General features: G+C 43.0%; 2 protein-coding genes and 1 pseudogene across 4 annotated transcripts in view; all 3 read left to right on the top strand.

Annotated features, from left to right (window-relative positions):
• Zscan18 (zinc finger and SCAN domain containing 18) overlaps positions 1-7,960 on the top strand; it is a 15,725-nt gene extending 7,765 nt beyond the window's left edge. Inside the window, exons 4-9 of one of the 2 annotated variants that reach the window (XM_057761815.1) lie at positions 397-1,991; positions 2,545-2,691; positions 3,887-3,993; positions 4,225-4,303; positions 5,118-5,213; positions 6,291-7,960. In XM_057761815.1, the coding sequence (XP_057617798.1) occupies positions 497-1,991; positions 2,545-2,691; positions 3,887-3,993; positions 4,225-4,303; positions 5,118-5,213; positions 6,291-6,832 (2,466 nt within the window). In that variant the 5' untranslated portion in view covers positions 397-496 and the 3' untranslated portion in view covers positions 6,833-7,960. The remainder of the gene's footprint in view (positions 1-396; positions 1,992-2,544; positions 2,692-3,886; positions 3,994-4,224; positions 4,304-5,117; positions 5,214-6,290) is intronic. The other variant, XM_057761816.1, reaches the window with a different exon arrangement.
• A 13,034-nt stretch (positions 7,961-20,994) lies between these two features.
• Positions 20,995-21,941, top strand: LOC130869592 (vomeronasal type-1 receptor 4-like; annotated as a pseudogene).
• A 22,890-nt stretch (positions 21,942-44,831) lies between these two features.
• On the top strand, positions 44,832-71,305 carry Nlrp9 (NLR family pyrin domain containing 9). 2 transcript variants are annotated; one of them, XM_057761799.1, is made up of 9 exons: positions 44,832-45,099; positions 49,480-51,061; positions 55,477-55,641; positions 57,346-57,510; positions 59,920-60,087; positions 62,194-62,364; positions 64,182-64,352; positions 66,281-66,451; positions 71,158-71,305. In XM_057761799.1, exons 1-9 carry the CDS (start codon positions 44,832-44,834, stop codon positions 71,303-71,305), a joined length of 3,009 nt encoding a protein of 1,002 aa, XP_057617782.1. The 2 variants fall into 2 exon arrangements, with proteins under 2 accessions (XP_057617782.1, XP_057617783.1); XM_057761800.1 differs by lacking the exon at positions 55,477-55,641.
• The last annotated feature ends 482 nt before the right edge of the window (positions 71,306-71,787 follow it).

Below are 71,787 nucleotides of genomic sequence, written 5' to 3'. Positions count from 1 at the left end.
AGCACTGGCTGCTCTACCAGAGGTCCTGAGTTCAATTCCCAGCAACGACATGGTGGCTCACAACCATCTGTAATGAGATCTGGTGCCCTCTTCTGGCCTGTAGGCATACATGCAGATAGAATACTGTATACATAATAAATAAATAAATCTTTAAAAAAAATCCTATTATTACCATCTTATACAAAGTTGGCCTTCCTGATTATTTTTATCTATATAAGCTGGAATTCTACTTATAGTAGTGAGCAGACTGCTTAGAATAACTGCATGAGACTTAGGTATTGTGGGTACATAGTTGTACTCAGACACCGTCCCTCATTCTCCTTTGCCTGAGTGTGCCATGGCTGAGGTCTCACTATGTGGACATCTGTTTTGTTGATGTCCTCTGCTTTTCCTCAGGTCCCGGTATTGCTGACCTTTCTTGGGTACCTTGTTATCCTAACCATCTCTGCTGAGTTCTTGGCTAGACACAGTTGCATTTTTGTGGAGGCCTGGGAAGATGTTGCCTTTGGAGAGGGCACTGGCCTCCCCAAGAAGCTCCCCACCCCACCCAGAACCACCTACTGTGCGGCCAGAAGTTAGATCCCACCGGGAAGTGCCCAGTCAGCAGGAGGAACCCTTTCAGGGGGAAGTAGTCATTAAGCAACAAGAACCTAGCCAGCAGGAGGAACCCAGGAGGCAGGATGAACCCATCCAGGAAGAAGAAACCATCCAGGAAGAAGAATCCATCCAGGAAGAAGAACCCGTCCAGGTGCTGGAACCTAGTCAGAGAGATGAGCCCAACCAGGGAGAAGAATCCAGTCAGCAGGATAATCCTCTCAACCAGAGGGAAGAACTCAGTGAGCAACAAGAACCCAGCCAGCAGGATGATCCTAGTCAGGAAGAAGAACCCAGCCAGTGGGAAGGACCTGGCCAGAAGGATGAACCTATGCAACAAGAAGAACCTATGCAGCAGGTTGAGCCTCACCAGTGGGAAGAACCCATGCAGCAGGAGGAGCCCATGCAGCAGGACAAAACCATCCAACAAGAGCCAGTTGAGCAGGATAAGTCCACCCCACAGGAAGAACTCATCCAGCAGGAGGAACTCATTCAGCAGGAGGAATTTATTCAGCAGGAGGAGCCTATCCAACAGGAAGCCTTCATTCAGTACAAAGAACCCATTCAAGATGCTTCCATCCAACAGGAACTCATCCACCACGAGGAGTCCACTCAGCAGGATAAGTCCATCCAAAAGGAAGAATTCATTCAGCTAGAGAAGTCCATCCAGCAGGTAGGGTTCAGCAAACAGGAGGAACCCAGCCAACAGAAACAGCTTAGCCAGAAGGATCAACCCAACCAACAGGAAGAACCCAGCCAACAGGAGGAACCCAGCCGACAGGAGGAACACAGCCGACAGGAGGAACCCAGCCGGCAGGAGGAACCCAGGCAACAGGAAGAACCTAATCAGCCAGAAGAACCCAGGCAACAGGAAGAACCCAGGCAACAGGAAGAACCTAACCAGCCAGAAGAACCCAGGCAACAGGAAGAACCCAGCCAACAGGAAGAACCTAACCAGCTGGAAGAACCCAGGCAACAGGAAGAACCTAACCAGCTGGAAGAACCCAGCCAACAGGAAGAGCCTAGCCAAAAGGACCAACCTAACCAACAGGAGGAATCTACCCAACAGGAAAAGCCTGCCCAGCAGAAGGAAACAGAAACCAGCACTGAAAGATCTGCTGCTGACCTTGAGTTTTCCCGCCTGCGCTTTCGGGAGTTTGTCTACCAGGAGGCAGCTGGACCTCACCAGACTTTGGCCCAGCTTCATGAGCTATGCCGCCAGTGGCTGCGGCCCGAGGCCTGCTCCAAAGAGCAGATCCTGGAGCTGCTGGTTCTGGAGCAGTTTCTGGGCATCTTGCCAGACAGGGTTCGTCCCTGGGTGGTAGCCCAGTATCCTGAGAACTGCGAGAAGGCTGCCTCCCTGGTGGAGGGTCTCTCTGATATCCTGGAGGAGCCAGGTGAGGCTGCCACCCCAGAAGAAAGCATGCCTTAGAGGAGAAGGGCAGGAGGTCCTGGAAGGACTGGAATCTGCAACATAGAGTTCAGACCCCAGCCGTGGCATTCCTGAGAGTGTAGTCACCCCATGTGTTAAGGGGCACAGAAACAACCATCCCTGAGCTGGTAAGGGAGCTCCTCAGTCTTCAGGGATCCAAGCCCCCACATCTCTGCCCAGTGGCATCTCCATCAGGCTTACCTCATGGACTAGGACAGCTGCCTTGGGTTCCTGCCCTCACATTTGCTTTCCAGATGTTAGGAAGGAGGCGAAATGGAGGGCAATCAAAGGCAGGTACCAGGCTCTTAAAAACTAGGTAAATATTCTGGGTGCATTGGTAGCTGGGGGTTTCCTCCATGTCTAAGGGTGGGGCCTGAGAGATGGGTGGTGATGGTGTCTGGGAGACCAGGGGCTTGGGTCATACCTTGGGTCCACACCTGGCCCATTGAGGATTTGCTGTGTGGTTGTTAGCATGTATCTCAACCTATTGGAGTCACTATTGCCTTGATTGTACACAGGAATGCTGTGTTCCCCGGGTGGGTCATCATCTTCATTCAGCGAGGGAGACTATAAGAGGTGTCCTGAGCCCCTGCTGCTACCACGTGGGTTGTTGGGTCCCAGCAGAGACCTAAGACCTAGGGACATCCTTGTACGCCGTGATATGTGTAAGTAGCAGCATTTTTCTAGCCTCACCTGGCCTTCATTAAGGAGATAGATGGGGGTCTGTGGTTGGGAAAGGGAGGATGTGGTAAGATGCCATGAAAACCAGGGAGAGGTCAGGTAGGAAGGCATGGATGTGTACTATAGTTGGGACTTGTTTCTGTAGGTCATTGTGTATGTTAGATGTGTTATTTTTTATTTTTTGCTCAACTTGTCATGCAAATTTTTTCAGCCTCACATGGTTATTAACCAAGAAATAATTTCATTGTAGATATATTTCAATGCCAGCATAGGAGCATAAGGTTCTGGGTTAAAACCTCAGTACTGCCAAGAAAGTTTTCTTTGTCCAAGAAAGTTTTCTTTGTCCTTACCCCATCCTGGAGGATGTCCTTTCATGTCTTTTTCCATATACACACGTATACAGAAGGTCTATAGGACCATGCTGTACTTGCGCCCTCACATTTTTGTTTTTATTGAGCTATATATTTTTCTCCACTTCTCTTTCTTCCTGCCCCCTCTACTTCTACCCTCTCCCATGATCCCTGCGCTCTCAGTTTACTCAGGAGATCTTATCTTTTTCTACTTCCTATGTTGATTAGTTGTGCCCTCACATTTGTTACTCAAATAGGGCAGCTGTGGTCAGAGTTTTGGCTCCTCACCTCTCGGCATTCCACATACTCAGCCTCTCCATTTTGCTTTTCAGAAATGGGCTGCAGCATCATGGCCTTACTGTGGGCACTCTAGTGTGTGTGTGGTATGGTTTTCTAACAACCTCTGGATGGAGGGCATGTACACTTTAACCATGCAATTATCCATAACCTTTGTGATACATTTAAAGCCAGCATAGTTAGGTGCCCATTTGCCCTGGGTGTCTAACATTTTCTACCAATCTAGTTGGCACAAAAAAGTTCTTCCTTCATGACCTGAATTGCTTCAGTGGTGGCCTCAAACTTAGAGATCTTCCTGCCTCTGCCTCTCGAGTGCTAGAATTAAAGGCGTGCACCGCCACCCGACTGTCATCATGTTTATTTTTGTGTCCATGTTGCTCTGTCAGTCGCAGACAAATGTAGTGTTCACTGAGCTTTGGGACCTGTGATATGTACAGGAGGAAGCCTTTCTACATTTGCCCCGGGGCCTGTGTGGGAGGCAGTGGGATATGCTTATTTTGGAGACACAGCCACTGAGAACTTGTCTCCTTAGCTCCCCTTCTTCCAGCCTGGCCTACTCTGGAATCTGTACATCTGGATGAAAAACATTTAGAGGGAGAAAAGAATGAAGAGGCCAACTCTGTCACAGCTGAGCCAAAGGTGAGGAAAGGAGCCACTGCTGGCCCTGGGAGGCTGATCTTGTCCAGCCACACACATGGTCTTTCCCTTCTCTCAATATTAATGCTCTGTCATAGCAAAGGATTATGGACCCAAATATCTATAATGCTACTGCTAAGAAAGCTTAGGATAGAACCTAAGGAAGGGCATTGCTTCAGTATAACTTGGGGTGGGTCAGAGCTGCTGTTTTAGAAACCGTTACCATTTCCACAGGAGTCTCTACAGTCAGAATGGGACAACCTGGACCCCGCAGAAGATAACCTGACCAGTTACAGCAAGCTGCTCCTGTTGGGTGAGACCTACCTCCCACTGGCTCACGTTCTGTCCTGCATCCTCTTCTAGAAGTGTTGGCATGGAAGATTCTGACCGTCCCAGGAACTGTAGATGAATCACCAAGGGTTGTTGTAATAGGGTGATTTAAATGTTTGGAGCTGAACATGTTTTAAGTGTCTTTGAACTAGGATTTGTTTGCCAAGTTCTCCACTTGTCCTGGTCTACACTTTTAAGTTCTCTCTGGGCTCTAGGGCTTTGTTTGCAGCCTTGGCCTGTGAGAACTGAAGTGTCTGGATTCGGAAAGGCCTCCTGACTCCAATCCTCTAAGCACTCCCACTTTGTTGATGCAGAGCAGGGCCTGGGGAATGATCTTTCACTGAAGTTCTTTGCAGGGAAGCTCATAACTAGACTCCAGAGGTCTTTATTATAGTTCTAATTCTGTATTTTAGTTTTTTTGTACTGGGGATTGACCCAAGATCTCACAAATGCTTGGCATGTACTCTGCTACCAAGTCCATTTTATGCTATGTCTTCAGCTGTGCTCCCCTCTGGACATTCTCCATTTCCTGCCTGCTCACAGGCATCCTCCAGCCTCCTATAAGATCCTCCTCTTTGTCTCTGCTGCCTTTGTTAGAAACCTCAGCTTTCCAGGGCCTCTGACTAGAGGGCAGCTTTGATGGTGGTGGAGGGGGACAGGATGGGACAGGGGAATGGACAGGAATTGTCCTAATGCAGAGAAAAAGGTAGTTGCAATCTGGGTCCCAGAGACCCAATAGGACATGAAGCCTCTTAGCTTTCTCATGATTCCTTTACTTTCTTCTCTCTAAACCTCAGGGTGTCAGTTTTTCCAGTCTGGTCCATCCTCCACGCTGGAGACAGAACCAGAGGGACGTTGTGTGGCAGAAGAACTACCAGGAGGCAGCCTCCCCGGTGAGGCTGAGTTAGGTGGTGATAGATGTGGGCCTGGTGGGGGTATAAAGGGTACAAGTCTCTTTTACGGCTGATTGGGCTCCTCACATTTCCATTAGCCTCAGCAGATACACTAGCTTTGACTTTCTTCATTTTCCTGTCCATTGTGTGGGGACAGAATGCCATTGCATTATTTCTTGCTGCATAGTGAGCTCCTCTAAAACATGTTACCCAAAAGGCTACACATTTGTGATCTGTCAGCTGACTGAGCTTAACTTTGTGGCCCCTCTACTTCTTTTTGGTGGTTCTGAAGGCACACACAAAGCCACCATCATTTAGAGGCTCAAATCTAGGAATGGTTTCCCATACACTGCCTGGATAACAAAGGCTCTTAGTGGAGCTGAGTTGACACTGTGGACCTGTCCCTGTCCCCCCCCTCCCCCCCCCCCCCCCCCCCGGTTACCTCTCCAAAGGCTGGGTTTCATTGGGAGAATCCCAGAGGGTAAGCACGTACCACACCTCTGCATGTTTTGTGTGCATACTACTGTTCCATTTGCCACGGATGACTCCAGGGCCAAGCCAGAGACTGTGGTTCATTGAAGGCCATGGATATAACTGGATGGCTTACCAAGACTCATTTGGTCCTTACTAGTGACAGACATGTCCCCTGGATCCTCTCATAGTTCTTTGTACCCTCCATTGCCAGGTCACCTCAGCCAGAAAGGCTGCTTCAGATCTGAATCCACCACAGCAGGAAGCAGGCTCCTCCTCACCTTTCACACTTCTGACCAGAATAGACTAGAGTTACATGACCACCTTAACCTCCAAACACACTGGGTGTGATGGTCAGCAGTGAGCTCTGCAGACACTCAGACTGTTAAAGAAGTGCATGCAGATTGGGAGGGGTCCTGTGAGGCGTGTGATACTGCACTCAGCTGTTGTATGATGTCTAAGTTGTAAAGGGGTCAGGCTGTGCCTGCTATTGTTCTTATCTGATGCCCTTTGGGCCTCACACTTTGTTTTCCTGATTTCTGCTCAAGTCAGTTTCTGTCTCAGAGCCTGGGAAGTAGGACTGCTCACATTTTGACTTTTTTTCAGACAGTACGGGGCAGCAGGAAAGCAAAGGAAATATGTGTGCGGAGATCTCCATGGAGGAGACACTGATGGAGAGGCTTTCGGGGGATGCTCCTGTTAGTCCTTCCATAGGCACTGCCCAGGGGGAACAGCGACCTCAGAAGGCTATGGATGCTGAGGATGAGGATTCAAGTCCTGCCAGTCCCCAGGGGCAATCAGTCATCCGGCAGTCAGCCCAGGACAAGGCTACACCACATAAAGGCATTGGGACAAAGAGGCCTCATCCAGATGACGAGGACAAAGAGGATCCTGAGTGTCCTTCCAGCACCAGCAGCTACAAGCTGCCATCTGATGTAGGGAAGGGGCTCCATGTGGGTGGCCGTGATTCTGGGCAGGACCCAGGAACTTCTGCTATGCGATGCCCTGCAGTTGATGAGTTTCATGCATCTCAAGGGAAGCCCTATACATGTAGTGAATGTGGCGAGGCCTTTGCATGGATCTCGAACCTTTTGGAGCATCACAAGAGCCACAGCACTGAGACATGCTATGTGAGCCAGGACTGCTAGGACCCCTTCCAGTTCAGCTTGGCTGCGGTCAAGCACCAGAAGAGTCACATACAAAAAAAGAAAAGCCACGCCCAGTGCCCACCTCTGCCACAAGCAAAGCCACTGGTGAGAGGATTGACAGCTCCTAGTGTGTGGGTAGTTTTCCCTGTACAACCTGAGGTGTCAGGTGAGGAACTCTGCTATGAGTGTCCCATGACATGACAGTTGTGGCATGAGTATTCTTAAGGCGCACGTGTGGTGGTGGCTTCTTGTGGTATCTATGGGCACATCTGTGTTACTTTCTGGATGCTCATGTGCTGAAAGCAACTGGAAATGGGTGTGGCCCACAGGAAGCCCTCATCTTAGAAACATACTTTGGGCTAATGTCCTATCCTGTAAGCCATCAGATGTGAGGGAAAACTCCATTTCTGCAGTGTTTTAATACCACACATACTCTGGTCATTTGACATTGTACAAAGTGTTATGTTGCCTTAAAGTATGTGGTGTTTTCTTGAGCATTCCTTGCCTCAGTTGCTTCTCCTTGAGCTCCCTGTCTGTTCACACATCTATTTGGCCTTTTTGTAAATATGTAATGTCAGGTTTACTTCTGAATCCTCAAGAGTAGAAATTGTTTCTGAGTTCAAGTTACATGTATTTTAATATATAGAGTTGCTTGCAAAGATCACAAAAAGTTGCTGATTTTGGACTGTGCATTTCAGCCCATTAGTGAAATTGTGAACCAGTTAGTGGATGGCCACTGGCATTACAAAGCAATGAAGAGGAATGAAGTAGGTCAGAATGCATCATGCAGTAAAGGCAAGTATTGTTTTGTGAAACTTCTCAGCTGTGTATCTGAGAGCTGGCTACCATGTTAAATGTATTTATTAGGGTATGATCAAAAGAGGTTTAAAAATACTAACAAAGGTTGAAGAAATGATCTGTATCTGAACTAAGAACCAAATGTGGCCTACATAGGTGATCTTGAGGTTTTGCTTTAACTTCAGTTTACAGCATTGTTTCTGTTGCCTTACCAATAAATTTAATTGCCATGCAGATACAGAAAGGTGTCTCTGTCAGTGTTCGAGGAGGCAATTTGTGTAACCCCCAAACCAGAGGCTTACCATAATAAAGTATTTATTTCTTCATTCATATTATTGTTCCTTAGTTTTTATTGGGCAGCTGCTTCCTTGATCCAGACACCTTCCCTGCTGTAGCTTTCTTTCTATTGGAACTCTAGGAACATACGGAAAAGTCTGTGCCCTTTACCTGGGAGAAGACTCAAATCACTTTCACTCACAAATCTTAGAGCAGTGGTTCTCAATCTATGAGTTATGCTCCTTTAGGGGGTCATGTACCAGATATCCTGCATATCATATATTTACATTACGATTCATAACAGTAGCGAAATTAGTTATAAAGCAGCAACAAAATAATTTTATGGTTGGGATCACCATAACATGAACTGTATTAAAGGGCTGCAGTGTTAGGAAGTTTGAGAATTGCTGCCTTAGAGAAAACTGATCAGATGGCCTCATCACCCATAGGGATCCTGGCACTGCCTATTTAGGTGGTTCCCTCTGCTAAGCTGAGCTAAATTTTCTTCTGGTAAAAAAGTCTCAATGTGTTTTCCTAATTCCATTCCAAGTACATACCGGTCAGCCTGCTTTCTCCTACTGTCACTGAGAGATTTTCCTGGGCTACATTCTAGTACTCCATCTCTTCAGTTTCTTCTGTGTAAGTGAACCAGTGGGAGGTCTGTGTCTTCCTATTCTAAAGTTGAACTTCCAGGAAAGGCACAAAAAAGGATCTCCGTGCACTCCTTACCCAGACCTGCTGTGACTACTCTACCCAATGCACCCATGCTTTGCAAGTGTACATACTTCCTCCGTCTTGAGGATGTGCTATGCCCTTGTGCTCCTGTTGTGATACCTGATTTGCTCACCTGTTTGGAGTGTTTAAGCAATATGTGAGGAGATGATGCTCTGTGATAAGGTAAGTATTCTACTCTTAATCAAAATTCTAGCCCTGTATTTATCATTGGCAATTGCCTAAATCAAGTCCTTATCATGAAATCTACAAAGTGATTCTCCCTCCATGTTTATCAGTTGTTCTCGGCATTCTACAAGCTCACTTTCTTTTCTTCTTTTTTTTTTTCTTTTTTCTTTTTTTCTTTTTTTAGTTTCTTTGTTACTGGAATGGAGCATGGATTTCTGAAGCAGTATATATTTTTCAACTAGATTTAGATCCAAGAGCCCATTAAGACACTTAAACTGATCTTTCCTATGTGTTCTATCTGTAGTCACTCAAGGAAGAAGCAGAGAAAGGATGAGTCATGTAACAGAGGAGATCAGAAGAGCTGAAGAAAGGACAGCTATTGAATTGCTGTGTCTGGTAAGGTGGGTACCCGTGTCCAGTTAGCACCTGAGTGTAGTCCAATGAACTGACTGCTGGAAGTGATTAGCACATTGGATTCAAAGAGAACCTATACCAAAGTTTTGTATGTCAGAATGGTAACATGGCACATACAGTGGTAAATATTAACTGCACCTGCTTTTTGTAGTTGTGTAGGTTTGGATTTTTTGCTTTTTTTGTGTGGTGGTTTTATGAGATGGGGTCTCACAGCTCAGACTTTGCAAAGTAATTGAGAATGACCTTGAATTTCTGATCCTCCTGTTTTGATCTCCCAAGTACTGGGATTATAGGCCACCAACTAGGTTAGTTTTGAAAATTAAATTAAATTTTATATTTTTGAGGCAGTGTCTCTTGCTATAGCCCATGCTGGCCCTGAGTCTGTGATTCTATCTCTGCTTTCACAGTGCTGGGATTATAGATTATTAAATGCCAGCCAATGAGAAAATGTAGTTACATTAGAGCAACTTTTAGGTTAGCATACAGAATAAAGGGCGTTATCACAACATTTTCACTCACATGTATGGCTCAGTTTTGTTTTTTCCTGTTTCGGGGGTGAAATCCTGGGCCTTGTGGTACTTGCTAGGCAAGTACTCATGTACCCATGTACACCATTGAGCTCCATTTCCAACTCTTACAGTTTTTGAGACAGGGTCTCAGAATATAACCCAAGATGGCCTTGAACTTGGCAGTACTCTAGTCTCAGTTTCCCTAATGCTGGGATTATGGGTATGTGCCACCACATCCCACATTTAAAACTTCAGTTCCAAAAAAGCATCTCACAGGCACACCAAAGAACAGAGTTGGAAGACTAAAACATGTGGTACCCCAAGAGAAACTGCAGAATAGTTAGGAATATATCTATATCTATATCTATATCTATATCTATATCTATATCTATATCTTAGCACGGTGAATACAAAATAAAATCATCTGATATAAACATTATTGATGGTTGAGGACCAAAACCAGCCAATATCCTTTCTAACAAATACGACAAGTCACCATTTACAGGTTGTGGTTTTAGAAGACTATTTGTGGATTTAGGGTTCAATGAAATATTGTGGACTTTCAAGTTAAATATAAAAACAAAGTGTTGAAGCTAAATATTAAAATGAGTTTTCAACTGGGCAGTGGTGATACATTTTTAAATCTAGCACACAAGAGGCAGAGGCAGGCGGATCCCTTGTGTGTTCGAGGCCAACCTGGTCTGAAGAGCAAGTTCCAGGACAAACTCTAAAGTTGCACAGGAAGAAAAATAAAAACAACCGCCAACATCCAAGAGCTTCCAAGTTGAATATAAAAACAAAAATTTACCACACATAGTGACGTACTCCCAGCAATTAGGAGATAGCAGCAGGGGCACCAAGAAGAGTTCAAGGCCAGCCTAGGCCACACATACAAGTTCAAGGCTTGTCTGGGCTATCCGAGACTCTAAAAAACCAAAATGCCAGAATAGTAGCAACAACAAAACATTATTGGACATTGAGATAAACAATCAATGAAAAGCTCAGGAAAGAATTAGTTTGTACATTGTAAAATTCCAAAAAAGAAATTTTAGAGAACATAGGGTTCCAAGGTGAGGAACTATTGTTCATGAGATGGTAGCTTAACTGAATAAATCTTCCTCTTTTTCATAAAACAGCATTATTTGCATTTCTAATACCCATGTGTTGTACAGTAAAGTTTGAGAACAGAGTGAAGTCATCTAAAAATCTGTGAGGCTTTTAAATATGATTGCACATTAGTTAATTGTAAAACTAAGAGCATGCTGCTAGGGGTATACACTTATCAGTTTATTTAAAAAACCAGCTGTGTGCTTAGATAGTCAAGTATTCACAGAAATTTCATGAAGATGTCATTTATTTTAAAAACATTTTGCCATTGTATTTTTTAGGGTTATCAGAGTCAACTTGAACTATTATTCTTAAGTACCACTTCAAGAGTATGATGTGCAATATGTCTCTGTCTCTGTCTCTCTCTCTCTCTCTCTCTCTCTCTCTCTCTCTCTATATATATATATATATATATATATACTCTCTCTATATATATATGTATATCTACCTATCTATCTATGTATGTATATATATATTTTATATATATATGTATAAAAATGTGGATTAGGTATGAGTTCTCTGGTGCTTGGTAAGAGAAGAGCTGTGTGTGAAGGCTTTGCCACAATCCCTGCACTTGAATAGTTTCTCTCCTGTGGATCCTCTGGTGCTGAGTAATACTAGGTGCTCTGATTGAAGGACTTGGAACAATCAGGACACTCATAGGGCTTTTCCCCAGTGTGTGTCCTTTCATACTGGCTGAGTGATGAGCTGTGACTGAAGGATTTCCCACATTCATTGTGCTCAAAGGCTTTTCCTCGGTGTGAATCCTTTGGTGTTCTATAAGAAGGGAACTCTGGCTGAAGGCACTACATTCACTACATTCATAAAGCTTCTTTTCTGTGTGGCTCCTCCCATGCTGAATGAGGGGAGAAAGCTGGCTTTTCATAGGGCTTTTCCCCATTATGAATTTGTTGATGTTCTGTTAGAGTTGAGCTGTGGCTGAAGGCCTTGCCACAGTCACTGCGTCCATAGGGCTTTTCTCCTATGTGGGTTCTCTGATGCTGAATCAATGGTGTGATGTGGGTGAAGGCTTTCCCCCACTCATAGCAGCCATAAGGCTTCTCTCCAGTGAGGATTTGATGGTGTTTGTTCAGGGATGAGCTATGGCTCAAGGCCTTGCCATATTACCAAAGATAGGGTTTCTCGTCAGTGTAGTTTATAGGTGCTGGGTGAGGTGATAATTTGCTGAAAGGCCTTCCCATACTCACTGCACTCAGAGGGTTTCTCAACTATGTGAGTCTGCTCATGCTGGTTGAAGGAGGTTCTGAAGCTGAAGGATTTCCCACATTTACTACACTCATATGGATTCTCACCTTTGTGAGTTCTCTGGGGCTGGATCAGTAGGGTAATCTGGTTGAATGTCCTTCCACACAGAACATGTACACGGTTTCCCACCGGTGTGGCTTGTTTAGTGTTTGATTAGTGCCGAACCGTTTTGCAGCATCTTCACATTCATGACATGAGTAAGGTCTTCTATCTCCTATGTGTATTTGCTGATGTTCAATGAGTGCTGAGCTGTCACTAAGGCCTTTAGACATTTCTGGCATTTCTAGAGTTTCTTTTTTGTATCAATTTTTGATTGATCATTTGAGTCCAGCTTCTCTCTTTCTGTGTTCCCACATGTGGCAGGTCTTGCTTTTTATAATTATTGGTTGAGCTGAGAGATCAGTACCTAGACTCAAGTTTTCCTCAGACCCATTCTCCTTCTAAGTGGGTATTTTCACAGGAATGAAAATCACCTGCCCCATTTACCTCATACCTATATTTTAGGGACCTACACTGTTCTAATTCTTGAAGTGCCCCCCCACCCCCGAGTTTTCCTATCAGAAAAAATACTGTTGGATAATTTTCCAGGGATACTTTGTTTTGGATCTGAAAATTTGTTTTCTTGTCTGATTTCTAAATCTGAAAGAAACATGAAACAGAAATGTGCCTTAAAACCCTTCCCAAAAACCTCCTGAAACTGAGTAGCTTCTGTAAAGCAAAGGACACTGTCACTAAGACAAAAAGGCAACCCACTGACTGGGAGAAGATCTTCACCAACCCTGCAACAGACAAAGGTCTGATCTCCAAAATATATAAAGAACTCAAGAAACTAGACTTTAAAATGCTAATTAACCCAATAAAAACATGGGGCACTGAACTGAACAGAGAATTTTCAACAGAAGAAATTCAAATGGCCAAAAGACACTTAAGGTCATGCTCAACCTCCTTAGCGATAAGGGAAATGCAAATTAAAACAACTTTGAGATACCATCTTACACCTGTCAGAATGGCTAAAATCAAAAACACCAATGATAGCCTTTGCTGGAGAGGTTGTGGAGAAAGGGGCACACTCATTCATTGCTGGTGGGAATGCAAACTTGTGCAACCACTTTGGAAATCAGTGTGGCGATTTCTCAGGAAATTTGGGATCAACCTACCCCAAGATCCAGTAATACCACTTTTGGGAATATACCCAAGAGATGCCCCATCAAATGACAAAAGTATCTGTTCAACTATGTTCATAGCAGCATTGTTTGTAATAGCCAAAACCTGGAAACAACCTAGATGCCCTTCAATGGAGGAATGGATGAAGAAAGTGTGGAATATATACATATTAGAGTACTACTCAGTGGTAAAAAACAATGACTTCTCGAATTTTGCGTGCAAGTGGATGGAAATAGAAAACACTATCCTGAGTGAGGTATCCCAGACCCAAAAAGAGGAACATGGGATGTACTCACTCATAATCGGTTTCTAGCCATAAATAAAGGACATTGAGCATATAATTTGTGATCCTAGAGAAGCTAAATAAGAAAGTGAACCCAAAGAAAATCGTATAGTCATCCGCCTGGAGAGGGGAAGTAGACAAGATTGCAGGGCAAAAACTGGGAACTTGCGGGTGAGGTGGCATGGGGCAAAGGGGAAATGGGATGAGAAACATGAGAAGGGGAGGATGGGAGGAGCTCGGGGGATTGGGATGGTTGGGATATAGGAAGGGTGGATACGGGAGCAGCGAAGTATATATCCTAACTAAGGGAGCCATCTTAGGGTTGGCAAGAGACTTGACTCTAGAGGGGTTCGCAGGTGTCCAGGGAGATGTCCCCAGCTGGTACCTTGGGCAAGTGAGGAGAGGGAACCTGAAATGACCCTATCCTATACTGATGAATATCTTACATATCACCTTAGAACCTTCATCTGGCGATGGATCGAGGTAGAGACAGAGACTCAATTTGGAGCAACGGTCTGAGCTCTTAAGGTCCAAATGAGGAGCAGAAGGAGGGAGAACATGAGCAAGGAAATCAGGACCATGAGGGATGCACCCACCCACTGTGACAGTGGAACTGATTTATCGGGAGCCCACCAAGGCCAGCTGGTCTGGGACTGAATAAGCATGGGTTGAAACTGGACTCTCTGAGCATGGTGGACAATGAAGGCTGATGAGAAGCCAAGGACAATGGCACTAGGTTTCAATCCTAATACATGAACTGGCTTTGTGGGAGCTTAGCCTGTTTAGACGCTCACCTTCCTGGACGTAGATAGAAGACCTTCGTCTTCCCGCAGGGCAGAGAATTTGGACTGCTCTTCAGTATCCAGAGGGAGGGGGAATGGTGTGGGGGGAGGAGAAGAGGAGTGGGGATAGGGGGAGGGGAGTGGGAGGAGGGGGCAATATTTGGGAGGAGGGGAGGGAAATGGGAAACGGGGAGCAGGTGGAAATTTTAATTAAAAAAGAATAAAAAAAAGGGGTGTTGAATTTTGTCAAATGCTTTTTCAGCATCTAATGAAATGATCATATGGTTTTTTTCTTTCAGTTTATTTATATGATGGATTACATTGATAGATTTTTGTATTGAACCAGCCCTGCATTTCTAGGAGGAAGCCTGCTTGATCATAATGGATAATTTTTTGGATGTGTTCTTGGATTCGATTTGCCAGTATTTTCTTGAGAATCTTTGTGTCAATGTTCATGAACAAGATTAGTCTGTAATTCTCTTTCTTGGTTGAGCCTGTGTGTGGTTTTGGTATCAGGGTCACTGTAGCTTCATAAAAGGAGTTTGACAATGACTCTTCTGTTTCTATTTTGTGAAACACATTAAGGAGTATAGGTGTCAGCTCTTCTTGGAAGTTCTTGTAGAATTCTGCATTGAAACCATCTGGTCCTGGACTTTTTTTGGTTGGGAGGTTTTTGATGACGGCTTCTAATTTCTCACGACTTACAGGTCTATTTAAATGGTACTTATCTAAAAAAATGTCTTTTTCTTCCACAATTTCCAATTTTGTGGCATACAGGCTTTTGTAGTAAGATCTAATGATTCTCTGAATTTCCTCTGTGTCTGTGGTTATGTTCCCCTTTTCATTTCTGATCTTGTTAATTTGTGTGTTCTTTCTCTGCTGTTTGATTAGTTTGTATAGGGGTTTGTCGATCTGGTTGATTTTCTCCAAGGACCAGCTTTTTGTTTCATTGATTCTTTGGATTGTTTTCTGTGTTTCTATTTTGTTGATTTCAGCCCTCAGTCTGATTATTTCCAGTCTTCTACTCCTCCTGGGTGAATCTGCTTCTTTTTTTTTTCTAGAGCTTTCAGCTGTGCTGTTAATCCTCTAATGTATGTGTTCTCCATTTTCTTTATGTGGACACTTAGTGCTATGAACTTTCCTCTTAGCACTGCCTTCATAGTGTCCCATAGGGTTGGGTATGTTGTGTCTTTATTTTCATTGAATTTAAGGAAGACTTTAATTTTTTTCTTTATTTCTTCCTTGACCCAGGGGTCTTTCAGTAGTTGAGTGTTCAGTTTCCAAGAGTTTATAGGCTTTCTGGGGGTTAGAATTGTTGTTGAATTCTAACTTTATTCCATGGTGATCCGATAGTAAATAGGTGGTTACTACAATTTCTTAGTATCTGTGGATGTTTGCTTTGTTACCGAGTATGTGATCAATTTTCAAGAAGGTTCCATGAGATGCTGAGAAGAAGGTATATTCTTTTCTGTTTGGGTGGAATGTTCTATAGATGTCTGTTAAGTCCATTTGGTTCATTACATCTGTTAGTTCTCTTATTTCTCTGTTAAGTTTCTGTCTGATTGATCTGTCCATTGGTGAGAGAGGAGTGTTGAAATCTCCTACTATTAGAGTGTGGGGTTTGATCTATGCTTTGAGTTCTAGTAATTTTTCTTTTACATATGTGGGTACTTTTATATTAGGGGCATAGATATTTGGGATTGAGACTTCCTCCTGATGGATTGTTCCTGTTATGAGTATAAAGTGTCCTTTTCCATCTCTTCTGATTGATTTTAGTTTGAAATCAATTTTGTTAGATATTAGTATAGCCACACCTGCTTGTTTCTTTGGTCTATTTGGTTGGAAACCTTTTCCCGACCCTTTACTCTGAAGTAGTGTCTGTCTTTGAGGTTGAGGTGTGTTTCTTGTAAACAGCAGAATGTTGGATCCTGTTTTTGGATACATTCTCTTAACCTGCGCCTTTTTATAGGTGAATTGAGTTCATTGATATTAAGTGATATTAATGACAAGTGGTTGTTAACTCCGGTCATTTTTTCTGGTGGTAGTGTTTGTGTGTTTCATTTCTTTGAGTTGTGCCTGTGGAGGGTTGTCAGATGCTTGTGTTATTCTGGGTGTTGTTGGCTTCCTTTGTTTATGGTTTTTTTCTAGTATTTCCTGTAAGGATGGGTTTGTGGCTATATATTGTTTAAATCTGTTTTTGTCCTGGGATATCTTGTTTTCTCCATCAATGGTGAATGCAAGCTTTTCTGGGTATAGTAGTCTGGGCTTGCATCAATGGTCTCTTAGTGTCAGCAGCACATCTACCCAAGACCTTCTGGCTTTCATGGTTTCCATTGAGAAGTCAGATGTAATTCTGATAGGTTTCCCTTTATATGTTACTTGACCTTTTCCCCTTGCAGCTCTTAATATTCATTCTTTATTCTGTATGTTTTGTGTTTTGATTATTATATGGTGAGGGGATGTTTTATTTGAGCCAGTCTATATGGTGTTCTGTATGCTTCTTGTACCTTCATAAGAATACCTTCTTTAGGTTGGGAAAGTTTTCTTCTATAATTTTGTTGAATATATTTTCTGGACCTTTGAGTGTAATTCTTCTCTTTCTTCTACCACTATTTTTCTTAGGTTTGGTCTTTTCATGGTGCCCCAGATTTTTTGGATGTTTTGTGTTAAGAATTTTTTGGATTTATTATTTTTTTTATTCAATGAGTTTATTTCTTCTACAGTATCTTCAGCATCTGAGATTCTTTCTTCTATCTCTTGTATTCTGTTGGTTATACTTGTCTCTGCAGTTCCTGTTTGTTTACCCATATTTTCCATATCCAGCCTCCCCTCAGTTTTCTTCATTACCTCCATTTCATTTTTCAAGTCTTGAACTTTTTCCACTACCTGTTTGATTGCTTTTTCTTGGTTTTCTTGGATATCTTTGAGAGATTTATTCATTTCTTCTACCTTTTTGTTTGTCTTCTCCGTTTCTTTAAAGCAGTTTTTCACATCCTGTTTAAGGTCCTCTATTATTTTCATAATGTTACATTTAAAGTTGATTTTTTTCTACTTCTTCTGGAATAGGGTGTTCAAGTCTTTTTTGCATGATCCCTGGAATCTGGTGTTGTCATGTTGCCTTTCAGGTTGTTGGAAGAATTCTTGCATTGTGCCTGCCCACCTCTTCCTTCAAATGCAGCCAGGAGAGTCTTGGCTTCTTGATCCAATCTTTGCTGTGACTGACTCTCTGGGTGGATCTCCTCAGTGCAGGAGCAGGAACTGTTCCTGGGCCAAGGACCCCACAGACAAAAGGGCAAACTTGGGGGGAGGGCAGGGTCATGTGGAAAAGAGAAGCCCCTGCAGCAGGAACTGGAGGGGCCCTTTGCTCAGTTCCCTGCCCGTCAGCCCTAGGATGGCATACACTCATCCCTTTGTTAGACATTCTTTGCTTGATGGCCATCTAGGCTGTTTCCAGGTCCTAGGAATGGTGAATAGAGCAGCAGTGAGTGTGGATGGTTCTCTGTATGTCTGCACCACTGCTCAACCATATCACTGCCTATAATTGCAGAATGGCTTCTTTCCACACAACATTCTCTAACCAGACCTCTGGTAAGGCTCCAAGAGTGTCTCAGCAATGAAATTTTGTTCTACCTGCAGAGAAGTGGATAATTGAATAACTCAAGGCCTCAGGAGGAAGCAATGGCTTCAAGTTGCCACATCAGTCAAACTACAATGCTGTGGTTCACACAGGGGAAATACCAGATTCCAGATCACATAGCAAGGTCTTTCTGAACAACTTTCTATCACCATAATTTTCAGGTATAAACATGGTGCAAGGGAAACTCCAAGGATTCTACAAAGAGTACACCATCTAAGACTCTAGCAATAGCAGTCATGTAGCCTGAACTGGCTGTCTCCTGTGACCAGATGGTGCCTAACACAATTGTCATCAGGCAGGCTTCATCCAGCAACTGATGGAAACAGATGCAGATTCACAGATGAACATTAGGCAGAGTTCAGGAAATACTGCAGAAGAAGGGGAGAGAGAATTGTAGGAAACTTTAGAAGGGTTGAGGACACCACAAGAAAACTCACAGAATCAACTAACAAGAGCTCACAGGGGCTCACAGAGATTGAACTGACCACCCAGGAGCCTGCATGGGAACTGACTTGGGTACTTCACACATATGTTACAGTTGTGTAGCTTGGTCCTCCTGTGGGACTCGTTCACAGTGGGAACAGGACCTGTCTCTGACTCTTTACTGGTGTTTGGTACCCCTACTCACTCCTCATATTGGGTCACCTTGGCCAGCCTTAATACACGGGGAGGTGTTTAGTCTTTCTGAAACTTGATAGGCCATGTTTTGTTGATACTTACTGGAGACCTGCTCTTTCCTGAACAGAAATGGAGGAGGAGTGGATTTGGGGCAGGGAGAACAAAAGGGAGAGGTTAGAGGGACTGGGAGAGAGGAGGGAGGGGAAACTGTGGCCTAGATGTCAAATAAAAAATAAATAAATAGATAAGTAAAAAGTAAATAAATTTATTGAAGAACAAAAATGCTATGCAGTGTACTTCTTGGAAATATATCCAGCAAATGCCTTGATCTATAAGACCAAGGCACTTGCCTCTAAGACCAATCGAAAATTTAGATTCTCCCAGAGGAAGCACTGAAAACTTCTTCTACTTTCTGCTCAGCTAGTAATTAACATCTAACAAACTCATAGACATCATCATTGACAACCAGAAGAAAGGAAAATGGAGATTTGCTCTGGGGATAAATGTTTTTTCCTTTATTAGAGGTATCCCAAAGTCCCCATGAAGACACAGTTACTGACACCCCAGATGACACAGTAAATGGACCCTTTGGGAGATTGTGTCCAGATACACTGTCATTTTTAGGCTCTGGTATCCTGGGCTCATTCTGTAACCTGTACATTCATGGAAAACACAGGCAGGTAAGCATTCACTTGCACCTGACTCAGGAAAAGACTCACATGGCAGGTCTGCGAAGGGGGAGGAGGACAGCATTGTGTCTGCAGTAACTGTTCAGGAGCTGGCCTTCATCCCTGAGAGCATCTGCATCCTCGCCGTCACTGGGAAGGTGCTGTTCTTGCCACTTTAGATTTCCACTTCCAGTTCTCCTCTCCCTACTGCTAATACTAAAGCCAGCATTAGCCATGAGGTTAGTATTTCCTGCCTCTATTGTTTACCTCATTATGAAAATGATGTCTTTATTCCAAGGAAATATTCCTTACACAGATTAGCACCCAGCTGAAATGGACATTTCGTGTGACATCTTTATGTGGGATAACAGAGTTTTAGCTGATGGGTGGAAGCGGGTTGTCCCTATGGAAAACAGAATGTGAAGTCAGCTGTGCACTAAACACGAGGTTTTGAAAACTGAGCTTCGCAATACCCTGTGTATGGAAATGATTTAACTGTGAGGGTATGAATGCTTTTGGATGTGGCTGGGAGAAGCTGGGAATGACTCACTCAGCTGCACCTCCAGCAATGGATTTCTTAGTAAAATAGTTAAGATAGAGATATATATGAATAAATAAAATTCTTTGTTCTGTGGGGATGTTTTCTCCACAAATACACTATATGTGTTAATTGAGATTCATCTGTGAGATCAGAACACTAGTGATATTTTGTAATATTCTATTCACTTTGATGACATGTATGATTTTTAAAGTTAATGCTCTATTTTTGGTGCTTGTTTCAGCTACAGGATTTTATAAATAATAAATTTGCACTCCTGTATTTTTGACGATGTATTTATTTTATTTTGTTCACATACATGTTTCAACTCCATGTAAGTCTGGCCCCGCATTAGGACAGCGTCACACAATCCATAGAGGGCATGAGATTTGGGGAACTGATGTGATAGATGTTTGTGAGGAGCCACGTCCTCTGGAGAAGTCATCTCTACATCCCAAAATTTGCATTTCTTAACACACTGCTAGGATGAGCGGGAAGCCAGTGAGTCTGAGCATGCTGCTGTGCGTTTCAGTCTCTCCCTGGCCGTGAGTCCTTACACAAGGCCCATGCTGTGTCAAAATACGTGTCATGCTGTTGAACAATGGAGACAGAGCTTTATCTCACATGCACTCCCATCATGAGGCAAGAGAAAATCTATCAAGTACTCAAGTGAGATGCCCCTCTGTAGGCTGTGAATGTGTGTGTGTGTGTGTGTTTGTGTGTGTTACCATTGATTATTAAAGAAGCTGCTTTGGCCTATGGCAGGACAGAATATAGCTAGGCGGGAAATCCAAACTGCTACAGGGAGAAAGAAGGCAGAGTCAGAGATGCAAGTAGCTGCTGGAAAAGCAAGATGTGAGGTAACAAGCCACGAGCCTCGTAATAAATATACACTAACAAAAGTGGTTAATTTCAGTGTAAGAGCTATCCAGAAATAAGCCTTAGTCAAACAAATATAATTAATATTAAACCTCTGAGTAGTTATTTTAAAAGTGACTGAGGGAACAGGCAGGATGAGAAGCCTCAAGCTACAAAGTACAAAATAGTATTCGGAGTTAATGTCAATCCAGTGTTGTTCAGGCAAGGCTCTTGTAGAGTGTGTGATACAGCAGCGTCTCCCTCCTCGAAAGGAGGAAAAGACTCCAACTGGAAAGCTCAGACAACTAAGAAGAGCTTTGAGGACCGCTCAGTTGCTGCTGGTCATTACTCCAGTCTTCCCTTGAACCCTCTCCATGGCATTTCAGAATAAAGCCCTGAAAACGACAGAGGAAGTGGCTCTTCAGATCCTTTTGCTTTGCCTGGTTGGGATTGGGTGTGTGGCCAACATCCTTCTCTTTGTCCATAATTTTTCCTCTATCTTCACTGTCCGCCGCCTGAAGCCCACACAGGTCATTCTCACCAACTTGGCTGTGGCCAACGTCTTCATTCTCCTCGCCACTGGTTTTACAAATGATATGGCTATTTTTGTTCCAAGGACGCCTCCAACTGATCTCAAATGTAAAACTGAGTTCTTCGTTTGCCTGGTGGCTCGAAGCACAAACATGTGCTCCACCGGCATCCTGAGCACCTATCAGTTTGTCACTCTTGTTCCTGGTAACTGGGTTAGGGTGATGCTCCAAGGAAGGGCCCCTAATGCCCTGAGTTATTCTTGTTACAGTTGTTGGTTCATTGGTGTCTTGAGTAATATCTACATTTCAACCAGAGTCCATGGTCCACAGAGCACAGGCAACAACACAGACAGTAAAAGCAAGTGGCTCTGTTCCACATCTGGTTTTGACATAGATATGATCTCTATTTGGTATGCCCATGATGCTGTGTTCATCAGCATCATGGTCTGGACCAGTGTCTCCATGGTGCTTCTCCTGCACAGACACCGCCAGAGACTGCGGCATATTCACACCCGCAATCAGGACCACAGAGGCCACGCCGAGACCAGAGCTGCCCACACTATCCTGATGCTGGTGAGCACCTTCGTGAGCTTTTATGTTTTAGACTGTATTTGCATTTTCTTTCTTGTTTCTTTTGTGGATTCTCGTCTCTGGTTGAGGCACGTCAAACAAGTTTTGTCTTTGAATTTCCCCATTATTTGTCCCTTACTGTTGCTCTGTAGGGATCCTAGGATCCTTGTCCTGTGATCTTCAGCTGCTGAAAACCAGAGTCAAAAGGCCAAAGAGACACAACTTTACCAACAGTCATAAACACTCTATAGTAAAAAAGTGGCTTGAAAAAATCTTTTTTTTTTTTTTTTTTTTTTTTTTTTTTTTTTTTTATGAATGGGGCATTGTGATCACTACAGGTAGTCCAGTGCTGGGCTGGGAATTTAAGCCAGGAGAATTGCATGTAATCCATGGTATATCTCAGTGCTATACAGTGAGAAACTGGACAACCTCTGTCACAGAGACCCAGTCCCATAACTCTCTAACCAACGCTCCATAAAGAAAGAGAAACAAATAAAGGAAGAAAGGGAGAGAGGGGGGAGGGAGGAAGGGAGGGAGAAAGGGAGGGAGGGAGGGAGGGAGAGAGAGAGAGAGAGAGAGAGAGAGAGGAAAAAGCCAGTTATCACACAACTTTACACTTATATAGCCAACGTGTATTCTTGGTGTCTTCAAGGATCACATATTCCTCAAGAGTATATCCATGTACTTGATATTCTTTCTTTTACCAGTGGAACTGTGCAAACATAACTAGCTTGTCATATGAAGAGTTTATGCAAATGTGAGCTGATAGCAATATGCTAATATAAGCATATTGTTGTCAATTGACGGACATAGATTCTACAGCGGAAAACAGAGATGTCTGCTTGTCCTAGACACATAAATAAGGTACCTGAACAATAAATAATAAGTCCTCCCACTCTTATGCATCTTTGTTTCACATGTATTTGTCTGAAATGCTGGTCTGTTGAATAGGGAAAGAATTATACAATGGTAGAAGCAATCTTTAATTTTTCTAAGGAAATTTTGCTGTGGGTACAAATATTAATAAAGATGGAGAAGCTTCTTTTCTGGATTTCATCACACGAGTCTTAATGTTTCCTCACTGAAAATCAAAGCTTAGGCCCTAGGTTCCTATTAAATCTACAGAACTTCAACTTCCCCTGCTTGCCCTCTCTTTCTCTTGATAGTCTGTTCTATCATCTGATTTTGGCATAGTTTGTAACTTTTAATATTATATTTTTCAATTATTGGTGTGTATTTTGGGAGTTTATGGTGAACCACAGAAATCATATTCTACTCAGACTAACTGTGGACCCCTACATTGGATATTTAAGAATGATAAGATAAATCTAAATCACCCAAATATGCCATACACTGCTGTAGGAGTCTTTCAGTCTCTCTCTCTCTCTCTCTCTCTCTCTCTCTCTCTCTGTAATCTTATTTAGGTGAATCATGAGAAATTTTAGTGATTCTTATGTGATTTGTGTCCAGCCTGTCATCCTGGACCCAACATGGTGTCTTCTGTCCAGCATGCCGAACTCCATGAGTTCTTTCTAGAATCCAATCCTCTAGAAAAAGTCATCATTTACAGTCTGCAATCTTATAAAGGCTCTAAAACCTTTTGAGTAGACAGTTGTGTTTCATATGAGCCCACTGAGAATCCGCTCTGAAGATAGTGTTTCCCCCTCACACTTCACACATAAGCACAGTGTTTTCGACATGTCCTCGAAAATCCCCTTCCCTGAGTAGGATGGCACCTGACTCTGTGACAAGCAGTAATATGAACAGCAAAACAGGCCAAATGAAAACACACGTGCCCTTCAGGACAGCAGAGGGGAATACTGTCTCCAGAATAGGGGGCTATTGTTTACCTCAAGATATAATGATGTCTGTAATAGAAACAGTTCATGGGCTGCTCATCCATCTGGAGGACCAAGGGGACCATGTGACTAAAACTTCTCAGCCCTTAACTTAAGATGGCGTTATCAGGGCTTTCCTTTTTTCTGGTGGATGTTGTGAATTTCAGCCTGATGGTGTTTTCCTGTGTTTCTGCTGCTTCTCTCCACCTGCTGTTTACATTCAGTGGAAACCACAAGCACGCCTATGTGGGAACATTTCCCAGATGGTCCAAGGCAGCAAACATTGCTAGCTGACTTTTGTCTACATTGAGGTCTGCTGGGGAACATCCATAGCTTTGCAATTCACATTATGTAGTCTAGTAACATTAATTTATGTCTTTATGCTATGCATGCTGTTAGGATTGAGCTTTCTTTTTAAATTAACTAGCTAATTTTATCACATTTCATCATGTAAGGGAGGATGGGAAATGGAAAGGAAATAGGACATAGGAAAAAGATAATGATAAAAAGGTGTAAGAATGAAAATATTTTTAGCAGAGAAGGATTTGTGTGTAAAGATTAAGATGGCGGGGTGTTTCCCAGCATCAGGAAGAAAGCTGACAAGCCTCAAGCTAGGAAGATCTGCGTGAGGCATTAGCTGAATACGAAAGGTGAGGTGTCGATATAGCATCCGTGATTTTAACTCTGAAAGATCACAGTTCAATACACTGAAGGCATTGGAGTTCTCTAAAAGTATTGATCTGCTGTGGTAAGTTTTTCAAGTCCTGTCTTAAAGGAATAAAATTTTAGTCCAGTCAGTGTATATTCAGAAGTATTAGCGTTTGTCCAAGCTCTGTGTAAATATTACCCGAGTGAACAGAATTGCCTGGAGACTCGGCTGTGCAGTTAAGAGTGTTGTTTCTCTTACAGAGGACCAAGGTTCAGTTCAGAGGACCTATGTGATGGTTCACAGCCCTCTGTGGTTCCGGTTCCATAGATTTAATGCCCTTTGGGCCACTCAGGGTACCAGGCATGCATGTGGTACAAAGACAAATATTCACTCAAACATCAATTAGCAATAATTTTAAAAATGCCAGACAGATAAAAGTGCTGTCCTGGCTTCTCAGTAAGGATACTGGCAAGCCTAGACTACTGTGGGCAGAAAGGTTAAAAGGGGTGGTCCTCCAAGGTCAACTAACTCCTAAAGAAGCATGGAGCATCTCATAAAATATCCTGCAGCGCTGTTAAGCCGCCTGCCCCTTAGCTCAGGGAGGTCGTGAAGTCCCTACTAGGTAGACTCTAACCTATGTCCATTCTACAAAGATGACATTCAAGGTAGAGGAGCTTTTCCCTCCATGATCCCAAGCAAAGCCATGATCTAGCAAGGCCTTTGTCTTATTCCCACACAGATGGATCAGCTTGTAGAAGAAAGGTTTAAAGAGCAAGAGGTTCCTGGAAGACCAATTGAGCCCTGAGAAAAATATCTCCAAGTAGTCTTGATCTTAAAGAAGTTAAAGTTTAATTTTAGCCCTGGTGTAGCTTTAACACCCAAGAGGAAACTGTAACCAAAGTCCAACTATTTTTCTTTTAAGGCAAATCATTGTCTCTTTTGCACAACCTCTCACAATTTTGAATGGCAGAGTTTGCCAAACTATGCCACTTCTCGGGACATGCTGTAGACATCTCATTCTGTTTTGGAGACTTACCAATTATATTTGGCTACTGAAAATTTATATATATATATATATATGTGTGTGTGTGTGTATACATATATATATAAAATGTGTCACATATTACATATAATTATATATGTGATGTATGTAATCCTATATATAATAAAATGCATATTCTGAGATCTGTCACCTAGTGGCTCCCAGTTTATTTCTTGGAGGATCCTGAAGACTGTGCATGCCTGACATCCACCATCTTGCATCCTCTGGGGATTGTCTCCTAGAGCTTAATTCCTCCTCTGTCATCAGCCACTCTCTCTGCCTGCACAACTTCTCCATAGACTCTCAGCATCTCACTCTCATGCTGTTACTGTTTGACTAAGATGTCCCATATAGTCTCTGCCATTTTAATACTAGCTTTCCAGGTTGTTGCTGCTTGGAAAGGACTAAGCTGTGTGGATTTTTTTGGCCACAGTACATCACTGTTGCCAAGGTTAAAGTCTAAATGCCTCTCACCATCTCAAGTTCACTTTCTTCCCACTTCTTGGGTATCAACATGTGAGCTCTCACCTGTCCCTGCCATCATGCCTTTGTTCTACCATCACAGACTGAAATTCTCCGAATTCATTAGCTCAGTTAGCTACTTTCTTTAATTAGGATCCTAGGTGATGGTGCCTTGTTGCAGTCTTGAGACCCTTAAACACATGCTTTTGAATTTTTGTATTACAGTGAGTGTGTGTATGTACACATGTGCACATGTGCCATCATATACATGTGAAGGTCCGAGGACAACTTGAGGAGGTCAAGTCTCTCCTTGTGCCATGTAAATCTGAGGCTATAACTTGGGCTGTCAGCTTTCAAATAATACAGTAGTTCTGTTTTCACCTTTAAAGAAATCCCCCCCCCCTTTGGATTTCTATGGATTCGAATTGTGACAGCTGAGGAAATTCCATTTGGCTAGGGAGTACACAGACCTTGACTTCATAGTAAAGGCCAACAGATTGATGGGTGCTATGAACGCACATGGCCTCCGATCTTGGTAAACTTGACAGGGAATACTAGAGTGAAGGTTCATCTGTCAGTCATGTGACAACCCACAGACGGCCACAGATTGCAACAGGACCCATAGGAAAATGGGTCACAGACTTCTGGCCTTCGGCAGAATCAATGAGAGTCCCTGCGAGGCTCCAAGAAGTGTGGATTTGTGAAGGAGGCCAGGAACCATGTCACAGATGTCTGACTTCACTCTGTACTAGGTGCTATCCTAGCAGGTCTGGAAATTTGTTCAAAGAAGTCCTTATGGATTGTCTCATCAAGTGTTTGACCCCAATTGCTATAATTCTGAACAACCAGGCAAGACGTAACCACTGGGACAATATAGGAGTAACCTAGCACTCTTTAGATTGCATAAGATAGTCAATCCACAAGAGAGAAGCATGTCTAGCACTGTAAATGTCACTGTAAAAGCCACTGATAAAGAAATCTTAATTCCAAGGAGATAACTTTTTGATGCTGCTTTGATAATTCACCCTGTTGTCAAGCTGACTTCTAAATATCATGTTCATGGATTCACACTGATCTCAGCATTTATCAAAAGACCTTTTTATTTCAGTTGGTAGTGGTTAATAGAGATCAGTAACTCCTGGCTAAATGACTGTGAGAGCTTCCCTGCTAACAGTCCTTTTTCTCCAAGGTACTCCTAGTCTCAAGGCTGCAGGGACACTAATAAAGAAAGGGTTAAAATTATGTAGCAGTAGAGTATGGGGAAAACGCTGAGAAATACTGGATGTTGGCAATGACCTGACTGATAGAAATATGAACTCATGGTTATTGTTGTTACCAGCAGAAAACCTGCACGTGGCCAACCAGCTTAAATTTCCAGCATGGACAGGCAAGGGAGAAGAGATGTCCCAACACAAGTTGAAGATGGCGGGTGTATGAACGGACCATGAAATAACTGCTGGCAGTCTCCCCACACCATAGTGCATGACCCAGGGCCCATAAGCCTGTGGGCAGAACAGTTGAACGTCTAGGGTCATTAAAATAAACAAATGACTTGAATCACGAGATGAGCTGTATCAGAGAGAGCACTATTTGTAATAGCCGGAACCTGAAAACAACCTAGGTGCCCCTCAATGGAAGAATGGATAAAGAAGATGTGTCACATATATTAGAGTTCTACTCAGCGGTAAAAAACAATGATATCTTGAACTTGCATGCAAATGGATGGAAATAGAAAACACTATTCTGAGTGAGATAACCCAGACCCACAAAGATGAATATGGTATGTACTCTCTCATTAGTGGTCTAGCCATAAACAAATGACATTGAGCCTATAGTTCATGATCCTAGAGAAGCTAAATAAGAAGGTGAACCCAAAGAAAAGCATATATTTATCCTCCTGGATATTGGAAGTAGACAAGATCGCCGGGCAAAAGTTGGAGCTGGGGGTGGGGATGGGTTGGGGGGAGGGGAGATGGGGAGAGAGAAGGGAGAAGGGGAGAATTGGGGATAGCTTGGGGGAATGGGATAATTGAGATGGAGGAAGGGTGGATATGGGAGCAGGGAAGAAGTTATCCTAAACAAGGGAGCCATTTTAGGGTTGGCTAGAGTCTTGGCTGTAGAGGGGTTCCCAGGTGGCCAAGGGGATTTCATCAACTAGTTCCATGGGCAGCAGAGGAGAGGGTGCCTGTACTGGCCTTGTCCTATAGCCACACTGATGAATATCTTGCATATCACCACAGAACTTTCATCCGGCAATGGATGGAGATAGAGACAGAGACCCACAATGGAGCACTGGACTGAACTCCCAAGGTCCAAATGAGGAGCAGAAGGATGGAGAAAGTCAGGAATGTGAGGGGTGTGTCCACCCACTGAGACAATAGGACTGATCTAATGGGAGCTCACCAAGGCCAACTGGAATGGGTCTGATGAAGCATGTGATCAAACTGGACTCTCTGAATGTGGCTGACAATGAGGGCTGACTGAGAAGCCAAGGACAATGGCACTGAGTTTTGATTCTACTGCATCTACTGGGCACTTAGTGCTATGAACTTTCCTCTTAGCACTGCTTTCATAGTGTCCCATAGGTTTAAGTGTTGTGTCTTTATTTTCATTAAATTCAAGGAAGACTTTAATTTCTTTCTTTATTTCTTCCTTGACCCAGGGCTAGTTCAGTAGTTGACTGGGTTTAGTAGTCTGGGCTTGCATCCATGGTCTCTTAGTGTCAGCAAAACATCTACCCAAGACCTTCTGGCTTTCATAGTTTCCATTGAAAAGTCAGGTGTAATTCTGATAGGTTTCCCTTTATATATTACTTGATCTTTTTCCTTTGCAGCTCTTAATATTTTTTCTTTATTCTGTATGTTTTGTGTTTTGATTATTATATGACGAGGGGATGTTATTTTTTGATCCAGTCTATTTGGTGTTCTGTGTGCTTCTTGTACCTTCATGGGAACATCCTTCTTTAGGTGGGGAAAGTTTTCTCCTATAATTTTATTGAATATATTTTCTAGGCCTTTGAGCTGTAATTCTTCTCCTTCTTCTACCCTTATTATTCTTATGTTTGGTTTTTTCATGGTGTCCCAGATTTCCTGTGTTTTGTGTTAAGAATTTTTTGGTTTTGTTGTGTTCTTTAATCAATGAGTTTATTTCCTCTATAGTATCTTCAGCATCTGAGATTCTTTCTTCTATCTCTTGTATTCTGTTGGTTATACTTGTCTCTGTAGTTCCTGTTTGTTTACCCATATTTTCCATATCCAGCCTTCCCTCGGTTTGTGTTTTCTTCATTACCTCCATTTCATTTTTTAAGTCAAGATTGAACCAAGATGCCAAGACTCTCCTGACTGCATTTGAAGGAAGAGCTGGGCAGGTGCCAATGCAAGAATTCCTCCAACAACCCGAAAGGCAACATGACATCACCAGAGTCCAGGAATCACACAACAAGAAGACTTGAACACCCTATTCCAGAAGAAGTAGAAGAAATCAACTTTAAATGTAACATTATGAAAATAATAGAGGGCCTTAAACAGGATGTGAAAAACTGTTTTTTTTATTCTTTTTAAATTAAAATTTCCAACTGCTCCCCGTTTCCCATTCCCCTCCCCTCCTCCCACACATTGCCCCCTCCCCCCACTCCCCTCCCCCATCCCCACTCCTCTTCTCCTCCCCCCAGTCCATTCCCCCTCCCTCTCGATACTGAAGAGCAGTCCAAATTCCCTGCCCTACAGGAAGACCAAGGTCCTCCCACTTCCATCCAGGCCCAGGAAGGTGAGCATCAAAACAGGCTAAGCTCCCACAAAGCCAGTTCATGTATTAGGATCGAAACCTAGTGCCATTGTCCTTGGCTTCTCATCAGCCTTCATTGTCCGCCATGTTCAGAGAGTCCAGTTTCAACCCATGCTTATTCAGTCCCAGTCCAGCTGGCCTTGGAGAGCTCCCAATAGATCAGTTCCACTGTCACAGTGGGTGGGTGCACGCCTCGTGGTCCTGATTTCCTTGGTCATGTTCTCCCTCCTTCTGCTCCTCATTTGGACCTTAAGAGCTCAGACCATTGCTCCAATTTGGGTCTCTGTCTCTCTCTCGATCTATCGCCAGTTGAAAGTTCCTGTGCCATTCTCCTTGGCCTCTCGTCAGCTCTCATTGTCCGCCACATTCCGAGAGTCCGGTTTTATCCCATGTTTTTTCAGTAGCAGTCCAGCTGACCTTGGTGAGCTCCCAATAGATCGGCCCCACTGTCTCAGTGGTTAGGTGCACCCCTCATGGTCCTGACTTCCTTGTTCATGTTCTCTCTCCTTCTGCTCCTCATTACAACCTTGGGAGCTCAGTCCGGTGCTCCAGTGTGGGTCTCTGGCTCTATCTCCATCCATCGCTAGATGAAGGTTCTATGGCGATATGCAAGATATTCATCAGTATGATTATAGGATAGGTTCATTTCAGGTTCCCTATCCTCAGGTGCCCCAATGAACTAACTGGGGACATTGCCCTGGGCATCTGGTAGCCATTCCAAGTTCAAGTCTCTTGCCACCCCTTAGGTGGCTCCCTTACCTAAGGTATGAGTTTCCCTGCTCCCCTATCCAACCTTCCTTTATCCCCAATCACCCCGATTCCCCCAGTTCCCCTCATCCTCTCCTTCACACTTTTCTCTCCCCATCACCCCTCATCCCCATCCCACCCCACCCCCAAGATTCCAATTTTTTGCCCATCAGTCATGTCTATTTCCCATAGCTGGGAGGATATCTATATGTTTTTCCTTGGGTTTACCCTCTTGTTTAGCTTCTTTAGGATCACAAATTATAGACTCAGTGGCCCCTATCCATGGCTAGAAACCAATTATGAGTGAGTACATCCCATGTTCTTCTTTTTGGGTCTGGGTTACCTCACTAAGGATCGTATTTTCTATTTCCATCCATTTGCATGCAAAATTCGAGAAGTCATTGTTTTTTACCGCAGAGTAGTACTCTAATGTGTATATATTCCACACTTTCTTCATCCATTCTTCCATTGAAGGGCATCTAGGTTGCTTCCAGGTTCTGGCTATTACAAATAATGCTGCTATGAACATAGTTGGACAAATGCTTTTGTCATATGATAGGGCATCTCTTGGGTATATTCCCAAGAGTGGTATTGCTGGGTCCAGGGGTAGGTTGATCCCAATTTTTCTGAGAAACCACCACACTGATTTCCAAAGTGGTTGCACAAGTTTGCAGTCCCACCAGCAATGGATGAGGGTACCCCTTTCTCCACAACCTCTCCAGCAAAGGCTATCCTTGGTGTTTTTGATTTTAGCCATTCTGACAGGTGTAAGATGATATCTCAAAGTTGTTTTGATTTGCATTTCTCTGATCGCTAAGGAGGTTGAGCATGACCTTAAGTATCTTTTGGCCATTTTAACTTCTTCTGTTGAGAATTCTCTGTTCAGTTCAGTGCCCCATTTTTTAATTGGGTTAATTATCCTTTTAAAGTCTAGTTTCTTGAGTTCTTTATATATTTTGGAGATCAGACCTTTGTCTGTTGCGGGGTTGGTGAAGATCTTCTCCCAGTCAGTAGGCTGCCTTTTTGTCTTAATGACAGTGTCCTTTGCTTTACAGAAGCTTCTCAGTTTCAGGAGGTCCCATTTATTCAATGTTGCCCTTAATGTCTGTGCTGCTGGGGTTATACATAGGAAGCGATCTCCAGTGCCCATATGTTGTAGGGTACTTCCCATTTTCTCTTCTATCAGGTTCAGTGTGTTCAGATTGATATTGAGGTCTTTGATCCATTTGGACTTGAGTTTTGTGCATGGTGATAGATATGGGTCTATTTTCATTCTTCTACAGGTTGACATCCAATTGTGCCAGCATCATTTGTTGAAGATGCTTTCTTTCTTCCATTGTATACTTTTAGCTCCTTTATCGAAAATCAGTTGTTCATAGGTTTGTGGGTTAAAATCCGGGTCTTCTATACGATTCCATTGGTCGACTTCTCTGTTTTTATGCCAGTACCACGCTGTTTTCATTACTGTAGCTCTGTAATAGAGTTTGAAGTCAGGGAAGGTAATGCCTCCAGAAGTTCCTTTATTGTATAAGATTGTTTTGGCTATCCTGGGTTTTTTGTTTCTCCATATAAAGTTGATTATTGTCCTTTCAAGATCTGTGAAGAATTTTGATGGGATTTTAATGGGGATTGCATTGAATCTATAAATTGCCCTTGGTAGAATTGCCATTTTTACTATGTTGATTCTCCCAATCCAAGAGCAAGGGAGATCCTTCCATTTTCTGATATCCTCTTCAATTTCTTTCTTCAATGCCTTAAAGTTTTTGTCAAATAGATCTTTCACTTCCTTGGTTAGAGTTACCCCAAGATATTTTATGCTGTTTGTGGCTATCGTGAAAGGTGATGATTCTCTTATTTCTCTCTCTGCTTCCAGATCCTTTGTGTATAAGAGGGCGACTGATTTTTTGGAGTTGATCTTGTATCCTGCCACATTACTAAAGGCGTTTATCAGCTGTAGGAGTTCTTTGGAGGAGTTTTTGGGGTCGCTCATGTACACTATCATATCATCTGCAAATAATGCAAGTTTAACTTCTTCCTTTCCAATTTTAATCCCCTTTATCCCCTTATGTTGTCTTATTGCTATTGCTAAAACTTCGAGAACTATATTGAAGAGGTATGGAGAGAGTGGACAGCCTTGGCGTGTTCCTGATTTTAGTGGGATGGCTTTAAGTTTCTCTCCATTTAATTTGATATTAGCTGTCGGCTTGCTGTAAATAGCTTTAATTATATTTAGGTATGACCCTTGTATCCCTAATCTCTCCAAGACTTTTATCATAAAGGGATGTTGAATTTTGTCAAATGCTTTTTCAGCATCTAATGAAACGATCATATGGTTTTTTTCTTTCAGTTTATTTATATGATGGATTACATTGATAGATTTGCGTATGTTAAACCAGCCCTGCATCTCTGGTATGAAGCCTACTTGATCATAATGGATAATTTTTCTAATGTGTTCTTGGATTCGGTTTGCCAGAATTTTGTTGAGGATTTTTGCGTCGATGTTCATGAGTGAGATTGGCCTGTAATTCTCTTTCTTGGTTGGGTCTTTGTGTGGTTTTGGTATCAGAGTTACTGTAGCTTCATAAAAGGAATTTGGCAATGACTCTTCTGTTTCTATATTGTGAAATACATTAAGGAGAATAGGTATTAGGTCTTCTTGGAAGTTCTGGTAGAATTCCGCATTGAAACCATCTGGTCCTGGACTTTTTTTGGAAGGGAGGTTTTTGATAACAGCTTCTAATTCTTCACGACTAACAGGTCTATTTAGGTTGTTCACCTGGTCCTGGTTTAACTTTGGTAAATGGTATTTATCTAAAAAAGCGTCCATTTCTTTTACATTTTCCAGTTTTGTGGCATACAGGCTTTTGTAGTAAGATCTAATGATTCTCTGAATTTCCTCTGTGTCTGTGGTTATGTCTCCCTTTTCATTTCTGATCTTATTAATTTGCAAATTCTCTCTCTGCCGTTTGATTAGTTTGGATAGGGGTTTATCAATCTTGTTGATTTTCTCCAGGAACCAGCTTTTTGATTCATTGATTCTTTCAATTGTTTTCTGTGTTTCTATTTTGTTGATTTCAGCCCTCAGTTTGATTATTTCCAGTCTTCTACCCCTTCTAGGTGAGTCTGCTTCTTTTTTTTCTAGAGCTTTCAGGTGGGCTGTTAAGTCTCCAATGTGTGCTTTCTCTGTTTTCTTTAAGTGGGCAGTTAGTGCTATGAACTTTCCTCTCAGAACTGCTTTCATAGTGTCCCATAGGTTTGAGTATGTTGTTTCTTTATTTTCATTGTCTTCAAGGAAGAGTTTAATTTCTTTCTTTATTTCTTCCTTAATCCAGGTATGGTTCAGTAGTTGACTATTCAGTTTCCATGAGATTGTAGGCTTTCTGGGGGTAGCATTGTTGCTGAATTCTAGCTTTAATCCATGGTGATCTGATAAGATACAGGTGGTTATTAATATTTTTTTGTAACTGTGGATGTTTGCTTTGTTACCGAGTATGTGGTCGATTTTTGAGAAGGTTCCATGAGCTGCAGAGAAGAAGGTATATTCTTTCCTATTTGGGTGGAATATTCTATAGATGTCTGTTAAGTCCATTTGATTCATTACCTCCATTAATTCTCTTATTTCTCTGTTAGGTTTCTGTCTACTTGACCTGTCCATTGGTGAGAGAGGAGTATTAAAGTCTCCTACTATTAATGTGTGCGGTTTGATGGCTGCCTTGAGTTTTAACAATGTTTCTTTTACGTACGTGGGTGCTTTTATATTAGGGGCATAGATATTCAGGATTGAGACTTCATCCTGATGAATTGTTCCTGTTATGAGTAGAAAATGTCCCTCTCCATCTCTCCTGATTGATTTAAGTTTGAAGTCAACTTTGTTAGAAATTAGTATGGCCACCCCTGCTTGTTTCTTAGGTCCATTTACTTGATAAGCCTTATCCCAACCCTTTACTCTGAGTAGGTGCCTGTCTTTGTGGTTGAGGTGTGTTTCTTGTAAACAGCAGAATGTTGGATCCTGTTTTCGTATCCAATCTCTTAGTCTGTGCCTTTTTATAGGAGAGTTGAGTCCATTGACATTAAGTGATATTAATGACCAGTGGTTGTTAACTCCGGTCATTTTTTAAGTTGTAAATTTTGTGTGTTCCCCTTCTTTGTGTTGCGCTGGTGAAGGGTCTCTAGTTGTCTGAGATATTGTGGTCATTGTTGGACTCCTTGGTTAGTGATTTTCCTTCTATTACTTTCTGTAAGGCTGGATTTGTGGCTACGTATTGTTTAAATTTGTTTTTATCCTGGAAAATTTTGTTTTCTCCATTTATAGTGAACGAAAGCTTGGCTGGGTATAGTAGTCTGGGCTTGCATCCATGGTCTCTTAGTTTCTGCAGTACATCTATCCAGGACCTTCTGGCTTTCATGGTTTCCATAGAGAAGTCAGGTGTAAGTCTGATAGGTTTACCTTTATAAGTAACTTGGCCTTTTTCCTTTGCTGCTCTTAGTATTCTTTCTTTATTCTGTATGCTTTGTGTTTTGATTATTATATGGCGAGAGGATGTTTTTTTTTGATCCAGCCTATTCGGTGTTCTGTATGCTTCTTGAACCTTCATAGGTATATCTTTCTTTAGGTTGGGAAAGTTTTCTTCTATAATTTTATTAAATATATTTTCTGGACCGTTGAGCTGCGCTTCTTCTCCTTCTTCTATTCCTATTATTCTTAGGTTTGGTCTTTTTATTGTGTCCCATATTTCCTGAATGTTTTGTGATGAGAATTTGTTGGCCTTGCTGTTTTCTTTGATCAGTGTGTTTATTTTCTCTATGGTATCTTCAGAATCTGAGATTCTTTCTTCTATCTCTTGTATTCTGTTGGTTATGCTTGCTTCTGTAGTCTCTATTCGTTTACCTAGATTTTCCCTGTCCAGCTGGCCTTCTGTTTGTGTTTTCTTCTTTGCCTCCATTTCAGTTTTTAAGTCTTGAACTGTTTCCATTATCTGTTTGATTGTTTTTCCTTGGTTTCCTAGGGTATCATTCACTGATTTACTCAATTCTTCAAACTTTCTGTTATACTTCTCATCCATTTCTATAAGGGCATTTTTTACATGTTGTTTAAGGGTGTCAATCACTTTCATAAAGTCAATTTTATCTACTTCTTCATGATTAAGGTGTTCATGTCCACCTGTTGGGAGGTCGCTGGGTTCTGGTGGTTTCATATAGTTTCTCAGATTGTTAGGTGAATTCTTGCATTGGCGCCTGCCCATCTCTTTCTCCGAATGCTCCCCTCTGGATCTTCTTTTACCGGATCAGGTCTCCTTGCCTACTGATGTACCTTCCCAGTGATGGCTCTCTGCAGTGCTAGCTCTCCTGGTGTTCTAGTGATGTCTCTCCTTGCTTGTTGCAGGCAGGCCAGCGAAACAAAGGAAGTCTCGCCTGCCTACTTGCCCTGAGGATTTGCCCCCAGCGCCAGACAGACTGAGCAGGATGGTGTTATGTGCCCAAAGAGGAAAGGGGGCAGAAGGAAGAAGGGTTCTGGATGCAAGCTGGGTGGGACAAGAAGAGAGAGGCAGTATGCGGGGTATAGAGCCCCTGCAGGGAGCCCAGGGAGTATAGGGAGGGGGATGAGGAACTTCAGAGTTCCCTGTCCAGGGCTGCTTCCGCCACCGCTGGTCACAAACTCACCGCACTGCTGCACTGCTGTCTCTCCTGGTGCCGAGATCAGATCTCCGTGCAGGTTGGGTAGTTCGTAAACAAAGCGCCTACCTTGGTTGGTGCAGGCGGGCCAGTGAGACAAAGGAGGTCTCGCCTGCCTACTTGCCCTGAGGATTTGCCCCCAGCGCCAGACAGACTGAGCTGGATGGTGTTATGTGCCCAAAGAGGAAAGGGGACAGAAGGAAGAAGGGTTCTGGATGCAAGCTGGGTGGGACAAGAAGAGAGAGGCAGTATGCGGGGTATAGAGCCCCTGCAGGGAGCCCAGGGAGTATAGGGAGGGGGATGAGGAACTTCAGAGTTCCCTGTCCAGGGCTGCTTCCGCTGCCGCTGGTCACAAACTCACCGCACTGCTGTCCTTAATTTGTATTTATATATACATACCACACATGTAGAGTCAAGCTCATGTATGATTTTATATATTTCTAAATTGTATATAATTATATTATATGTAAATATATTTAATATAAATATGCTCAATTTAAATATATCTTAATTTATTTTGTCTTTTACTGTACCAAATAATATATTCTGCATGTTTATTCATATATTATGTATATACTTTATGTACATTTATTTATACATTCATGTATATACAGATGTACAGTCAAGTTGAATCATCATATTTAGAAGAAAAAACACACGGACTAACTGACCCCATCACAACAACCATTGTCATTTCCATCACTGACATCTTCATCCTCATCTTCTCCATCTCCGTCCTCATCACCAACACCACCATATTTATTAGAATATCCATTTTCCACAGGAGGAAGTTCAGCTATTGCATGTGGCCACAGGGATCACTAAGAATAGGACCCAAGCAATGTACCACCTTTAATCTCTTCAGGATCCCCAGCACCTATCAGACACTTTGATTCATTAACTAGTTATTTTTTACTTATTAATCTACTGTTTTGTGGATGTGTGTGCCTATCCGTGTCACATATGTGGGAATCAGAGGACAGCTTAGGACTTGGTTCTCTCTGTCCATCTTCATGACATTTCTGGGGACTGAACTCAGACTGTTAGTTTTGCCCAGGGGATGCTCTACCCACTGAACCATCTCACCTCAAGATATAAGGGGACAGAGGGAAGGACACAGGAAGGAAGAGAAAGACGGAAGAAGAAAGGAAAGGGAAGAAAGAAAGAAAGAAAGAAAAAAGGAAGAAAGAAAGAAAGAAAGAAAGAGAGAGAGAAAGAAAGAAAGAACGAACGAAAGAAAGAAAGAAAGAAAGGAGATAGATAGATGATAGATAGATAGATAGATAGATAGATAGATAGGTAGATAGATAACAGATGGATGGATAGATAGATGGATATAGAGATGGGGAGAGAGAGAGAGATGATAGATCGATCGATCGATCGATCGATTGATCGATCGATAGATAGATAGATAGATAACAGATGGATGGATAGATAAATGGATATAGAGATGGGGAGAGAGAGAGAGAGAGAGAGAGAGAGAGAGAGAGAGAGAGAGAGAGAGAGAGAGAGAGGCCAGTGAGATAGCTCGGTAGGTGAAGGCTTTTGCCACCAAGATGACAACCTGAGTTCAATCCCTGGCACCTAACAAGGAGACAACTGGCTCCCCCATGTTGTCCTCTGACCTGCACAATCTACCCTGGCATCTGCATTTCTTCCAATAAATAAACATAATACAATTTTAAAAAGACATCAGACACAGTCTCTCTGATGTGTTACCTGTGACACAGATAAGGATCACGAGGAAAGCCAAGGTGGGCGAGTCAGGTCAGAGTTTCAAGACAGGACTAAGGTGTTGGATGGCGAAGGAGACCTTGGGGGGAAATGGGTCAGGAGGCTCCAGGCTCCACTTCACCAGGTACAACTGAGTCCCTTCTGCCCCACACAGGACCTTTTAACAGGGTCCAGGTTTGCTGACGGATAGTGGTGCTCAATCTGTGGATCCTGAGAGCCCAACGACCCTTTACAGAGTCCTGAGACCTTGGAAACCACAGATATTTACCTTGTATTTCATAACTGTAGCAAAATTACAGTTATGAAGTAGCAATAAAAATAATTCTATGGTTCGGGGGTCACCGTAACATGAGGAACCGTATTAAGGCCTCAGCATTAGAAGGTGAGGATCCCTGCTGTGGGGCAATGTAGAGAGAGAGTTCAGCTGTAGCCTCTGCTCTGATGCCTTCAAGTGCTTGGAAAGACAGGGAAGTGACGTTACCGCTAACTCAGGCCAGGCAGATAGGGTGGCACCCTGATGAGAAGGACCTCACTCATGTTATCAGCTTCTGTCAGATGCCAGAGTTGCAAGAGGAACTCAGGGTGCTGAGAGACACCCAACAGTGAGAGTGTCTGCACTTCATAAATGTAGCCAGTCATTCCCGAAACATCGTCCGTTTCCTCACACACCGTACTAAGACACCGCTGCGAAAAATCAGACCCACAAATCACAAAATAAAAGAAGCCAGCTATTCAGATTAAAGCAGAACAGAAGCCATGACCACTCTTGCTCATCAGGAGCAGAAGGTTGTTCAGAGAGGCCCTAAGATTACATTAAGGACATGGTGTGATACTGTAGTAATGGAAATCACATTAGTAGCAGCATCTTGGGAATTCCCGTTGGCAGCCTGATGGTGATCGTTTTACACCGGGCCTAAGAGCACAGGCAAAACATTTTACCAAGCCTGCAGCCAATGATAGAGCCATAGCAGCCAACGAAATGGAGAGAGTCTACTGCCAATAAAAAGCTAGCTTGGCGTCTTCCTAGTTTTGATGGTGGCCTTTGATAAGTACCAGCCCCCAGGACTCTTTCCAGACCGGGAAAGGAATCATTTCCACCAGTGAATTGTCTTTACTGCCTGTTTGCTCCACTCGGCGCTTTCCTGGCGGCTACTGAACCGGAGTTCCTTTGGCCCTGGTTCAGTATCGACTTTGATCTGCTCGAGGTCTATTCTATGTAAGTCCATTCGATTAATTCCACCATCGCTGTATTGTTTCTCAGGGGATCTCTTGTTTATTTAGGGGAGTGGCCAGAAGTGGGGGCTCCAGAACTGGTAACCTCTTTCCCTGTACTGTGGCCAGGAGGAACTCTGAAGAAAAGCAAGGGGATTTAGAGAGATTGTACCCGCATTTCTTCCCTTTAAATGACTAGGTTTGCCTCAGGCTGGTTTGATGGCTCAGTTAATAAAGGTGTTTGCTACAAAGCCTGACGACCTGAGTTCCATCTCTGGTACCCAGGTGGCAGGAGAGATGAGACTCCCACAAATCGTTCCCTGACCCTCACATGAGCACTGTAGCACATGCGTGTCCGCACCCCACATGGAAGTGTAGAAGGCTGGTCACGGTGGTACATACCTTTAGTCTCAGTTCCTGAGAGGTAGAGGTAGTGGGAGGCAGATCTCTGAGTTGGAGCCAGCCTGGTCTACATAAGCATTTCAGGTCAGTTAGGACTACAAAGTGATACCCTGCCTCAAAATAAATGTAGGTAAAATTGAACTTCTATGTTTCCAACTCTAAGTTGTTTGAAAGAAAATAATTCTTCCAAAAGGAGTCATCAGTCTTTAGTTATTATATATTTTAAGTTAATTATGGCTAAGAATGTCACTTAGCTGATTCTATCCTGGCAGGCATAAAGTCTGGGGTTCCTTCTTCAACATTGTATCAAACCCTCAAGTTTGTATTCCCAGCATTTATGAGGTGGACACCGGAAGATCAGAAGTTTAGGGCTACCCTCAGTTTTACGGTGAGTCTGAGGTCTGTCTGCCTTCCATGAGACCATGTCGTGAGAATATTAATTGAAGTCATAGAGATTTGGAAGCCGTGGTATTGGAGAATGAAGGGTGAAAGGAGAGACCACTGAAACTCAAGTTTCTGTTTTTCTGACTTGGTGGCTCTGAGGTTCTGATTTAGAGATGAACAGAACCTGGCCAGGGGAATGAAAGCAATGCTCTTACATAGGGAGAAAGTGAATTTGGTATAAAGCATATTGCTATAGCGATTTGGCATGTTGGCTCTGAAGTAAATTTATAGTACCCAGAAGTTCTTGGAAATCCTAGCTTTGTGTTAAATGATAGAGATTTCATTTCATCCTCAACCTTTCTCTGTTAACCAGAAGGGTCGTGATAATAGGTGGAGTGAGCCAGGTGGTGCCCTTGAAAAGAAGTGAGGCAGGTGTTGGCAGGACCACTGAGGTCCATGGCTAGAAAAGATAATGAGATAGAGCCTATGGTCTGCGTGATGGGTCCATACTGTGTTATGAGCATCAGTGAGGACCCTTGTGTGAGCCTAAAGTCAGCAGGATGGGTTCATGAACTTTTAAGCATCTCCATGAGGACTCCAGGGAGCAGCCTGAGGGGTTAAGCTGATTAAAAAGTCAAACATTTGAGACATCTGTGGGAGATCCTGAGCCTTCAGGGAAGATGATTGGAGAGACATCTGGGGAATGTGAGTGTTAAAAATCTTGTGGTAAAATACAGCCACCACTTTAGCCATTGCTATATATTTGCTTTGTTGGGTACCCATCTCATCTGTCCATCTCCAAAAACTGGCCAACGTTCTAGATGGAAGCTATATCTATTAACCAGCTTGCCTTTCTCCCCTTCTTCCACTTCTAGACTCTACCTTCCAGACCTGAGAATTGGATCTAAGTACCTCAAATGAGTGGAATATGATATTTTATAAGTGGATGGTTTTCATATACCTCTTCATAGGTCTGGCCATGCTATAGCATACGCCAGCATTTCCTCCCCTGTGGAGGACAGATAATACCCATGTGTTGAGATAGACCATGCCTATTTATTGGTCCTCTGTTGTATTTAGCCACGCCCAGCTCTTAGTTTATAGTAAGCAATGCTATTGTGAATGTTGGCATACTATGAAAAGTTTTATTCATCAGGTGAACGTGTGTGGTCTTCATTCTACTAGCAGACGTTTTGAGAGGCACAAAGGTGATGGCCTAGCACATTGAGGACTCCCTTGTGGTCTCTGTCAGGAGTGTGAATCCTTTTGTGTAGCAGGTAAGAGTCCCCTTGGGTCAACCCAGTCAGCTTTTAACCTCTGGTTTATTTAATTGCATGAATTCATTGAACCATTATTTGACTATTCTCATATTCATGGGCATTGAGGTTTGGGTCTTCTAGAACATTATTTAAAACTCCGTAATGTTCGTTTATTCCAGCATACATCTTTGAGCATGTGTGCAGTTGTTACTTGGGAATGGATTTTAGGTGATGAAATGTGGGACAAAGGCAGGGTTCCCTTTCTGTTTTGATGGACGAAGCCTGCCAGGTTTCACCCAAGACTCTGTCCACACATTTATTTTTATACAAATGCATTGCATGTGGTTTCCTTGGATTTTTGTCACTTTATAACTTTTTAATTGCATTTCTCAAAGGAAGACTGTGATTTCTGATGTGGAAAGATGTTTGAACACATTTTTCTGATGCTTTGATAGTTCCTTCCTGGTGGATGGGAAAGGGAGTTCACTTGATGGTTAGTGATGTGGAACAGTGTGCATGAATTATTGGCCATGTGCTCACCTATTCTGAATCAAATCTCTTCTCTTTGTTGCTGAATTTTGAGTTGTGTAGCCAAGACAGTATTTCTTTCTAATGTATATGACTATAGCTAGCTCCTCTCTTAGGGATAATCAATCAGAAAAGGCAGGTGGCATGTGTGTCCACTTCTAAGAGACTCTTCGGTTAATTGAAGTTCTAAAGGCGGGAAGTTGATCTCATAGGAGCAGAGAGGAGAATGGGTAGCACTCTGGGGAGAGGAAAGAACGGGGTTCAGAAGGCTGCCCAGTGAGTTCTTTGCTAGGTTATAAGAAAAATGAGTTCTAATAATGAAAATGTGGTATGTAGAAACAATAGAGTATTATTTATAATGATGGAAGAAATCATGAAATTTGCAGGAAAATGAAGGAACAAATCATGAAATTTGTAGGAAAATGGGTAGACAAGGAAAGTATATTAAGTGAGATGACCAAAACGTAAAATAAACAAAAAAGGCACGAGTTCCCTCTTGAAGGGCCTCGCCTATAATATCCTAAGAGCAAGGTTTTGCTCCTGGGGCTCAGCAGTTAAAAGCACTGGATGCTCTTCCAAAAGACCAGGGTTTTGTTCCCCACATCCACATGCTGGCTCACAACCATCCATAGTACAGCTATGTAGTAGCAATGGAAACAGTTTTATGGTTGGGGTCACCACAACATAAGGAGCTGTATTACAGGGCATGGCATTAGGGACATTGAGATCCTCTGGGCTCAGAAACCAGAGAGCCTAAGATAGTAGAGTAATATTAAGAGTTTAATTTCCCCCCTATTCTTCCTTCTGCCTCTTCCTCTCCCTCCCTCTTCCTCTCTTCCTCCTACACCTCCCTGTACCTTCATTCCTCGCCCTCTTTCTCATCCTTCAAAGTTCTGGGGCTCAAACCAGGGACTATAAACTCTACAATTTTCATTTCTTAGTAGGCTTCCCCCTTGTAATTGAACAGAAAGAGCCTAGGTAAATACTTATTGTAGACTATTTGAAGATGAATTTTTCTCTGAACTGTCTATATTAAGCATTTCATGAGGAATTTTGTAGTTCGATTCCCAACTTCTCTGAATGCAAATCATGATATTCAATGTAAAACTCACACTATGAGCTTTGATGATTGACATTTAAATGCCATTTTTCTTGGCCATAAAAGCTATTTTAAGTTTTGAAAGTCTGGGCCTGAAAAAAGCAGTAGCCACTATTCACATACAGTTAGTTATAAAGTATTTAAAGGTTAAATTTAAATTTTAATTAACGTGAATTTCATGTACAATACTGATTCTGTCATGAGAAACTTTATGGAATTATGGAACCCTATCTTTCAGTGTTCCCTGAACATTTTCACATACCTAGAGAATTTTTGTTGATTTCACTTTAAGACAGTCTTTAAGGGGCTGGAGAGATGGTTCCATAATAATTGAGAGCACTGGCTGCTAAGAGAATCAATTTCCAGCACCCTCTGATGGCTCACAGCCAACAGCAACTGCTGTCCTAGGGGATCTGATGTGCTCTTCTGGCTTCTATGGGTACTGCATGCATGGACATGGTGCATAAGCATAAATACAGGCAACACACACACATGCGCACACACACACACACAGGCATACACGCGCACACATACACACACACGCACACACACATTCACACACGCATACATGCACACAAGCATGCACACGCATGCACGCACACACACACACTGACACACAAACTATTTTATTTAAAACCTTTTTGAAGTTGGGTGTGATGGCTCATGCCTTTAATCCAAGTACTCCAGAGACAAACTCAATTGGTTTGAGGCCAGCCTGTTCTACAGAGTGAGTTCCAGGACAGCCAGGATGAGACCCTACATTGTTTAAAAATACCCAGTATCGCTATGTTAGAATTGATAGAGGAGTTCTCACAAGAACCCAGGCTTGTTTTTATTTTCTAATTGAAGAAAATATCTTTTTATTGATTTTATTGAGCTTTACATTTTTCTCTGCTCCCCTCCCTGCTTCTCCCCTCCTACTACAAACCTCCCCCAAGGTCTCCATGCTACCAATTTACTCAGGAGATCTTGTCTTTTTCTACTTTCTACTTCCCATGTAGATTAGATCTATGTAAGTCTCTCTTAGTGTCCGCATTGTTATCTAAGTTCTCTGGGATTGTGGTTTGTAGGCTGGCTTTCTTTGCTTTATGTTTAAAAAACACCTATGAGTGAGTACATGTGATAATTGTCTTTCTGTGTCTGGGTTACCTCACTCAAAATGATGTTTTCTAGCTCCATCAGTTTTGTGAAAATCAAGATGTTATTTTTTCTGCTGTGTAGTACGCCATTGTGTAAATGTACCACATTTTCCTTATCCATTATTTGATTGAGGGGCATTTAGGTTGTTTCCAGGTTCTGGCTATGACAAACAAAGCTGCTTTGAATATAGTTGAGCACATGTCCTTGTGGCACGATTGAGCATCCTTTCAATATATACCCAAAAGTGGTATTACTGTGTCTTGAGAAAGGTTGTTTCCTAATTTTCTGAAAAATCACCACACTGACATCCAAAGGGGTTGTACCAGCTTGCATCCCCACCAGCAATGCAGAAGTGTTCCCTTTTCCCCACAACCTCTCCAGCATAAGCTGTCATCAGTGTTTTTGATCTTGGCTGTTCTTACAGGTGTAAGATGGAATCTCAGAGTTGTTTTGATTTGCATTTCTCTGATGACTAGGATGTTGAACATTTACTTAAGTGTCTTTTAGCCATTTTAGATTCCTCTGTTGAGAGTTCTCTGTTTAGGTCTGTACTCCATTTTTTTTTGTTGGATTATGTGCTCTTTTGGTGTCCAATTTCTTGAGTTCTTTGTATATTTTGGAGATCAGGCCTCTGTCTGATGTGGGGTTAGTGAAGATCTTTTCCCATTCTGTAGACTGTCGTTTTGTCTTGTTGACCGTGTCCTTTACCTTCCTGAAGCTTTTCAGTTTCAGGAGGTCCCATTATTGTTTCTCTCAAAGTCTGTGCTACTGGGGTTCTATAATCAGTTCTGAGACGTGTCCCTAAGAGCATAGAGTGGCAGGGACAAAGGCAGTGCCAACCCTTCTTCTTTGGCTCCATTGTTAACTTGGTTGCTTTGTTGATATTTTCAGTTGATTATCATTCTCTTTAATAGTGAATTTGGCACAGGGTTTATTTTAACACTGGATTCACAGGCATGGAGGGGAAAGGGTGAAGGATGAGCCACATAGACCTGAAGGAAGGGATGCATGATATCAATAATTTTGAGACTTCTCAAGTTGTGATCTCCCATGTCATCTTGTCCAGGTGTCACTTATTTCTTCATTTTGAAGATTTATTAACCTCTGAAGACTGAGCTCAGCATCCAAGATGACAGAATCATCTGGTTTGGGTGTGTCTCACTGCCTAAAACAGCTCAGTGATGCAAAGTTCCTAAACTTCAAAAATCTGCTCATCAAAGAACCAGAATTGCAACTCAATCCAGTGCTCTGGGCAAATATTAAGGTAGCTTCGAGAACAGACCTGATAACGCTGTTGAACTCACATTATCCAGGACAGGTATGGGACATAATGTCAAGAACATTTCTACAGGTCAATCGGAGAGACCTCTGGACCAAGTTTCAGGAACTGAGGAGAGGTAAGCGAGCATGGAGAGAGAAGGGACACATGGGAAAGTTAGTCACATAGGAGCTGCCTTTATTTTTTTAGTTTATTCTTCTCTCCTACAATACCTCCCATCCCTCCATCCCACCCAGTCCTCCCACCTCTTACTCTCCCGGATCCATTTCTCCTCTGTTTCTCTTCAGAAATAAAGCAGGGACATCAACTGAACACAGAATAACAAGGTGCAGTAAAACTAGGCACAAACCCTCATATTAAAGCTGGACTAGGAAGTCCAATAGGAGGAAAAGGGTCCCATGAGCAGTTGAAAGAGTCAGAGACACCCCTACTTCGATTTGTAGGAGTCCCACAGAAACACCAAGCTAACAACCATAATGTGAAGCTCATGCTGAGGAAGGGTTGCACTGAAGAAACCAGTGGGTGCTGTATACGTCATCCTTTCACTGGAGTGGGGGAGGGTCTCCTAATGCACATGACCATTACCAATAAAAGAAAATGTAGGATGGGTTGAAACAAATAAGGCAGATTCCAACATTAATGTTGTTTTCTTCAGCTGACGAAGAAAATTGTTCTTTCGTTTGCTTTTTTAATATTAGCATACAAAACGATGCCTTTCCTCTTGGCATTGCTCTCACTCGCTCTCCTTCCTCCTCTCTCTCCCTTGCTTCCTCTGTCTCTCCCTTCTCTTGTTTGTTCTTTCTGTAAAATGTCTCACTGTTTAGCCCAGGCTGGCTTAAAAGTCACTCTATAGACCAGACTAGTCTTGAACTCATGACTTCCTGCCTCAAGTTCCTGAGTACTGGGGTTCCAGGTACATGGTGCCACACTCAGCTGAGATGAGGTTCTATCTATTATAGCACTGACTCATCCTTTTGACCAGACACGTAGTGCTAAGAAGAGGCCTTTGTCCTCTGTCCCAGAGACATTACCTTTATTTCCTATGAATTTCTTGAGACTGTGGAAGAAGCCCTCAAATATACAAGGTGAGATCGTGTCCAGGTGGAGGGCATGTCACAGACCTTCCAGAGGGAATATTTTACCAGGAGCTCATCCCCCTTTTCAGATGCATATAAGCTGTGTCAATATTCACTGGGTTTGCTGTTCATGCATTCTTTGGCAGAACTACGAGTTAACAGATGCCAGAAGTGTCCACAAAAATGGTTGTGAATCTGGAACCATGTGCTTTGTTCAGTTGGTTCTTAGTCATGTGACTTGTCTAGTCAGCTACAACAAGATGATCAATGTCACTACATCTGTTTCCTCTTGGGGATAAAGACACCAGTAATTTTCGAGGACCAAGTACTACTCACAAGCATGGAAGACATGGAGAATAACATGTCATGGTTATTGTATCATTTAATTTCTGTTGCTGTGATAAAACACCGTGACCAAAAGTGACTCGTGGAAAAGGTTTATCTAGGCTTATGGTTCCAGAGTGGTGAGAGAGGCATGACAACACGCAGGCATGGTAGGAGGAGCAGGAAGCTGAGGTCACGTCTCAGCTGTGAGCATGAAGCAGAGAGAGGGAACTGGAAGCAGTGGGAGGCTATGAAATCTCAGTGCCTGCCCCAAGAAACATCCTTCTCTAACAAGGCCACACCTCCTAAACCTTCCCAAACCTCACCATTAATTGGGGAACAGATCTTCAAGTTTACCAACCAATGGGGACGTTTTTACCCAAACCACTAGCACAGCTATGCATTGTAGCCCCTTCTAGAGCTTCAGAGGTAGAGGCAAATGGGAGAGTGTGAGAGTGTAAGGTCAGCCTTGACTAATGGCTAGCCTGAGGTCAGTGGGCATTCTGGGCTACACAAGACCCTGTCTCTAAAAACAGAAATGCAAACAGAGAATCTACACTAAAGCAGGACAAATTCTAGTTAATGTCAGCTCTAGTTTTGGTCCTGTGTAGGCTACTGCCGTAGGAGTGCTTTCAGGATGGGAGCCTCTTACTGGCCTGTAGTACAATCCTAATTAGTCTTCTTAAATAAAACCTAGAATCAGATATCGGGGTAAATGTTGAAAAATGAGAGAAGTAAAGGAGCCAGGTACTAGAGAGACCTTTTTGCCTCTACCAGAATCCTTAGACGGAACAGGGCAAGACTGTCTCCTTGAACCCTCAGACTGAATGGGTTGAGCGCCTGACTCCTCCCACCTTATATTCCTCTTTCCACCCAGTCATATTGCTTCTTGTCTCTACCTCCCTAGTGCTGGGATTAAAGGTGTGAGCTGTTACCACTTGGTTCTGTTTCTGTTTGAGACTGACTCAAACTTGTGTAAACTAGGGTGGTCTGGAACTCACAGAGATCTGTCTGCCTCTGTCTCTCAGGTACTGGGATTAAAGATGTGTGCCACCACTGCCTGGTCTCTATGACTAACTAGTGACTAGCTCCACACTCTGATCTTCAGGCTGTTGTAATATGAGTGGCGGGGCTGCGTCCCCGGCACCCAGCCGCCCGCATGGCTTATGCCCCGAAATAATTACACGGAAACTGTATTCTTTTAATCACTGCCTGGCCCATTAGTTCCAGCCTCTTATTGGCTAGCTCTTACATATTGATCTAACCCATTTCTAATATTCTGTGTAGTATCACGAGCTGGCTTACCAGGAAAGATCTTAACCTGCGTCTGTCTGGAGTGGGAGAATCATGGCGACTCCTTACTCGGCTTCTTTCTCCCAGCATTCTGTCTGTTTACTCCACCCACCTAAGGGCTGGCCTATAAATGGGCCAAGGCAGTTTCTTTATTAAATGAAAGTAACTCCTCCATCATCAGGCAAGCTTTGTTATATCACAAACAAAACTTCACCACACTGGGCCATGGAGCTAGAGTTGTTCCTACAGGTTGAGATTTATGATTGCCTGGATGTACACAAGGATGGAATGATATTCTTCTGTTAACCATTTGTTTGATTAAATATTTATACCCATGTCCCTTTTTACAGGAGTTGAATTACATACATGGCAAGTTCAACTCAATTACAAGAAAGGTGCAGGGCCGCATAAACCCCAGAGCCTGCAACAGATTGGGCAGATAGTAGATTCTCTTAGGATGACTTAATTAAGAGTCCTCTGCTGACCTATGAAACCTTTTCATCTAATAACAAGGTTTTCAGGCTTTTTGAAAAGATTTTTAAACTATATATTTAAAGATATATTTAATATGTAATTATATATAATTATGTAGTTTTATACATAATGTGTGTAAGTATTTGCTAGCATATATGGATAGGAAACACACGCATGCAGTGCCTTGTGGCCAAAAGAGGACAGGAATCCCTGAAACTGAACCAAACCTCAAGTTATCAGTGACTGTCTAGGTGCTTGGAGCTGAACCCAGGTCATCTAGAAGAGTAGCAAGTGTTTTAAACATATTGAACATTTCTAATGTACCAGTCACTGATACAAGTCCCAGTAAATCTCAGATACAACAGTAGGGTCTTGCCCTCAGAAAGCCTGGTACCAGAAATTCACGGGAAATATCAAAGTGTGGTACTGATGACATGCCAGCTGCCTGCTAACTAACTCCATGAATGGAAAGAGAAACACTTTCTAGTAATCCCTTTTTGCTTAGGACGTTGATCCAGATACATTAAATAATGCACCTAAAACTGTGAGATACATGTGGTTGAACCCAGAACAATGCAACACCCCATCAGGATTGTTTTCTGTAGATGTGAAATCATAGAACCCCAGAGGTCATTTCACTCACAAATCTTGCTTTGACTAAGCATCGGATTGTAAACATGTACAGAAAACTGAAGAATTTGAAATAGATTGACCTGTAATGACTACTGGGGGTATGAAAGCCTTAGGCTGAGTCACAGTATTCTGAGCCCTAACTCATGAAGTTGTGAACAGATGAAATACTTATGGCCATTGCCCTGGGAAGGTATCAGGCCCTTTGCAAATTTGTAGTGAGGTACCCAGAATTCATGCTGTACCACAGCTGATACACCTGCCTTCTGGCGAACCCCCTTCTCTTCTATTGGCCCTAAAATATTTATATACCCCCTTTAGCACATGGATCTGAGTTAAGCATGAGTCAGTCAACTCTTCCAGGCAAGTTCACAAGCATGGAAAGACTTGCATGCAATAGAGGTCTCTATCTAGAGGAGCCGGTGTAAAAAGAACGGGCTAGTTGGTTGGGGCTGGGGTGGGGTCTAACCATTCTTTGGAGGGTAAAGGGAAGAAAACCCTGTATCAGTTGAAGGAAAATGGAAACTTATTGCAGGGAAAGGGTGGGTGGCTCTCCTCCTCTTCTGTCCTCAGGACCCACGGCCTCACCGCTCATCCAGGTGTGGGGATCATTCACTAGACGTGTATTTAAGAAAACTGTGATTCATTCTCAGGAGTGTCCTAGTCCTAACTGTCTTGTGTTCTGATTTCATCAAACTCAGATAAAAGAAGGACATACAAAGAGATTATGAAGACTGCATTTCACCACATATGGACCTTCGAAGACTACCTTTATGTGCCGGATGCAGAATACAAAGTTGTTACAGAAATGCAGTACAAGATGTTGCAAGAAGTATTTGATCCTCAGTTAAATCCAGTCACTGCAGTCATACTGGGTGCTGAAGCAATCGGAAAAACCACGTTCTTAAGAAAATCCATGTTGGATTGGGCATCAGGAGACTTATGGAAGAACAGATTTCAGTATGTTTTCTTCTTTTCTCTCGTCTCACTTAACAGCACCACAGAGTTGAGCTTAGATCAGCTTCTCTTAAGCCAGTTGTCTGCATCTTCAGAGACACTGGATGATGTCTTATCCGATCCAAGGAAAATCTTGTTTATCTTGGATGGATTTGACCACCTGAAATTTGACTTGGAACTCCGGACAAACTTGTGCGACGACTGGAGGAAGACGCTGCCAACACAAATTGTCTTGAGTAGTTTGATACAGAAATTAATGCTCCCAGAATCATCTCTGCTGCTTGAATTGGGAAACCCAAGTATACCCAGAATCTATCCCTTGCTACAGTATCCAAGGGAGATAACTATGGGAGGACTCAACAAGGTGTCTAGAAGGTTCTACTGTATGTCCTTCTTCGGCAGTTACCAGAAAGGCCGAGACATCTTTAATTTTTTAAAAACCATGCAACCATTGCTTTCTTTATGCAGAAATCCTTATATGTGCTGGATGTTCTGTAGGACCGTAAAGGGGCAGCGTGACAGGGGAGAGGAAATGAACCTCATCTATGAGCCAGATTCGGCTTTGTACACAAGCTTTATGGTGAGCTCCTTCAGATTGGTATATGACAACCATCCATCCAGACAGAACAGAGCCCGACTAAAGACTCTGTGTACCTTGGCTGCAGAGGGAATGTGGAAACAGGTATTTGTGTTTAAGTCTGAGGATCTCAGGAGGAATGGGATAACTGAACCTGAGCAGGCATCATGGCTGAGAATGAATTTTCTCAGTTACCGGGGTGACTGTTTCATGTTTTACCATCCGACGCTACAGTCGTATTTTGCTGCCCTGTTCTATTTCCTCAGACAAGACAAAGACACACCTCACCCCATCATAGGAAGCCTACTCCAATTCCTAAGAGAAGTCTATGCTCATGGCCAAACCCGATGGCTCCGGACAGGGATGTTTGTATTTGGAATCGCCACTGAAAAGGTTGCTGCCATGCTGAACCCACACTTTGGCTTTATACCATCCAGAGATGTTAGAGGTGTTATCCTCAACTGCTTTAGAAATATGAATCAAGAAGAGTCCAATAAGACACTGAGTGCCCAGAGTTTGTTCAAGAGCCTATTTGGCAACAAGGAAGAAGAATTTGTAACACAAGTGATGGGTCTATTCGAAGAAATGACTGTTGATATTAGTAGTGTTGATATACTCACAGTAGTTACCTACAGTCTGCTGAGATCGCAGAAGCTAAAGAAACTTCATCTGCATATACAAGAAAGAGTTTTTTCAGAAACGCATAACCCAGGAGATGGTGACATAGAAACCTTTAGACGACGCAAGAAGTGAGTACATCTCGGAACCCGGTCTTCAGTTCTTCCAGTTGTGCCTCAGTGTCGAGTGCATTGTTTACAGGTCTGTTTGTGTGCCTGCTGTCAGAGGAACATGTGGGTGCCTTTCTCCATTGTCCCCCACCTTACTTCTCTCACCAAACTTGAAGCTAACCATCTTGACTAGGCTAACTGGCCACCAAGACACCCGATCTACCTGTTTCTCTTTTCTAATGTGGGGCAACAGCCTCACGCAACCACACCCAGCTTATGTTGGTGCTGTGGATCTGAACCCAGGTCTTCATGTGTGTACAGCCCACACTCAATACCCACCAGTCCTTCTCTCCAGAACAGAGTTTCTAAGTTCTTTTATTTCTATGCCTGAGTGTTTTGATGGCATGGTCAGGAAGCTTTCTGTTGAGTCTTGGCACTACCATTTGGAGCTGTGTGGCCCCACACAGCCAAGTCTTGAGTTCCTTCATTCATACTGAGAGCAAATTTGTCACAAGGCCAGTGTGAGATGGAAATGTGAGCAGTTCTTTGTAGCGTCTGCCTCTTTCCCATCATCTATAGTGTCTTTAGTGCCCTATATATTGCTTTTATTATGTTTAGATATGGTTTTTGTATCCCTGATCTCTCCAAGACTTTTATCATGAAGGGGTATTATTTTGTCAAATGCTTTTTCAGCATCTAATGAGATGAGCATATTTTTTTCTTTCAGTTTATTTATGTGATGGATTAAAATGATTTTTATAAGTTGAACCATCTCTGTATCTCTGGGATGAAGGTAGCTTGATCATGGTGGATTATTTTTTTATGTGTTCTTGGATTCGGTTTGCTAATATTTTATTGAGTATTTTTGCATTATCTATAATTCTCTTTCTTGGTTGAGTCTTTGTGTGGTTTTGGTATCAGGGTACCTGTAGCCTCATAAAAAGAATCTGGCAATGTCCCTTCTGTTTCTATTATGTGGAGCACTTTGAAGTATTAGCACTTCTTGGAAATTCTGGTAGAATTCTGCACTAAAACCACCCAAGCCTGGGCTTTTTTGGTTGAGAGGTTTTTGATGACAGCTCCTATTTCCTTACAGTTTAAAGGTCTATTTAAATTGTTCACCTTATCTTGATTTAATTTTGGTATATGGTATCTATCCAGAAAATTGTCCATTTCTTTTACATTTTCCACTTTTGTGGAGTATAGTTTTTTTTTTTTTTAGTATGATCTACTATTCTCTGGTTTTCCTCGTTGTCTGTTGTTATGTCCCCCTTTTCATTTCTGATTTTGTTTATTGGGATGTTCTCAATCCACCTTTTGATTAGTTTGGATAAGGATTTGTCTATCTTGTTGATTTTCTCAAAGAACCAGTTCTTTGTCTCATTGATTTTTTTGTATTGTTTTCTTTATTTCTATCTTATGATCTCAGCTCTCAATTTGATTATTTCCTATCTTGTACTTCTCCTGGATGAGCCTGCTTCTTTCTGTTCTAGAGCTTTCAGGTGTGCTGTTAAGTCACTAGTGTGAGCTTTTTCCACTTTCTTTGTGTGAGCACTTAGTGCTATGAACTTTACTCTTAGCAGGGCTTTCATAGTGTCCCATAAGTTTGGGTATGTTGTACCTTCATTTTCACTGAATTCTAGGAAAACTTTAATTTTTTTCATTTCTTCCTTGTCCTGGGGGCAGTTGAATAGCTCTGTTCAATATCCATGAGTTTGTAGACTTTCTGAGAGTAGTGTTGTTGTTAAATTCTAACTTTAAACCATGGTGATCTGATAAGACACAAAAAGTTACTCCAATTTCCTTATATCTGTGGAGGTTTGCTTGTTACAGAGTTTGTGGTCAAATTTAGAGAAGGTTCCATGAGGTGCAGAGAAGGTATATTCTTTCCTGTTTGGGTGGACTATTTATAGATATCTGTTAATTCCATTTGATTCATGACATCTGGTAGTTCTCTTACTTCTCTGTTAAGTTTCTGTCTGGTTTACCTGTCCACTGTAGAGAGTGGAGTGTTGAAGTCTTCTGCTATTAGTGTGTGGGGTTTGATTTGCGATTTAAGCTTTAGTAATGTTTCTTTTACATATGTGTGTGTTCTTGTATTAGGGGCATAGATGTTCAGGATTGAAATTTCATCCTGATGGATTGTTCCTCTTATGAATATAAAGTGTCCTTCTCTATCTCTTCTGATTGATTTTAGCTTGGAATCTATTTTGTTAGATATTAGGATAGCTAGACTCACTTGTTTCTTATGTCCAATTGATTGGAAAACCTATTCCCAATTTTTTACTCTGAGGTAATGTCTGTCTTTGTGGTTGAGGTGTGTTTCTTGTAAACAGCAGAAAGCTGGATCCTGTTTTTGTATCCATTCTCTTAGCCTGTGTCTTTTTATAGATGAATTGAGTCCATTGATATTAAGAGATATTAATGACCCATGCTTGTAAATTCCTGTTATTTTTCAGTGGTAATGATTGTGTGTTTCCACTTTTTGGGTTTTGCTGATGGGAGTTTATCTGTTTCCTATATTTTTGTGGGTGTAGTTAGCATCCTTGGCTTGTGTTTTCCTTCTAGTACTTTCTGTAGGGCTGAGTTTCTGGATACGTATTGTTTAAAACTGGTTTTGTTATGGAATATCTTGTTTTCTCCATTAATGGTGACTGGGTATAGTAGTCTGGGCTTAAATCCATGATCTCTTAGTGTATGCACCACATCTACCCAGTATCTTCTGGCTTCATGGTTTCCATTGAGAATTCAGGTGTAATTCTGATAGGTTTACCTTTATATCTTACTTGACCTTTTTCCTTAGCAGCTCTTAATAGTCTTTCTTTATTCTATATGTTTTGTGATTTGATTATTATATAGCAAGGAGAATTTTTTTGATCCAGTCTATTTAGTGTTCTGTAAGCTTTTTCTACCTTCATAGGAATATCCTTCTTTAGTTTGGGAAAGTTTTCGTCTACAATTTTGTTAAATATATTGCCTTTGAGCTGGAGTTCTTCTCCTTCTTCTACCCCTGGTATTCTTAGGTTTGGTTTTTTCATGATGTCCCAGATTTCATGGATGCTTTGTATTAAGAATTTGTTAGATTTACTGTTTTCTTTGAACAATGAATCAATTTCCTCTATAGTATCTTCAACACCTGAGATTCTCTCTTCCATCTCTTGTATTCTGTTGGTTATACTTGCCTCTGTAGTTATTGTTCATTTACCCAGATTTTCCATATCCAGAATTCCCTCAGTTTGTGTTTTTTTAATTGCCTCTATTTCAGTCTTCAAGTCTTGAACTGTTTGATTGTTTTTTTTCTTGGGTTTCTTTGAGAGATTTACTAATTTCTTCCATTTTTTGTATTTCTTTTCCTCCATTTCTTTACAGTAGTTTTTTATTTCCTCTTTAAAGGTCTCCATTATCTTCATATAGTTATGTTTAAAATCATTTTCTTCTGCTGCTTCTGGGTTAGAATGATCAAGTCTTCCTGTTGTGTGACCACTGGGTTCTGGTGTTACTGTGTTTGCTTTTTAGGCTGTTGGATGAATTCTTACATTGGTGCCTTCCCATCTCTTCCTTCAGATGATGCTTGCGGTATGTTTGCATCTTGGTCCAATCCATGCAGAGTCTGTCTGAGTCTTTGGGGATTGTTCTTGGTCTGCTCTGTACTGTCACTGTCTGTGTCTCCCTTAGCCTGCTCTCTTGGTCTTCTCTCCTAGTTTGCTCTCTTGGTCCAGCCTGTGCCATCACAGCTTGTGTTTTAGAGTTCCTCTCTTGGTCCACTCTCATGGTTCTCTCATCAGGAAACTCTCCTGCTGGCTGGCAAGATAAACTGATGCAGGTGGGGGAGGTGCCCGGTGTTTTGCCCCACTATGGAGGGCCTAGAGAATGGGGTCTCCTGCCTGGTCCGACTTCTTCTTTCCAAGTTCTTTCGTCACGCTGATGTCTTTTTGTTTTGTCAGCTATAAGTTTAACTAGGGTCATCAGTGTGTCCAAGGGTTGGGAGCTGTGCATTAGATCCTAGTGGGCTGACTTGTGGGTACAAAGCTGGAGATGACTGCTCCTTCCCCAGAGCCAACCAGTTGTCAATATTCCAGCAGGGAGGGCTGGGACTGTCCAAGCCTCTCCCCAGTTGATGATTGACAGGAACAGGCCAGGTCTTTTGCAGGCAGTGGAGGGATCCATAGCTCTAACAGGATTAAGACTGCAATGGCTATACAATGCCCAGAAGAGGGCATTTTCTCACCCACGTTGCTCACCCTCTCCTCTCTGTCTTTTGTCTGCTCCTTTTTCTCTTTTGTAAAAATTTATTTATTTTTATTACTGTGTATGAGTGCTTGGCCAGCCTGTATGTGTATGTGCCATGTGTGCCTCCTCAGGTGGTGGGGCTCATCTTAGGAGTGTCTTGATTGCATTTAGCCACCAGAGAATAACAATGTGTTATCTCATTGCAGAATTGCAAACAAATATTGGTGTTCATTATGTGGAATTTTCTGGAACTTACAAGTGTTGGATCTGGACAGCTGTAATTTCAATGAAACTGCAATTCAGCATCTTTGTGAGTCGTTGTCTCCAGCTCCTCGTATACCTCTGAACATGTTTAAGCTCCAAAGCTTGTCGTAAGTTTGACAGTCACCCATCCTTTCCATAGATAGAAGAATTTCCCTCTCTGCCTTGATAAGACTAATTCATAAACAAATTCAGAACTAAAATCCAAAGTAGAAAATGCAATATTACCAAGAGTCACATATTTGAAGTTCTTTCTCTGTCACACACATACATGTGATTTACAGGTGGTTTGTAAATGCCTATACAACTAGTATGTGTGCATGTACATCTAGTATATGTGTGCATGTGTGTGCATGTACATCTAGTATATGTGTGCATGTGTGTATGCATGTACATCTAGTATATGTGTGCATGTGTGTATGCATGTACATCTAGTATATGTGTGCATGTGTGTATGCATGTACATCTAGTATATATGTGCATGTGTGTATGCATGTACACAGACAGCAAGAATTGACTGTGTTCTAGACACTGTATGAATGTTAATTAAAAGTCCACTTTTCAACATTACTGTGATTGTATGTATGTATGTGTGCATCTGAATTGGGCCTCTGGAGTCAGAGTTATACTAAGTTGTGAGCTGCCCAACATAAGTGCTGGGAACAGAACTCCAGTCCTCTGCAAGAGCGGTATCTGCTTTCTGTCCTGCCCAATGATAGCGTCTTAGTCATCATGCTGGCATCTATTTCTTATAAGGAAACAGGGCCAGGCATAAGTTTGACTACATTTTCCCAACTTTAAAAAGAAATATATACAAACAAAAAAAAAATCACATCTAGTTTTCTTGACTCTGAACCCCAGTCTATGACCATTATAGACAGTGATTCCTTTAAAAAACACTGGTTCTTACTAACCTGAGCTGTGGTGGTACACACCTTCAAACCCAGTCCTTGGGAGTCAGAGGCAGGCATATCTCAGAATTTGAGGCCAGCCTGATCTACAGAGTGAAATTCAGGACATCCAAGGTTACACAGAGAAACCCTGTATTAATCAACAACAAAAATACTAGTAAATTAGGAGAAATGGGCCCTTCCTTGGGACGCAAGGCAGGAAACATTAAATAAATACAATCATCTGTTTATACATAAGGAGTTACGCAGGTTTGCTTTTTGCTGCTGGGATAAATACCATGACCAAAAGCAGCCTAGAGGAGGAAAGGGTTTATTCCATTTTACCACTGCCAGGTCACCATCCATCACCAAGGGAAGTCAGGGCAGGAACCTGCAGGTAGGAACTGAAGCAGAGACCATGGAGGAATGCTGCTCCCTGGCTTATCTCCCCTGACCTGCTCAACACTCTTCCTATTCACATCAGACCTACCTGCCCAGGGGTAATGCTGCTCACAATGGTGTTTCTCCACCAATTACCTATTAAGAAAATGCTCCACAGACATGGCAATCTGATGAGGCAATTCCTCAATTCAGGTTCCCTTTCTCTAGATAATGTTGAGTTGGAACCCTTGATTAGCCATGACAGGCAATATTCAGAATTTAATATGAAGGCAAGTATGAGTCTTCTGAGAATGATCTGGGTGTTATGCAGGAGTGGGGGAAATAGAAGAAAAGGGAGAGAGATGAGTAGCTCGAGCCTCCATGTTTGTCTGGTATCTGGAGACAGCCAGTGAGAACTTGGGGGTAACCAGGGTGCCCAAGCAACCATGGTGTGTGAGGCACAGTGTGGGAGAGGATTGTACAAGTTGCTTTGCATGAACCCACACCCCCTGGTATAATGTGCAATTTGGCCTTATTCCACAGGTGTTCCTTCATGACTAACTTTGGGGATGGTACGTTATTTCACACAGTTCTTCAGCTGCCTCACCTGACATCCCTGAACCTCTATGGCACTAATCTGTCCAATGATGCGGTTGAGAAAATGTGCTGCGGGCTGAAATCGCCAACATGCAAACTGGAGGAGCTGCTGTAAGTCAGTGCGCTGTCTACACTCAGGAGCTGCTTTCAAATTGTTCCTAAAATCACATTTAAGGATTAACTTTGAAAGTTTTGCATTGTATGAGCACATATTGTACAAAATGAGTTTCATTATGATAATTTCTTTTTCTCCTTGTTAACAGTGTGTGTGTGTGTGTGTGTGTGCGCGTGCGCGCGCAGGTGCCTTCAGAAGCCAGAAGAGGGCTGTGAGCTACCTGATGTGGGTGCCTGGATTTGAACTCTAGTTCTCTGTTGAGGCAGCAAGAGCCCTTCACTGCTGACCCGCCTCTCGGGCGCCCCCATGACACCATTCCACAAACATTTGTATGGACTTTGATCACACTCAGTTATGTTCTGTTGGCTCCCGTTCCTTTCTAAGCAGTTCCCCTTGCACTCTGATGATTTCCTCTTTGGCTTTCTAATGGTTTGAATCCCATCATAACAGCATATCTAGATCTGCTACACTTAGATACCTAGGGTGTGGCTCAGCTGTGGAAATTAGACGTGAACTTACAGGGGAACTATACAATAGCTACCAGCAGAGAAACGCCCCATAAGTAAAACCCCCTTGGCCTTTGATGATAGCTAGAGAAGAAACTCAGAGGCAGCCATGCAGGTGGGCTGGGCGGAAATGGCAGAGAAGAGGTGAGGTCGCCAGGGTACTGAGGATCTGCTGTTTTCCAGCCACACAGTAGCGCAGAGTGAGTTCCTCACCGTTGTCGCTTGAGCATTGGGGGCTTATGCTAAGAAACATGCAAGGCACTCTTTTCCTCAGGCGGTGTAAAGCAATACGAACATTTGTAATTTCATGATCAGATCAGAATCATCTGTTCTGGTATTTGGACTGTTGCCTTGATTCCCAACACAAAGCTTCCAACCTCTTGGTGTCCTCCGGGTGATAGGATCTATTTTATTCTTATGAGGTAGGTGGTGTTTGGTGCACTACTGCATAGTGACCAGTCCCCAGAAGAACCACGCTAGGTCTATGTCTGTAACTGTCATTATCACCCCCATCCTCAGTGAGTTCAGTTTGAAGTTAGTCTGTCACGCTCACATGATAAAGACTCCACTGAAAAAATTCCCAGAAAGTTTGGAGCATTTCCGTCCTACTGTGCACTGTCAGCTTGATTTAGTTCAGTGATTGTCTTTATCAGGTTAGTAAGCTGGGGCATCTGTGAGGGATTTTATCCTGCTTGTTAACTGAAAGAAGATGAAATAAGTAGGCATGGTTCCGGAGGTTCTGGTCTTTATAAGAAGTCTAGCTAGCTAAGCACGAACCAGCAAGAAGCTCACTCATGATTCCTGCTTCCAGGTTCCTGCTCTGACTTCCTCAATGACGAGCTGTAACCTGAAAGTGGAAGCCGAACCGTTTCCTCTCTTAGTTGCTTTGGACAGAGAGTTTATCACAGTACTGGAAGGGAGCCGGAGCCGGGTCTTCTAGTGTGCGAATCTATCCACACGGAGGACTCTGCAGCCATAAGGCAAGCATTCTTGGACCCGGGATCCTTGCAGATCTCACTCCATGCACATGATCTGACTGCATCCTCCGTCATAGCTTCTGAATATTCTCAGCTGACAAGCAAGATGACAGAACCCATAAGCTTCATGATCTCCTCTGTACTTTAAACACAAGGAGTACGTGTTAAGAATGTCCATAACAATGAGCTTTGTAAATGATCCCTGAAACCTGAAAGGGAAGGCCACTGTGAGACTGAAGAAGTAAGTTGTGTGTGTGTGTGTGTGTGTTGGTGTGTGTGTGTGTGTTGGTGTGTATGTGTGTTGGGGTGTGTGTGTGTTGGGGTGTGTGTGTGTTGGGGATGTGTGTGTGTGTTGGGGTGTGTGTGTGCGTTGGGGTGTGTGTGTGTTGGTGTGTGTGTGGGGGGGTGTGTTGGGGTGTGTGTGTGTTGGGGTGTGTGTGTGCGTTGGTGTGTGTGTGTGTGTGTTGGTATGGGTGTCTGTGGTGCTGGTGTGGGTATGTGAAGGTGTTAACAGTGATATTGGTAATCAAACATGCTGGGTTATAGACCATATTTTAGTGATGGGGTCTATGTGTGCATTAAAGGATATGGCTTCTCCCTACTACATTCCAGTACACTCTGTCTCTCTGTTGGCTGTTATGACAATCAATAACATTACAAAACATTTCCATATTGATCCCAGAGAGTAAAAGTCACCCATGACTGAAAAACCACTGGCTTGGGCTTTTTTCTCAATCAATAGAACTTCATGACTCACAGTGATAGTCACATGATTGCACTCATGAATTAAAGAAGTCTGTGATGTAAATGTGAGCTGGTACGTACAGTATTAGAAGCTGGGCATTTGTTTGAACAACAAGTAGTCTTACATAGGCCTTCTAAAGATGTTATTCCTAACCTGTGACATGTATCTCACATGCAGGTTGGGGAAGTGTGGCATCTCAAGTAACGCTTGTGTTGAAATTGTGACTTCCCTAAACCTCTGCAAGCTGAAGCATCTCTCATTGGTTGAAAACCCCTTGAAGAACAAAGGAGTGATGGTACTGTGTGAGATCCTGAGGGATCCAAGCTGCGTCCTGGAGAAACTGATGTAAGTTGGTCTGGGGGAGCATGCCCTGGAGATATTGCAAAGCCCTGCACATAGGTAAAACCATCATAAAGGTGGACAAATTGCCACAAAGGCGGCAGGAGAACCTGGGATGTGTCAGGATCTCGGTCACTTGTCCATGCCTAATTTGCCATGTCAGCAAGTGGAGCAAATGAGAGCAGATTTATGAGACCAACTTCCGACTAGACAAGGCTAGCTCTGAAATTCCTCATATGTAATTTTTAGTTTAATTTATATGATAACCATGGAAGACAGTGATACACTTGGAAAGAGACTGGCTATAGGGCAGAGGCGACTATAAATAAGAAGAAAATATTCCCTTCAAAGGCAGGGCTTCCTACGTCTTACCTAAGTCACTGTAGGCTGTCTCCTGCCCTGAGGTTGACGTTGATTGCTCATCATAGCACACTGCCAGACTGTGGTCCCAGGTAAGTCATAGAGATAACTTATTGTTCCATCCATCAAAGGTCTTAAGATGGGGAATGTGCTTAAAGACACCTGGGTTCAGGAAGAGAAAGAGTATACAGACCCAAACCATCTGTGTCCTATGTGCTCACGTATTCACAGTAGCATGTGTGTGGCTCATAGCATGAGCATGCAGATAAAACCGTAAGGGCACTGGATATGGACAGTAAGGAGATGCCTCTTTAGAACAGGAAACGCATGCAGACGAAGTGCCTCCTGCATGGGCTGCTCATGACTAGACCAGAAATGTTCCAGGTCTCGTTTAAATTTCTTTTGAAATATTTGCAAATCGTGAGTCTTGGTGACGCTCCCTAAGGCCAAACATGAAAGCATTTGCACAGTACATAAATCTGTCACATGGCTTGGGGATAGTTTTATATGATGCTCTCAGTGCCTTTGTGTTTTGTCCTAAACTGGATACATGAGAGCACTTGTGGATTTTCCTACCTGTGTATCCCGCGAGTTCCTGAGCCTGCAGAGGCTGGAGGAGGTGAATAGTCCCCTGGAATTGTAGTTATAGGAGATTGTGAGCATTATATAGGAGTTATGCGGGTGCTTAGAACCGAACCCCAGCTCCTCTGCAAGACCAGCAAATGATCTTAAACGCTGAACCAACTGTCCATTATTGAAATGAATCTTAGAAAGGAAAAAGAGAAAAATGGATTTTAAAAAGTTGAAGGATGTTGCTGAAGAGGTAGGAAAAACTAACATTAGAAAACGAAATGATTCAGTTATTTCTCTACTAGTTACTATAGAGTAGATTGAGTTAAACTACACTTGATGACTAGTAATTAAAAATAGCTACATTAAGCATGCATTATTTCAAATATTATCTAGTCTTTAAAATACTAGCCATTCACCCATACATGTGACAGCATTAGGAAGAATCTGTAAAATAAAGTATCAGGACCGAGTGGAGTAACAGTAAAGGAGGTCAGACACTTGCACCCTAGCATGATGACCTGAGTTTGACCTCCAGGACCCAAGTAGTGACACACCGCAGAGGTGGAGATGGCAGGAACTCTAGGACTCACTGGACTACCAGCCCAGTCTCATGAATGAGCCCCAGGCCAGTGAGAAACCCTGTCTCAAAGAGGGTGGATAGTGGTGTTCAGCGTGTGACATCTGAGCTTTTCCTCTGACCTCCACACACACCTTCAGAGAGACGTACACACACTCACAAGAACAACAAAAACGAGGGCAGGGTTCTGCAACATGGTGAATTTCTGGTATAGGTGGAAGTATTGATTGTCTTGTAAATACATTGAAAAATTAGTCGATTTTGGAAACATCTGTGGTGATCTATAACCTCAGGTTTTCAAAACTTGTTTGAAAGTGTTTCCATTGTGTGTGTGTGTGTGTGCATGCATGCATATGTGTACTAGTACACATATGGAGGACAAAAGACGATTTATGGGAGTTGGTATTTCCTTCCATTGCGTGGGACTGAACTCAGGTCCTCAGGCTTGGTGGCAAGGTCCTTTACCTGCAGAGCCATATTAGCGGCCCGTTTCAACACGTTTTCATGAAAAGTGGAAGTTCATTCTAGGGAGAACACAGAAGCCTTTGCAGAGCACTATGCTGTGACAGTGAGTGACCTGCGCTGTGTGACTCTCTTCACAGGTTGTCATATTGCTCTCTCACCCTCATTGTCTGTGGTCATCTCAACGAAGCCCTTTCGTGCAACAAACACCTCTCTCTGCTTGACCTGGGGTCAAATGTCCTAGAAGATTTGGGGGCAAAAATTCTGTGTGAAGCTTTGAAAGACCCAAAGTGCCCCCTTCAGGAGTTATGGTAGGGCTGTGTTCTCATCCATCCCTGGGGATGCAGTATCAGATGTTGGCATTCAGAAGGAAGTGGGAGGGTAGAATTGTCTGGATGTCAGTGTCCCCTCGGAGTCTGTGGTGAAGCCTGCCATCCGTGATGACTGTCTTAAGATTGGGTCATGAGGGTGAGTTCCCATGAGTAAATTCCTGCTGATAAAAGAAGGCACAGAATCTGCCTCACCCATTCCATCACGAAACCCGGCTTCAATGCCCAGCACCTATATGGCAGCTCACAATCGTCTGTGACTACAGATCCAGGGGTTCCGACACCCTCACACAGGCATGAGTGCAGACAAAACACCAATGCACATAAATAAAAATTTTCAAAAACAGGTTAAGCAGAGCACTCCTCAGCTAGAATCGAGGTGATGGACATGTATGCACGTGAGGCTCAAAGGTGCTGTGTCTGTGTGCAAATGTCACAGGTTCTAAATTTTTGCACTATTGGTCTTTTTGTTGTGGCTGTCCTGTGATTTGAAGAGGGCTGTGGCAATATGTCTACATCTTAGATGCCAGTAGCACCCTCTGTCCTAGTGCGGCAATCCAAAATATCTCTAGATGCTTTGGGCATGCCCTGGAGGGTAAAAATTCATCCGTGCTTGAGAGCCATCAATGCACACACATATCAGAGGTGCTTAAGCCCACATGATTACATACCTCCTTCAATCATGAATCTATGCGTGGGTGTTTATGCCTCTATTTGCATATCTCTCCCCTATCACATCGACATACTTACGCCATCTATGAGTATAACAGCTCTCCCTTTCTCCCATGTAAAACTTTATTGTCTTTACTTCTATATCATCCATCTCTTCTGTTCTACAACCATCTGCGTATCACCTATTCACTATCAATCTATATATTATCTACTAATCATTTTTTCACTGTGCATCTAACATCTGCCTAATGTCTCTGTTTACCAACTATGCACTCATCATCTTCGTATTCTCCATTCTTCACCTGTCTTATACCCTTTATCTTCCTTCTCTCCCCAACCTTTCTCTTAACCATATTGAAAGCGCCATGGGAAACCATGAGCTTGAGGCTTGAGGAGGGTTTGAGGTCGCGTTATATTAAATACTGGCAGGAGTTCACCTCATGATGACATCTGCACAGAAATCCGAGATCGGCGACCAGGTAGCCCCACTGGTGTTCAGGGTATCTCTATTTGAGCCAGGGAGGACGAGAGTAGTGGTACCAGATGAAGAGAGGAAGGCAGAAGAATTGCAGTGAGCCACAGGGAGCAGTGTAGCCCAGATGGAGAAGCAACGCCAGCATTTCAGTACTGCTTGGGCACTTACGGTTCCTATAAATGAATACCTATGATCTCAGCACTGGGAGGTAGAGGTAGGAGGTTCAGAAGTTCAAGGTCAGTCTCAGCTACGTAATGAGTCTGAAGCCACACTAGATACATGAGACCCTGTTTCAAAAAGAAAAGGCGGTCAATGAATGCCTGCTGAGGGGGAGAATGGTCTCCAGGAACAAGCTCTACTGAGTCATACAAACCCCTGGAGTTGTGCACAAACAAGCTAAACTAAATGGGCTTAATAGGTTACTTATGCATGTACAGGTGTGCAGGCATGAATATATATTCACATATATTCATATGTGTACACATGTAACAATAATAAAGAGATTAATTTGGGATCTGGAAGGAATTGGAGGTAGGTTTGGAGGGATGTATATACCGAGCTCATATAAAGTTCCAAAATATAAAATAAATAACAGATCAAAACAAAAGCATCAGGCCTCAGAAGTCAGTATGTTTGCGTGTGTTTTCCCCAGGTTGTCTGGTTGCTGTCTCACTTCAGACTGCTGTGAGCAGATCTCCACTGTCCTTACTTGCAATGAAAATCTAAAGACCCTGAAACTGGGCAACAATAACATAGAAGATAGGGGCGTCAAGCGGTTGTGTGAAGCTCTGAGGAATCCGGCTTGTAAACTTCAGAGTCTTGGGTGAGTCTCCTGACTGTCGTAGGTGGGAGGTACCTCCCAACTCAGGGAAATCTGGAGGGTTAACAGGTGTGGTGGTTTGTAAGAAAATGGCCCCCAAAGGGAGCTGCACTCTTAGGAGGGGTGGCCTTGTTGCAGCAGGTGTGTCTTGTTGGGGGACGTGTCACTGTGGGACGGGCTTTGAAGCCTCATGTATGCTCAAGCCACACCCAGTGAGTCAGACTGGCTTCTGATGCATGCAGCTCAGGATGTTAGAAGCCTCTGCTCCTTCTCCGGGACCATGTCTGCCTTCATGCCACTATGTCCCACTGTGATGACAATGAACTGGAAAACAGCCACCACAATTAAATATTTTCTTTAAAAGGTGCTGTGGTCATGGTGCCTTTTCACAGCAATCGAAATCCTAAGACAATAGAGTTAAGAAGAATTCCGCCTAGCATAGTCTCAAGAGTTGAGAAACACGTTAACACCCAGATCTTATACGAACAACAGCATCTGCTGGGGGTTGAGCACCACGCCCATGTCATGCTTTGCCCACCACAGCATCTGTTCTTCTGGTCTTCTGGGTTCTCTTCTGTGATGTTCCCTGAGCCTGGGGGAAGGGATGACACAGATGATCCATGTGAGACCGAGTCCTCTGTCCTCACTCTCAGAATGCAGACCAGCTGTGCGTCTCTGTATTAACCAGGCCATTGCAAAAGTTGCTTCTCCCATGAGGCTTGAGAGCTGAACTAACATAGAAATAACGCTAAGTGGTTAGAACAATGGTTCTCAACCTGTGGGTCCCGACCCCTTTGAGAATTAAATGACCCTTTCACAGGGGTTACCTAAGACCAATCAGAAAACACAGATATTTACATTATGAATCATAACAGTATCAAAATTACAGTTACGAAGTAACAATAAAAATCATTTTGTAGTGTGGGGTCCCCACAACATGAGGAACTGTATTAAAGGGTCGCCACACTAGGAAGATTGAGAGGGTGGTTTTATGTTATGTCCCCTTAGCAAAGCGATAGTAACGGGTTCTCCCTTAGGGCCTACAGCTTGCCCAGCCACGGGCTCTTCACCAGTTTACAGTACCTGGCATGAGTCAAGTAGTCAGCACTCCAGAGTGGATGGTGGAGGCCCTCAAGAAGCCCCAGCCCAGATGAGGAGCTATTGGCAGCTGATGGCAGCTGATGGGAGGAGAGCCAGTCTTCAGAGATGGAGCTCTGGTCACCTGTGCTGCAGGGGACTGTCCTAATCCCAAGCACCTAAGGCAATGCTAATTGAGTTAGTGCAGTGGCTCTCAACCTTCCTAATGCTGTGACCTTTAATACAGTTTCTCACCATGTTCTGTGTGGTGATGCCAGCCATAAAATTATTTCCATTGCCACTTCATAACAGTAATTGTGCTGCTGTTATGAACTATATGTAAATACTGACTGCAGAATATATGAGATGTGACCTCCGTGACAAGGTCATTCCACCCCCCCATTGGGGTCATGACCCCCAACCCCCCACCCCCCCACCCCCCACCCCCGGTTGAAAACCATTGACTTAGAAGGTTTAAAAAGGTATCACGTTGGGAAGGCTGCGGATAGGGAGGTCTGGGAGGAGTTGGAAGTGTGGGTATTAGACAAATGTGATCAAGACACATTGTATACATGTATGATTCTCAAATAAAAAGTAGTGCTCTGGCAGGGAGGTGGTGGTACAGATCCCAGTACTCAGGAGGCAGAGGCAGGAAGATCTCTGTGAGTTCAAGGCAAGCCTGGTCAGGACAGGCTCCAAAGCTACAGAGAAACCCTGTCTCGGGGGGGAAAAAAAACTATATTTGCTTAGTGGTTTTGCTCACTGTGGACATTTGGGCCTGGTTAAGTCTTTGCTCAGAAGCCTAGAACTGGCACCAAATTCTGCATCCTTTTTCTGGTGTTTCCCTGTCACAGGTTAGACATGTGTGTGCTCACCACTGCCTGCTGTGCAGACCTCGCCTCTGCTCTCAGCACATGCAGAACACTGACCAGGCTGAGCCTCGACTGGGTCACCTTGGACCACTATGGGATGAAGCTGCTGTGTGAGGCTTTGGCTTGCAGAGGCTGCAGCGTGAAGGTGCTGGGGTGAGTGCTCGCTGTGTCCTGGGGTCGGGAGTGACTTTGGAGCAGCTCTTCTGTAGCAGTTGGCTCAAGCTGAGCCCTGGTGACACAGGACTGGGAAGTTGTGTTGTGCAGGAAAACCTTTATCCTCGAGGACACTGACGGCCATCCTTGATCTCTTGCCATTCATAGGTACCGCCCTCTGGTGGCAATTACTCCAAATATCAAACATCTTCTTTAAAAAAAAAAAATTGGCATATTTCTTTTTTAATTTTTTTAAAAAATGTATTATTCTTTTATTTTTAAAAAGAAAACAAACTATCTTTTTTCACTTAGCATGCCAATCCTAGTTACCACTCCTTCTCCTCCTCCCAGGCACTCCACCTGTCCACCCCACCACCCATCCAGTCCTCAGAGAGAGTAAGGCACATTGCTTTGGGGAAGCTCCAAGGCCCTCTCTACTATATCTAGGCTGAATAAGGTATCCATCCAAAGAGAATAAGTTCTTTAAAATCACTACAAGCAATAGGGGAAAATCCTGGGGGCACTGCCAGTGCCCCTCAGTCTGCCCCAGCCATGCAGCTGTCACCCACATTCAGAGTGACTAGTTTGGACCTATGCTGGCTCCTTCCCAATATACCTGGAGTTGCTGAGCTCCTAGAGCTCAGGTAGACTGTTTCAGTGGGTGAACCCGTCATAGTCTTGACCTATGTGCTCATATTCTCACTCCTCCCACTCTTCTACTGGACTCTGCTGAGGTTCTCTGCCTCTGTTTCCATCAGTTGCTGGATGAAGTTTCTATGGTGATATTTAAGATATTCATCAATCTGACTACAGGGCAAGGCCAGTTTGGGCCCCCTATCCTCTATTGCTTAGCATCTTAGCTGGGGTCATCCTTGGGGATCCCTGGAAATTTCCCTAGAGCCAGATTTCTTGCTAGCACCATAATGGCTCCCTCAATCAAAGTATCTCTTTCCTTGCTCTCATCTCTGTCCTTCCCCCATCTTGACTGTCCTGTCCCCACATGTTCTCCTCCCAGCTCCTCTTCTCCCACTTCTGCCCCTTCCACCCTCCATTTTACCCCACCCCCATGCTCCCAATTTTGTCAGGCAATCTTGTCAATTTTCTCTTTCCAGGTAGATCTATTATGTTCTTTCTTAGGGTTCACCTTATTACTTAGCTTCTCTAGGATCATGGACTATAAGCTCAATATCCTTTGCTTTACAGCTAGTATCCACTTATGAGTGAGTACACACCATGTTCATCTTTCTGAGTCTGGGTTACCTCACTCAGGATAGTTTTTTCAAGTTCCATCCATTTTCATTTAGATTTCAAGATGTCATTGTTTTTTATCACTGAGTAGTACTCCAATGTGTAATGTGCCACATTTTCTTTATCCATTCTTAAGTTGAAGGGCATCTAGGTTGTTTCCAGGTTCTGGATATTATAAATAATGTTGCTATGAACATAGTTGTACAAATGTTCTTGTAGTGTGATTGAACATCTTTTGGGTATATGCCCAACAGTGGTATTGCTGGCTTATTTCGTAAAATTATTATTCAGCTCTAAAAAATGATGAAATCAAAATATTTATAGAAAATGAATGTTCTTAGAAGGATATCAAATAGGGTCACCTAACTGCAGAAATAAAAAACCACATATTCTCACTCATATATGGGTCCTAGTCTATAATGTACATATACACATTGTAAGCAAATGTTACATGTGGGTATCATATAACATCTTAAAAAACAAAAAGTGATAATAAAACTGACAAAATATGAGTTTGAATATGTAGTGTACTTTGTATATGCCATTTAAATGGTTTCTCAAGGTACTCAATGCCAAATTTATTTTTAAAACATTTTTATGTACAAGTGTTTTCTCTGCATGTAACTCTGTGTACCACATGCCTGCCTGCTGCCTGCAAAGGCAAGAAGAGGGCATCAGATCCCTTAGGACGGAGTTACAGAAGTTGTGAGCCACCTTGTGAGTGTTGGGAATAGAACCTTATCACACCTAGAAGAGCATCCAGTGCTCCTAACCACTGAGCCAACACTCCACCCATGTTAATCTTAATAATTTTTATTTATTCTTTCAAATTTTCATACATATACATGTTTTGATAATATCCTACCTGTACTACCAACCTCCAACACCCCCGGGACCCTCCAATCCCAATTAATAACCCCTGACTCTAAGTCCTGTTGACTGTGCTTGTGGATACGGGGTCATCCACTGGGGCATGGGCAACCACCCAACACACCAATCTTAGAAGTCATTCTCACAGAACACAAGTCAGCTACCAATAGTTCCTGCGCTAGGGATGGGGTTCAGGGTCCCCCCATCCATGTTGGAATTTTGAATGCAGGTCTTGTGCCAGCAACCTCAGCATCAACTGTGAGCTGATGCATAACCACTCATGTCGTGTCTAAAGAGAGAATCCCATAGTGCTTCCCCACCTCCCAGCTCTCACAGTCCATCTGCCCCTTCTGTCATGACAATCCCTGCGCCTGGTAGGGCAGGTTCACCAAAGACGCATCTACAGCTCAGCAGTCACAATCACTTGCTCTCAGCACTTTCGACAAGTTGTGATCCCTGCATTAACTGAAAAGTTCGTAGACCACAGTTGTGAGAAGTACAAATCTACGGGCACAAATGTATTTAGAAGGCAGCTTGACACACAGGCCCATTTAAGGGAACAGCACTAGGTTTCCCTCTGGGGCCTGTGATGCCCTAAGTCACGGGATGTTGACAGTGTTTACAGTAGCAATCATTAAATCTCCCCATGGAGCAGGCATCATAATCCAATCAAAAGTGAACAGCTAATCCTATAACTGCCATGGCAGCAAGCTACCACTGGGCACAGCGTGGCTGGTCATTCTCACGTCTTCCAATCACACAACAGAGGTGGTTACAAACACCACCTCCCACATCCAGTGTCTACCCATGGATGTTCATCCCAGGCTATAGTCGGGAGGGGTCTGACACTGCTGTACAGACTTCTACATCAAAGTTCTGCTGAGAACTTACTCTGCGTGAGCAGGTTGATGATATGAGTGCTGGGAAGATGGTCGAGGAGCATTCTGTGAGGAAAATGGTTCGCACCTCTGCCCCACTGACTTGGATCCTGTCCTGGGGCTACAGAGAGTAATGTCCAAGCAAGGCTGAGATGTGGGGGAGGCTGGGGTGAGAATGCTGCGCTTGGGGCGGCATTGCCTGAAGGGGAGGCTGAGAGGCAGGGGATGAAGTGAGCAGCAGATCTGAATGAGCCTGGAAGATCTCTGTACTAACTCTTTGTAGTTACAGGTCACATGACTTGTGGTTATGAATACCAGGGAAGACAAAAACAGACAGAATGGAAAGAAAATTGGGGAAGCCAGCTGTACTTCTCTGAGGAACTCTGTTCCAATCTTAATTTGTGAAATTCAGGGGGGAACTACTGCACAAAAATCTAAGGGAACTTTTTGCAGAAAAAAATTAACTATATTGAGTGCTGACGGCTTAAGACATTACTTTTTTAAAGGGGCTGACCTCTTACGTCCAAGGGTCAGAGCACATTGAGGAAGAGGGGGTAGGGAAATTGTAAGAGTCGGGAGGACTTCTACAAAACCGCCTTGACAAGGCAGATACACCCAGGAACTGACAGTAGCCATGATTGCCTGTGCGAGCCATGCTCAAGTTCAGGCAGGTCAACATTCCAGCATGCGTGGAGGAGGGGGTCATTACCCGGACCGCTAGCTGGGGAACTAGAGACATTTGGTGGCCTCAGGGAAGGGAGAGTCGTGTTCTTCAGGGATGTGGCCCCTGATAGGTTGCATATGCCACATGCATGCACCTCCCTCCACGCATGTATGGGCATCACAACTGAGACTCGGTGAGCTATTGGGGAAGAAAAGGACGCGAAGTGTGGGAAGGAATGTGGATGGGTCAGAGAGGGGAATGGGGAAAGGATATGATCAAAATCCATTGTATCCATGTGAAATTCTCAAGGAATAAACTAATGGATTTTGAAATACAGTGTAAAGATAATAAGCATTCGATAATTTTTATTTTTCTAGGTAAACTTAGTGATGATGGCGTGGGGGAAGCTGACAGAGGGAATAGATGAGCATCAGCTGTATTCATGGGTGAGCTAAGGTGTAGGATAAGCTGTGTCTCAGAGAAAGTGAATAGGGACTCAAAAGACTTAACATAGATGGTGTGAGATTGGTGACAATGACATTAACTATACTAGTGTTCACAATCTGAGAAAAGTCAACACTAAATAACGCAGGAATAAGGCATAATAATGATCATGGTTAGGCATTTAAACAATGAACGGGTGAAAACAGTCATTTTCGCTTCAGTGGTTTGTGACTTTAATCTTGACATCTAGATAGATGCTTTACACGGACGTCTGTATTGCATATCTACATAGACGAGAGGCCCCTACTCTGGAGGGGAGAATCAGGCCTTCTCACACGCGGTGTCTTCCTTCCTTCACTACTAGGATGACAGAGAGGGTGTCATGGGGGTAAAGGAGAGTCAAGTGATCGCCAACCAAACTTGGGATGGTGGATGGCTCAGTGGGTGAAGGCACTTGCTGCCAGGATCCACATAGTAGCAGGGGGATGATGGAATCTCATGAACTGTCCTCTGACCTTCACATGTGCCCTGTAGCATGTGCCCGTATAAGCACACACAATTAGTAAATGTAAAAAACAACAGCTTTTGTTTTCTTGCTTCAGACTAGACAAATCTGCACTTTCTGAGGAGTCACAGAAGCTACTGCAAGATGTGGAAAAGAAAAATAACCTGAATATTTTGCATTATCCGTGGGTCAAGGAGGAGAACAAGATGAGGGGTGTTCGTCTGTTCTGGAACAGCAAGAACTGATCTTTTCTTTGTGGTATTTCTCCTAAACATCCTGCCCCAAGATGCACACCTGGTCCTGGTAGCTGGTTCCCGGGTTATTTCACAGTGCCCGGCCCCCATCCACTTTTATATATATTTCCCCTCACCACTTTACAATCTTTAGATGACAAACACACTCAATAAACTCTCAGCATGTTTGAAAATGAATGATTATTTAATGGCCGTCTCAGAGTGTTGGGGTTTGAAACTGAAGAGACCGTGATTCTCTTACAGCTCTGGTTGGGAGTGATGTTTGTGACAGGTTATACTTGCTGTCATTCTCAGTGCAGCTGACATCACCTAAACTGTGAGTTCAAGGTCAGCCCGGTCTACAAGAGCTAGTTCCAGGACAGACACTAAGGCTAAGGAATTTAAACTAGCTGGGATACTGGGACTCAGTTATTTTTCTTCATCATTAACTTAAGCCACAGACTATAAGGCTCCTCAATAGAGATTCGTGTGTT

This window comes from Chionomys nivalis, chromosome 2 (genome assembly GCF_950005125.1).
Source record: "Chionomys nivalis chromosome 2, mChiNiv1.1, whole genome shotgun sequence".
NCBI lineage: Eukaryota > Metazoa > Chordata > Mammalia > Rodentia > Cricetidae > Chionomys > Chionomys nivalis.
The sequence above is the reverse complement of the archived record's forward strand: the minus strand, read 5'-3'. Positions and strand labels throughout refer to the sequence as shown.

What these genes read in the sequence shown, in the direction of transcription:
- Nlrp9 (XM_057761799.1), top strand. Translation starts at nt 44,832, where the DNA reads ATGACAGAATCATCTGGTTTGGGTGTGTCTCACTGCCTAAAACAGCTC. An exon ending in TGCAAACTGGAGGAGCTGCT is followed by an intron (nt 57,511 to 59,919) that starts GTAAGTCAGTGC and finishes TCTCACATGCAG; the next exon opens with GTTGGGGAAGTGTGGCATCT. An exon ending in TGCAGCGTGAAGGTGCTGGG is followed by an intron (nt 66,452 to 71,157) that starts GTGAGTGCTCGC and finishes TTCTTGCTTCAG; the next exon opens with ACTAGACAAATCTGCACTTT.